At 49.8% G+C, this 59,860-nt stretch overlaps 2 protein-coding genes across 7 annotated transcripts; one reads left to right on the forward strand and one right to left on the reverse strand.

Annotated features, from left to right (window-relative positions):
* Window positions 1–2,453: 2,453 nt before the first annotated feature.
* On the forward strand, window positions 2,454–5,778 carry Nkx1-1 (NK1 homeobox 1). Its single transcript, XM_050140770.1, has 2 exons — window positions 2,454–2,922; window positions 4,922–5,778. The coding sequence occupies exons 1-2, from the start codon at window positions 2,454–2,456 to the stop codon at window positions 5,776–5,778; spliced, it is 1,326 nt and encodes a 441-aa protein (XP_049996727.1).
* A 10,513-nt stretch (window positions 5,779–16,291) lies between these two features.
* On the reverse strand, window positions 16,292–55,240 carry Uvssa (UV stimulated scaffold protein A). Of its 6 annotated transcripts, XM_050141057.1 has the most exons (15): window positions 54,969–55,240; window positions 54,551–54,650; window positions 48,008–48,247; window positions 46,785–46,905; window positions 45,826–45,993; window positions 45,598–45,744; window positions 44,534–44,646; window positions 44,181–44,309; window positions 33,545–33,650; window positions 25,506–25,677; window positions 24,928–25,050; window positions 23,790–23,973; window positions 23,221–23,332; window positions 20,872–21,046; window positions 16,292–20,155 (listed from the first exon to the last, which is right to left on the reverse strand). In XM_050141057.1, the coding sequence occupies exons 1-15, from the start codon at window positions 55,208–55,210 to the stop codon at window positions 20,062–20,064; spliced, it is 2,226 nt and encodes a 741-aa protein (XP_049997014.1). In that variant the 5' UTR covers window positions 55,211–55,240; the 3' UTR covers window positions 16,292–20,061. The 6 variants fall into 6 exon arrangements, with proteins under 6 accessions (XP_049997014.1, XP_049997013.1, XP_049997015.1 ...); XM_050141056.1 differs by having other exon boundaries at window positions 45,598–45,993; XM_050141058.1 differs by having other exon boundaries at window positions 45,598–45,993; window positions 48,008–48,338; window positions 54,969–55,106.
* Window positions 55,241–59,860: the final 4,620 nt, after the last annotated feature.

The raw sequence follows: 59,860 nt of genomic DNA on the forward strand, positions 1-59,860 counted from the left end.
TTTTTCTATAACATGTTATGTTATCTTATTTCATATCCTATGAACACATTGTATTATATTTACTATGTCCTAGCAGTAATCTACACTTACATCCTAGGAAAAAGCCTTGATTTGCTTGTGCTGAAGGAAAGCTGTGCGGAGACAGCGGTGCAGGTCATCGCATTTCCTCACAGCCACACCAGCTCTCACCCACCCAGGAAAGTGTGGGTGCTGTGGCGGCTGCTAAATATTTGTTTAGCACCGCTCACCTCGCTGACGATCTGCGCTGGTGACAAGAATCTGTGGGGGAGTGTGTGCATGCAGGGATGTCACACAGTCTCCGCTACCCAGAGCCAGCTCCAAGGTCTGAATGTGAGAGGCTCCGCTTCCCGGGGAAGCAAAGAGGATGGGGACCTGGCATTATGCCTGTGTGTGGTCTTCACCAAAGGACTTAAAAGAGACAGAAAGGAAAAGAGAGGAACAGGCAAGGGAGAGGTGATGGGTGAACTGCACTACACTGGAGAGCCATCTTCTGTTATGGGTGCTCATGAATGAATCCTGCTTGTGTAGTGATCGCTTGTGAATGAGTGTGAGCGTGTGTGTGTGTGTGTGTGTGTGTGTAAGAGAATGAGGCGTGTACATCTATATTCAAACTCAGCTGAGGAGAGGGCGGGAGCGAAGACCAAGGTGGGGGGGGGGCGGGAAGAAGATAATTACCTCACTGCGATGAGAGATTACCCACCCTCCTTCCCCAGAGGTGATTTATAATTTAAAGATAAAGAGTAATCAAGTCCTGGCAAGGAAGGACACAGTGTTGTGGGTCTGATTAGAATCTCAGGATGGACCAGCACGCGGTGAGGGTGGGAGGGGGCAGGGAAGAAACTGAGGGGGAGGAGAGCCCTGCCCCCTCCTCCTGACTCCCGTCCCAGCCTCCCAGAGGCTCAGCATGTCCGAGCTTGGCCCAAATTACAGGCGATCGGTCCCCCATTATTTCTCCTAACTTTTAATTTCTGCTTCCGAAGGATCATTGCCCGCGGTAATTGCAAAGGACCGTCCTTGTGCAGAGCAGGCTCCCGGGACTACGGTGGGAGGAGGAGAGCAAATCCGCTGAAGCACAAGTCTTCGGCGCACACACTCACACCCTAGGCAGGAGCTCCACCGCTGGGACCCACCTGGGTCCATCAGAGGCGGGTCATTGGCCTGAGCGAGGGAAGGAGGGAAACTCTTGACCTCCGAAAGCAAAGCATCGGCTACCCGGCCCTCACCCTCCGAAGCCAGGCTCGATCTTCCGAGGTCACAGAGATCGCTCTGAGAATATCCAGCCAGACCTGAGACTATCAAGACGTGCACAAATACAGAGGCCTCGAACGGCCCTTCCGATATCTTGAAGGGTGGGAAGGGTGGTGGTTTCCGTATTATTTCTGGAAGAAACACATATTTTCCCATTACATGAAGGGTATCGATCTTTATGTAGGCCGCCTGCTATTTGTGCGATTTTTCAGTCCCCCTTTCCGGGGGCGGGGACCGGGAGGGCCGTCTAGCCCTCCTCATTTCGATTCCACTTCTAATGAACATCACTCGCGGCCGCCAGCCCCGCCCCTTGCGGGGATTTCGTGCGGTCCCTAATTTGATCAGCCAAGGGGGCGGAAGTCAGGGTTGGCGGGGGCGGAGGGACAGAGATCCTGACTGGAGAGCTGCAAACAGGAAAGACAGCAACCGAGGGCCGCGGAAACCCAGACTCTGGAAACGCCCCACAAGGGGCTGAGGACCCTGCAGAGACTCAGAACTTGCAAGAGTTCCCACTATTCCCCGTCCCAACTGCGGAGTGTGCGGGAGTCCAGAACCACGCGTGCCACGGCAGCAGGAGAGACCTGCCCCAGAGCGGTACCCTTAGCTGGGAGGTCCAGGCTAAGTCTGGGCTCGCGGGTTCACGCGTCCGGGGGGTCTCCGCAGCCCTCTTCGGTCGACTGGTCCCGCAATTATTTAAAAGCTGGGCTGTCTCCTCCCCCTTCGCCGAGGAGGCGGGCACGCAGTTTCCAGCCCGGCGGAGGCGCAAAGGCACGGTGCTGACCACGACACCCTCCAGCGGATTGTGCTGGGGCTCCCGGGAGGGCGTCTGTCTGTCCGGCTCTGCGGCTCAGTCCGTGTGTCCCGCACCGGGCCCGCCTACTCCGCCTGGGACCGTTCGCAGCCAATTAGGCGTGCGCGCTAACGAGGGTGGCGGAACCCCGCGGCCGCCTGCGGGCGCACGTGTGTGCAGCGTGTGGGCGCGTGGGCGCCTCCGGCGGGGCCGCCATAAATGCACTGGTCGGGCGCGGCGGGCGCCTGAAGCGGTGGCGGAGGCAACGCCGGGCAGCATTAGCCGAGCGGAGCGCAGCGCCGAGAACAGCTGGGCTGAACTGTTTTTGTAGAGCGCAGGGATGGGAGCCCAGTAGGCAGCGGGGCCCGAGCCGCCTGAGCGGCCCGAGGCCGGCATGAGTACTAGCGGCCCGGCGGCACCTGGGGACGTCCCCGCGCTGCAGCCGCCACCGCCTGGGCCCGGCTCGGGGCCCGCACCGCCCGCTTCTGCGGCTACTGCTCGGGACGCTATGGACGGACGAGCTGAGCTGCCCATCTTCCCCCGGGCTGGAGTCCCACCGCTTGCGGCCAGCGACACTGTGCCCGCGGTGCCAGAGGGGGCTGGAGCGGCTCGGCCCGCCGCACCCCCGCGCCCCACTTCCTTCTCAGTGCTGGACATCCTAGATCCCAACAAGTTCAACAGCAGGAGACGCCGGTGCGTGCTACTGGGCCCTGTGGTGCCCGCTACGTGTGCCCCTTGCGCCCCAGCGGCTGCGTGCGTCCCGGTCCCCGCTGCCTCCGGACGCTCGCCGCGCGCAGAGCTGGAACGCCGAACCCTTTCCGCTGCCACAGGAGTTGCCGCGGCCGCGGGAGCCGAACCTGCAAGTGAGTATAAGGGGTGGACGCCAGGGGCTAGGGCAGTGATTGCTCTGGAATGTTTATGCTCCCAAGACCCTGTGGCGAGCTGGGCCTGGCTCGGCACCAGGATCTGTGGAAAGTTCGCAGAGTGCGGGGTCTGCGCCCGGCGCATCCGTGGCTTCCTCCCGACCCGGACTCTAGGGCCTGCTGAACGTCCCTGAAAAGGTTGTGCTGGGCTAGATCTGGGGTTTTAGCGTTGCGACACGGTCCGGGATTCGCCTAGTCAGTCTGTGGCTTTGGCGGGTAGTTGGTGCTGGAGGGAAGGGACGTACGGAGCCTGGCTTGGTGACTTACCCACCCCCACCGTGGCCTCCCCAGCCCCCCCCCCCTTTGGACAAATCAGACTAATTGTGACAAAACGCTGGTTATCTCTGGAAAAACAATTAAATCCCTTCGATTACAGTTAAAGGGAAATGTGCTTAGCGGCGGAAAGCGGCCGGTAATGGGGCGGCCCGCGCCCCCTTTGCGGTCGATATCCCATTACGGAGCATGCATATCTCTTTCAAGCACCTTGCAAACTCCCCCCGAACATCTAAATTATAGGGTCAAAATTCGGATAATTACTCGATTAAAACCTATTACACTTATTAGGGGCCGCTATTGATCGCGAATTGCATTCGACCAGCTCCTGATTGCTTTTTGCGCCCCTCCCCCGTCCTCCCTCTAACTTCCTGGCCCCTGCACCTCGCCCGGACCAGAAAGCTCAGGCTGGACAGGACTGGGGCCACCAGCTCTGCCTGTGTTTTTGCATTGACCTTCTGTTCCTGGAGGGAGGAAGAGCAGGTCCCGCAGGCTGCAGAGGACCCCTCCTGCTCTCTGCCAGGGGCTGATCTACCAGGAACCCGTGGCTGTCTGCTGGAGCTTTGTAGGGTGCGAGCCAGCGCTGCACAGTTAGGGAGGGCAACCAGGCTGGGGTTGGCTAAGGGTCGCCTGAGGGAAAAGTTGCCCTGCTTAAGGCCTGGGAGTTGAGGCCAGGACATCCGCAGTCTTCACGCGACCTGGGTCTTTCGAGCCGGGGGGTTATTTGCGAGGAGTGAATTTCGTTTATGCTCCAGTATGTCGGCGCTGACCCAACACGAAAGCAGAACCCGGGCACTGGGTGGGAAGGCTTAGAGGGCTCCTCAGGCATTTAAAGACCACCTGTGGGTGAGGGGTATAGACAGTCTTTAGATAGCTGCATAGGAGACAGACAACCTTTCAAATTTCAGAGACAAAATGCAGTCACCGCGGCGGCTTCTGGCTGGATGCTGCGGGGCTGGTGCGCAGTGGTTCACAATGCCCTTTCCCAGCCTCCAAACTCAACCAGCTTGGGGGAGGCTGTCGTAGTGGAGTAGGGGAGCTGAGTAGTGGGCTCCAAGGCTGGCAGAAGAGCCAGCACTTCCCGACACCTAGTTTTCAGGGCCAGAAGCCTGAGGTTAGGGACAGCTCCAAGACGACTGATTTTGATTCTTTGACGAGGCCTCCTCCCAGCCGGCCGACCCCACCCTAGACCTCTGGCCCCTCCAGCTATTAAGAGTGCGGTAATTGGCTGGCCCCGCGCCGCTGTAATTGGAAGGTAATATACGCCGAAATAAATTAAATGGACTTTAACTAGTTTGTACATTACACAAAATGAGTTTAATTAAGTTTGTATCTGTCCCGTGAATCGATCGGAGCTCTCTAACCCCCGTACACGCCGAGGTCCGCCCGCGCGACGCAGCCCTAAAGGCCGAGGGAGGCTCGGACTGCGAAAGGGGCAGCAAAATCAGCTTGACACGGAAAGGATCCTCCCGAAGGAAGGCAGAGAGGAGATGCAAGCCGCGAAGAGAACGGCTGCAGGGAGGGAGGAAAACAAAATCTTTGGGGAGGGAGCAAATGAGGAAGAGGAGAAAACCAACGAGATAAAGAGAATCTCGGCCGGAGGGAGCGGGCAGTGCGGCTGGGTGCCGGGCTGACCCTGTGTTCTCTTCTTTTCCGCCGCCCGCAGGTGCTGGGGACTCTTACAGGGCGGACGAGACCGAGGCCAACGGCTACAGCAGTGGCAGTGGCCGCAGCCCGACCGCGGACAGCGAAGATGAAGCGCCCGAAGACGAGGACGAGGACGAGGCGCCGGAGGTGCAGGATGCTCACGGCACGGAGGAGGCGCAGGGAGGCGGCGGCGGCCTCGGGGTCCGCGGGTCGGGCTGCCCCGGAGCAGCCGAGGTCGAGGCTTCCCCCGTGGACGAGGCTGCAGCCACAGGGCCCCGTGGGAACTCGCCCGGAGCCCCGGGTCCGCCTGCAACAGCTCCGGGAGTAGGGGGCGCGGGAAGCACCCCGCAGGGCGCGGCCGTGGCCACCAAGCCCAAGCGGAAACGCACGGGCTCGGACTCGAAGTCCGGGAAGCCGCGGCGCGCGCGTACCGCCTTCACCTACGAGCAGCTCGTGGCGCTGGAGAACAAGTTTAAGGCCACTCGCTACCTGTCGGTGTGCGAGCGCCTCAACCTGGCGCTGTCGCTGAGCCTCACCGAGACGCAGGTGAAGATCTGGTTCCAAAACCGCCGAACCAAGTGGAAGAAGCAAAACCCAGGCGCCGACACAAGCGCGCCGACCGGCGGCGGCGGGGGCCCCGGCCCAGGAGCGGGGCCCGGCGCGGGGCTGCCCGGTGGCCTCAGCCCGCTCAGCCCCTCGCCGCCCATGGGTGCGCCGCTCGCCTTGCACGGCCCGGCCGGGTACCCGGCGCACAGTCCGGGAGGGCTGGTGTGCGCCGCGCAGCTGCCCTTCCTGTCCAGCCCCGCGGTGCTCTCGCCCTTCGTGCTCGGGTCGCAGACGTATGGCGCGCCCGCCTTCTACGCGCCGCACCTCTGAACCTTGGTGCCAGGACCTCGGTGGGGACTGCACCGTGCAGCCTCGCGGCCAGAGGACCTAAGGCGAGCGCGACAGTCTCTTTTCTAAGGTTTCAGTCGTTGGTTCTGTATATAGCTGGTTCCTACAGAAGAGAAATTTATAAACGAGTGTGCCCTGGGGTCAGAAGGAAGGCTCCCGAGGCCTGCTTCAAGCACTTTGCAGAACTCTTAATAAACCACAGAAAGCGTTTTGGAAGGCTCTGGTGCCGAAGGATGCTGATCCCGCCTTCCTGTCCGCTTGGGTTCTTACCTGTCTGTGTTCCTCCTTGACCAGGGACTTAAGAGCACTGAGCTCTGGTTTTCCTGTTAGTTTCAGTGTCCCATGGCCAGCCCTCACTCTAGTAGCTTATATCCAGGTACTCCTTTATCTTCGGGCTCGCTCTGGGAGCTGGTGCAGCATTGAGCTGACTCCCCTTTCCCGCTCTTGCTCTCTTCCTCTCGTAGGTGATGTTCTTGTCCCTCTCCCTGCAATCTGGCACTGCTGGGCTCCAAAGGGGGTGCCCCATCCTGTTGCTCATCGTCCTCCACACCCGTCCCTTCGTCTCTGCGAGCAGGCTACCTGTGGCCACGTGGGAAAAACATCTCATCGGCTTCCCTGGGCCCCGAGGGTTGGGGTTGAACTACCTGCCAGAGTGTCATAGCTAGACTGGAAGCCCAATGACCTGTTCTGGTGTGTCACTCTTGGGCATATTCAACATTTGTGTAAATGTGTATATGGTTTCTATGCGCAGAATGCAATGAGCCCGGCGCGCGGGGGGGGGGGGGCTAAGCAGTGGCTGCACACATCTCGAAGCATATCCTGAACCACCTATGGCTATGGTGGCAGCTTGTTTCAGCTCCGGAAGATTTTGCAGATTTAGTAGGGGTGGAGACAGGATGGGGAAGGAGTTGGTGTGTGGGTAGAGGGTTGGGCAGGCAACTGTCTTCAGGTCTGCGCCAGGGTCTCTGACTCACCTTGGAAGAAAACAGCTGTGCTCCACTGTGGTGCTTGACTTCTTACCGTTCAGGCATCCTCCAGCCCACAGTCTGTCCCCACCCAAGCACAGTGAGCTCTTGGAGGAGTCTTGGCCCTAGTCAGCTACCTTTGGGGGTCAGGTTGATAACGAACTGCAATGTCTAGCACTGATGGGGAGTCCTTGTAATTGGCTTCTTAGTGGTCAAGAGTCAAAGGGCAGGTCAGAGCTGTGCATCTGGCAGTTGGCAGGGGCAGAAAGTTTGCCTGCCCCTTTAAGACAGCCCAAGACTGGTGCCTCTAGCTTCACCCACTCACCAGCAGAGACCTGGTGTCCAACTCCAGCAAGCTCACTTTCCATTTCCCAGATCTTCCGGGCCTGAAATTTTCTGTCCTGACTTGGTGTTTGCCGGCCCCTAAGTGGGCAGCAGGCTGGACAGTACTTGTATTCCTGGTGGTCAGGAAGTGAGAGCCCTCCATGAAGTGTGATACATTTCACTGTAACAGGTGATAGGTTGGGGACATTCCTGACCTTGTTGCTGAGGAGTGGGCCTCTGAGACACAGCTGGCAAGGAAGCCCTAAAAGCCTTCAGGAGACTCTTGGCATCAAAACAGATAATGGCAGGCCCAGCCAGAAGCCACTCTGCCTGAATAAAGAGATCATGCCAGGGGGCTTGCTCACCCAACCCTCCTCAGCTCAGGGGCATCTCTCACACGCCAACACATGCAGAATCCTAGCCCCTCAGCAGGGTGGGGTGGAACATGAGAAGGGGTGGGGGTGGCCTCTCTGCAAGCTCCCTCTGTGTTGGTGCTCAGGGTCCCTATACAGGAGAGGGGAAGCAGCTCCCAGATGACCCTGGAAAAAGACCCAAGGTCCCCTTCCTTATGCCAGCCTTGCTGAGCTCAGCTGGGAATGCTGAGACAATCCAGAACTCCAGAGCTCTCCTGGGGAGATGACAAGGTAGAGCTGGTAGCTGTGCGTCCCTGGTGCTTAGGTGCGCTTGCATGTGATAACAGATGCAGTTTGGCTGGATTGGACTCTTCTCGTCTGCCGAGGCTCAGTCCCAAATAGGGCTGCTTACACTCATTCGCCCCAGGCTTTAGGACCAAATAGGAACGTGAGTCAGCGGCCATAAATGCTCTCCTGTTCCTCTCTGGGTTCCCTGCTGGCTCCTCACTGGTGTATGGCCACATGTCATGACACGGAGTAGAGGCTGCTTCTTGGCATTTCCTGGGTCCCTGTTGTCCTTCTTGCTGGACTCTTACTGTGCATGCACACTTTGTCTGTGATAGGATATTGTACGACAAACCTTTTCTGGGGAGATGCAACGTATCTTCTCACCCCAAATAGAGATCCCACAACAGATGGAAGTACAAATACCGCCAAAGTCCAACCTGGTGAGCCAATCAGTTTTATTGGGGTTCCTTACAGGAGTGTGGGTTGTTTACAGGAGCAGAAATGACTCAAAGACAGCCACATCATCAAGGCCCACCCAGCATGGATGGCAGCTCACAAAGCTGGGAACCTGGAGCTCACCGCACAGCCTGCCCAGTTCAGCAGGTTGGAGGGTGCCCTTCCCAGGTGCTTCAGTTGGTTTAAACCTCTTCCAGGATTGGTCTCTGCAGCTTTGCTTTTCCTAGTTTCTTGGCAGCTCAGCTCTTCAGAGAGGGACTCTCGCTGGTCCGGAGGGGCTTAGTGAATCTGGTCAATTTCAGGATTTTCCTGAAGTTGAGTTGTTTGCCTTCCTGTGTAGATAGCTTCCTCCAGAATGGAATGTTTCAGTATGGAGAACACTGATACACGTCACAACTGTGGGTTTCTGTCTGGGACAGGAACAGGTCCAGCTGGCCAAAGGCTGCTGCGTGCAGGCAGGGCTTGGAGGAGCCTGCTGGGCCTGCCTAGTTCTGGCCTCTTAGCTGGCTTTCTCAATACACATCTGGCAGCTGGTGAGGTTCGGGGTGCAAAGTCTGCTGAGCCCTCCAGTTGGACCTACAACTCTGCTTGGGCCAGACCTGGGTGGACACACCAGTTTGTTTAGTTCTTAGTCCAGGCCTTGGGTGCTCCATTAGATTGGAGGCCAGCTGGTCTTTGGTCTTGCTGGCCTTTACCACCCCCCGTTGTGTTGGTGGTTGAGAAGCTGACTGGACCCCGGGGCAGGAAGTCTACCTTCTAGGAATTAGAACCAGCTCTGGCCTGGACAGCCCTTCTACATAGAATTTGCCCGTTTTAGTTTCTTTTCTTTAGACTGGGTCTTATTATATAGCCCAGGGTATTCTCAAACTCAAAGTGGACATTCATGCTTCGGTCATCAAAGTGCTAAGAAAACAGGCATGCCTGTCCTGTAGCCCCCAGCGGCCTGTCAGCCACACGTGGGAGTTTCTTGTCAATAGAAGACAGGGCTGAAAGCAAAGACAAACAGCCCAGGACCCTGGAATAGGGAGGGGCCTTCGCCCACACCCAGGCCCCTTCCCCTTTGTCCCCACCTCCTGTGTGAGAACCACTGAACCCAGACACTGAGGAAGATTCCAGTGAGGCCACACAAACCCCTGCCCCTACCCACCCCCTCCTCACCACAATCCTGCCTGTGCTCCATGGCCCCTTGGGTGTGGGTCAAGATTGGGTTTGTTAGCCTCTGAGAGAAAACTCAAATGAAAGAATTTGAAAACAGACTTTATTTTCTCATGAGAGAATTGTGTCTGTAACGGTCCTAGGCAGATAGAGCACCTTCACAGAGCCCTATGAAGCCTACCCAGCTCTGCAGCAACATCTTTGGGCCGGGCCCTCATCCTCACAAACCCAGGTGTGCTCCGGCCACCATGCCCTTATTCTGGGCAGCAAACAGCAAGCAAGGAAGAATACCACATCATTATAAAACACTTTCTCAGAAACCCAAGCTGCTTTTGCCTCACTGGTAGAGCTCAGCCATGTGGCCACTGAGGGAGGCTGGGAAATGGGGTCTTTTCCCGGGGTCAGGCCCGACAAAGACACATGGGGGTTTCCTGCTCCCAGTCTGGTCCCAGGCCAGACCTGCATGACAAGTATGGCCGCCTTGGCCTTCCTCTTCCCGCTTGCATGGCTTCTCCTGTCTTGCTCACCATTTGCTCTTCCTCCTCTCCTTCCCTGCATGGCGTCCTTGTGTTAGCTATTCCTCTTCTGTGGCCTCACTGAGACCCCACTCAAGGTGTCCCTAGTGGCCAGTGGCCTTCACTGCCCAACTCAGGTCCGCCTTGTACCACAACCCTCAGCCCCAGAAATGTCCAGGCCCCACCACCTCCTCCAACTATGTCACCTGGAGCCTAGCTCTGCCTGATGCCCAACAGTGGCGTCAGCGGCCTGGTGCCATCCCCTTCATGTCTTCCTTGGTGTCTGAGTGCCCCTTTATGCCAGAGTCATTTTGCTGGCTGTGACCAGGGCCTATGGTGAGCTCCTCAGGTGTCCATTCTGGATCATCGGGGCAGGTGGATCAGAGGGACCCTCCCTAGCTCCAGGAGGATAACATTTGGAGATAGGGAAGCTGGACCCAGCACACAGTAGGGGAGGTAACACCAGGGAAGCAGGGCACAGAGAGGAAAGCCAGGGGAAGCACTCCTGTGATGGAAAGGCGCAGCCAGTGAGGGGAGGAAGCAGGGTTGAGTCTGCCCTGCCACCACAGGCTGTGCTCTACCCTGTGTCCCACCCTGCCCTACAGAATCCTGTCACCTCCCACAAGCACACATCTGGGATGTTTGTGTTCCAGGGACTCCTGCGTGGCAGCCACCTTGGGTGCAGCATTACCTGTACTGATGAGCTCTTCCAGGGGCACTGACCACATCTGTCCTGGAACAGACAGACTAGTGCCTGGTGCTGACGACCAAGCTCAGCTGGTAGAGTGCTTGCCTAGCAGACATAAGCTTGGTCCCCAGCACTGCATAACCAGGGCATGGTGGTGCATGGCTGTGGTCCTAGGACTCAGGGGATGGAAGCTCAGTCCCCACTGCATAACCAGGGCATGGCGGTGCATGGCTGTGGTCCTAGGACTCAGGGGATGGAGGCAGGCTGATAAAAGTCCCAGACCATCCTTGACTACAGCGTGAGTTTGAGGCCAGCCTGGAACACATGGGTTCTGCCTCAAAAACAAACCGGCACTAAGTTCTGCTTCTTGGCCAGGGGCTGCTTGGCAGGATGACTAAATTCTGGCCAAGCTGACACAAGCGGTGTGTGTGTGTGTGTGTGTGTGTGTGTGTGTGTGTGTGTGAGAGAGAGAGAGAGAGGGGGGGGGTACCAGGTGATCCACGGCAGGTCTCAGCACACTCCTCTTCCCTTTTGTAGACAAGGTAATGGCTGGAGTCCAGTCTCCTCAGGCTGTGATGTAGCCTGGGAAGATGAAGCCTGTATGCTTGCCTGCTGTTCCACAGTCCTAATGGCGGGCGTCATGTGGCCTCCTTACAGCCCAGCACCCATCTCTGACAGAAACATCCCACAACTCTATTTTATGGGTGGCGGCTCTGTGACTGCTAAGGCCTAGAGCTCAGTCTGGCCCTTGAGTGCTGGCAACTGTACTCATAGCTCTAATGGACACTGTCTAGAACTCCTGCAGCTGGCTGACTCTGCCTTCCCAAAAGCCTGCCAGCCAGTCCTGCCTCTTCCCCTCCCTGCAGTCCACCCCAGACCCAGTCTTGAGCAAGTAAAGACTGTTGAATCCTAAGAGCCAGCAACTGCCTTTCTTCCAGCTCTGAGCCTTGAACCCAGGTACTCTGACCTCTTCCTCCTGAGTCAGGGGCCTAAACTACAGCAAATACTGGGTGCAGGGTATTGTGGAAGCCCTGGGAGCAGTGCCCAGCTGAATGGCACTGCCCAGACCTTCACTGTGACCCCTGCCCTGCTCCTATCCTGGCAAATCTTTCTTATATAAAGTCAGGGAGATCCACTGAAAAACAGAATACAGAAATCGCCAGGATAACCGGCCAGTCCCAAGTTACACCTTACAAACTCTCTTCTCCCATCCCTGATGTTGTAGCTTTACCGCAACAGAAATATACAAGAGCTCTTTGACCTAAAATTGCATCACAAATCTGCACAAGTAAAAAGGCTGCCTGCATTTCACCAGGTAAGCAGTTCAAGTGCCAGACCAGGAACACTGCAACTGGGACTTGAACACAGTTTAGATGCTCTCTCAGATCTGAGAAAAGGTGTGTGGGGAAAGTAGTTAGCTATCCGAATTGTAAAAATGGTATTTCCTAGTTCATACATTTTAGGCCAGTGATTTAAAGGGGAATATGGATGCACAAAAGTGACAGGAGAAATAACCGCGCTAGCCCCGGCTCAGCAGTTCCCCTTCCGGATTGCTGTGCACCTGAATGCAGCGATGGGTAAGAGTCGATGCAGACAGCACACCCATCCTCACAACAGTGTGCTGTGCTGCAGGGAGATCCTTTGAGAAGGTAGAACGAGGACGACTGTCCACAGCAGTAACCAACAAAAACAAACTTTTCAAAAACCTGGGAAGTTAACAGAGGTTTCTAACAGCCAACCCCCTGGGATGTCTGCTGAAGAACGGCTGAGGAGTAGGATGCAGTTCACTGGCAGAACACACACATGCCATGTGCAAGGCCTTAGCACTGCACACACAAACACAACTGTTTCTGGTAGTGTAGACCTGGGATCCCAGTGTTCAAGAGGCTGCAACAGGGGCCCTTGAGTCCCAGGTCAGCCTGAGGTATATGTAATAAGACCTGTACAAAAACCAAAACCCTGAAAACAGAAGCAAGTTCTAGCCCAATTCTGCCTGACTTCCATGTGTGTTTGGTCATCTTTGGTTTGGACACTCCTACCATCCTCATCAGGGAAAGTGTCCCAAGCATGGTTAGCAGCGGAAATCTCTACCATCTTACACAGTACACAGCTGCCCAAACAAAACAATTTTTACAAGGAGCCATCAATCCCAGGCCTGTTCTAAATGAAAAACACTAGAAACTGAATGTTGTGTGCCAACAAGGAAACTCTTACAAGACAAGTCACAATTCAGAGAGCAGTAGCTTGTGCTTGGAGCTCTAGGATCCTGTGGAGGCAGGCACTTTGGACTTAGGAGAGAAATAAGTATCTATTTTGTTTACAACCAAAGGAAAGGTTACAAAGAACTAAATACTCATTTCCACAACACAGAAATAGAGGAAATAGAAAGCAGCGGGTAAAAGTTCACCCCATCAACAACACTGGTGACCGAGAGCAGATCGAGAGACTCCTCAGGCTGCAGAAACAAGGGGAGAGATTAAACAGCCTACACAGTGGGCAGGAAACAGCTACACAGACAGGATGAAGGGAAGAAGTGGGAAAGGTGCACCGTAGAAGCAGTCATAGAAGCAGCCATCCGGAGGGGAGAGCTGAGTGGCTACACTGTTGCCAGCGGAGGGACAAGGGCCCATCCATTAGGAAGAGATGGCAAGTATAAAAGAGCTTAACACCTGCCCCCGAATACATGAAGCTAAAACTATCAGAATGAGGGCAACAGAGACAACAGCTGAAGACTTTAACATCCCCCTTCAAAGAACAGATAAGGAGGCTGGCCAGCAACGGGGAGGGGGAAGTCTGCAGGCATCAGCCTCCTGAGCAGACAGGACAGAACTCAATAGTGGCTGGTTCCCTGGCAGACAGGTCAGTGTGCTTTAGGACGCCTTGGCATCATACGAAGTAGTCTTCAGTAAGAACAAAAATCACTAACATAAGGGCTGTCTTATGTTTATGGAAATCAAACAACAAATGTCTAATCAACCGAGAAAAGAATAACGGAGAAATGAGAAAGTTCTTGGAAATTTTAAACAAGTTCTGGGTGTGGCAGCATATGCCTTGAATCCCAGTGCTTGAGAGAGGCAGGAAGATGGGGGTTTAAGCTTAGCCTGGGTAAGACCCTGTCTCAAAAACAAAACAAAAAAATTTTAATTGTTTTTATTAAGCTATATATTTTTCTATGCTCTCTTCTCTTCCTCCCCCCTCCCCTTGATCCCCATGTTCCCAATTTACTCAGATCTCAAAACAAAAATTTAAAAGACAAAAACACAACATGAAAAAATTTAAAAGATCAATATAAAATGCTTAGATCAAAACTAACCTCTATAAATATACCTCTACTAAATAAAAGATTTTTAAATCAATAAGCTAATTGTTTCTAACTTAAGATATATGAAAAGGAACAGAGAATCATGTCCAAAACAATCCAAAAGAAATAATTAAAATCTGAGTGGAAACTTATAAAATAAAAACATGGAAAAAATCATAACATGAAACCAGGCAGTAGTTGTGTATGCCCTTAAACCCAGCACTCAGGAGGAGAGGCATGCAGATCTCTATGAGTTCGAGGCCAGCCTGGTCTACAGAGTGAGTTCCACCACCACCGCTCAGCTAGTTCAATACATGAACAGCATATATGATACATCGCATCTGTCTGGACAATCATATGATCAATTCAGTAAAGACAGGGAAAGCATGTAGCAGTGAGGCAAAAGCATTTTATAAAATTGAACCTTTTAATATAAAACACTCAAGAACACACACAAAAGTTGACTCTACACATAGGGACTAAAACTATATGACTCTCACTGGCCCTGAGTTGTAGTAAATGTCTTTAATCTCAGCACTAGGGACACAAAGGCAGGTAGAGCTCTGTGAGTGTCAGGTCAGCCAGTGCTACATAGTGAGACCCTGTTGCAAAGCAAAGCAAAACAAACAAGCCAAAAAAAAAAAAAAAAAGACAAAAATCAGCTCTCAGAAAAAAGTAGTAAATCTCTGTGGCTTGAAGTTAGGCAGTGGTTTCTTTGAAATGATACCCAAACCATAAGCAACAAAAGGAAATAATAAAACAACTTCATTAAATTATAAAGAAAAAACATGATAAAGAGGATCTACAAAAATCCACAGTGAATATCACACTCAGCGCTTGTGTGGGAGGTCAGGAGCCAGATGGAACTCTCAGTGCTCCTCAGATCCACAGGACACAGGACTGGAGGGGCTGACCGGAGCCATTCGGCACAAGAGGGGGAGGGAGAAGGAACTCTGTATCTGGAAAGAACATCTCTGTTTATGGATACCAGGACTGTACATAGCGAATTCTAAGGAACACACAGAAATACACATCGCTATTAGAACAGAAAAGCTTCACAAAGTGGCAGGATACACTATCAAAATAAAAAATCAACTGTATTTCTATACATTAGCAACAAATAATCTAAACACAGAACTTAGAAAATCATATTTATAAAAGCATTAGAGTACTTAGGGATTTTTTTTTAAAAAATAAGTGACCTATATAAAAACTGTAAAACACTGAAAATAACTCAATTAAATGAAATGCTATCAGAAGTTCATGAATCATAAGTTTTAGTATTAGGAGGTCACAATTTCCCAAAGTGATATCAAATTGAAAAAAAATCTCTGTCAAAATTTTACCTCCTGGGAAATAGGGCTCCCTGAAAAATTGATCCTAAAATTCACTTGGAAATATATGGACTCAGAAAAGTCAAATCTAGGAACACAGAGCAGGAATGCTCACACCTGTCCAACCCGAACTTTACCATCCATGTAGCTACAGTAATTTAGGACCACAGTGCTGCAGCTGTCAGTGGGAGAAGGAACTGGAGCCCACAAATAAACCACACATCCGCGTTCAGGTAAATGACAGTTTGACAGTTTGTCACAAGCTAGAGTCATCAGAGAGGAGGGAGCCTCCATTGAGAAAATGCCTACATAAGACCGTAGGGTAAGCTTCTATTTCTTAACTAATGATTGACTGATGGAGGAGAACCTAGCCCAATTGTGGGTGGTGCTATCCCTGGACTGATGGTCCTAGGTTCTATACGAAAGCAGGCTGAGCAAGCCAATAAGCAGCCCCCCTTCAAGGCCTCTACAACAGCTCCTGTCTCCAGGCTCCTGCCCTATGTGAGTTCCTGTCCTGACTCCCTTTGATGATGAACTCTAATGCTGAACTTGCTTTGGTCCTGGTGTTTCACCACAGCTAGAGGAACCCTAAGGCAGTGGCCAGTGATCACAATGGTAGCAATCAAATGATGAGTTAAAGGGAAAGGCGCAAGTCCTGAACACAAACAGTGGAGTTGGCCCAGCTCACAGGACCCACAAAACTTGATTCAAAATGGGTCAGAACGTTACAAGTGTGAGCTAAAACTAAGCAATCCTCAGGAGAGCCAGGTGTGCTGCCTCACTCCTTAATCACAGGACCCGGGAGGTAGAGGAACGCAGAGCTGTTAGGTGGAGGCCAGCCTGGTCTACATAGTGAGTTCCAGTACAGCCAGGGCTGTGTAGAAAGACCCTGTCTCAAAATGCCAGGTGGTGGCGGGCACGCCTTTAATCCCAGCACTTGGGAGGCGGCAGGTGGATCTCTGTGAGTTTGAGGCCAGCCTGGTCTACAAGAGCTAGTTCCAGGACAGGCTCAAAAGCTACAGAGAAACTTGAAATTGAGATATATGTGTGTGTGTATTATATTTAGATATAAAATATACATATATGTTAGAAATGATACCAATGGTACAAATGACAAAAATTATATAAATAAATTTTATTAAAATGAAAAACTTTAGGGCTAGTGAGATGGTTCAGTGAGTAAAGGCACCTGCTGTTAAGCCTTCTGACCTGATCACTCCCCAGAATCCATATAGTGTAAGAAGAGAATGGACTTTTGAAGGCTGTCTTCTGACCTCCTTACATACGTGTACATACATACACACACACACACACACACACACACACACTGTAACTTAAGGAGATTAAGAACTTTAAAGGGCACTATGAAAGTGAAAAGACAAGGAGAAAATATTCGCAAATTATATAGGGATGCAATGTTTAAAATATCTACAAAAACTCCTACAAGACAACCCAACTGAAAACGAGAAGTTATTTGAGCAGATACAAGTGGCCAATAAACAAAATGAAAAGCAAAACCATAAGGTATACTTTTCACTAATATTGCTAACATTAAAAAAGAAAAATGATGGCCGGGCTGTGGTGGCACACACCTTTAATCCCAGTACTAGGGAGGCCAGGCTGGTCTACAAAGTGATTTCTGGCACAGGCTCCAAAGAAAAAGAAAAGGAAAGAAGGAAGGACGGAGGAAGGGAGGGAGGGAGGGAGGGAGGGAGGGAGGGAAGGAAGGATGTGAGGCTAGATACAAGATGACTCAGCAGTTAAGAACACTGGCTGTTCTTCCAGAGATCTCAGATTCAATTCCCAGCACCCACAAAACAGTTAATAACTGTAACTTCCAGGGGATCTGACCCCTTCTTCTAGCCTCTGTAGAACCAGGATAAACATGGTGCACACATACATGTAGGTAAAACACCCATAACATAAAAGAATTCTTTTAAAAAGAAGTCTGCATGGTGTTTTGCTTGCACACGGGCACCATATGCGCGTCCTGTCCACTTCTAGAGTCTCTACCTTAATGGAGAGCGGGTTGAAGCGCTCGATCCCTTACAGTTCTCTGAACTCCACTGGTATTTGTTGTGAGGTTTCCCTGGTCAACTCTAACTCTATCCATTTGAATCTTATCTTTGCTTCTTTTGGTTAGTTGGGGCAAGGATTTTCTGATAGCTTGTTAAAGAATCAGCTTTAGGATCATTAAATTTTTGTATTGTTTTCTTTTGATTTCATTAATTTATGTTGTTTTTATTATTTATTCCTCTCTATTGGATTTGGGTTCTTGTTTTTCCAAATCGTTGAATTACATCAGGAAGACATTTATGTTTTTTTCTCATTTCTTTGTGGGGAGACATTGAGACAGGGTCTCTCTGTGTAGACCTGGCTCTCCTGGAACTCACTCTGTAGAGCAGGCTGGCCTAGAACTCAGAAATCTGTCTCCCTCTCTCTCCCAAGTCCTTGTATTAAAGGGGTGTGCCACCACCTGCTGGCCTATGCCATCTGTTTTAGAGAAGTGTTCATGGCCTGCTTAGTAGAATGTATATTCTTTAGTGTCTGGGTGAGACCTTCTGTACATATCTGTTAGTTCCATTTGATGTATGATATCACTTAATTCTCATGTTTGTTTTCATCCAGGTGACCTGTCTACTGGACAAAGTGGGGTGATGAAATCACTCACTAATACTGAACTAGAGTAATCTGTGTCTTTAAGTTCAACAGTATATTTCTTACGAAATTGGGTGTGCCAGAGTTTGGTGCATACAGAACTGTAGTGTATTCTTGATCAACTGTCTTCTTGATTAGAATGAAGTGTCCTTCTTAATCTCTTTTGATTAATTTTAGTCTGAAATATATATCTTTTTCAAGACAGGGTTTCTTTGTGTAGCCCTGGCTGTCCTGGAAATCACCAAGTAGACCAGACTGGCCTTGAACTCATGGAGATCCACCTCTGCCTCCCAAGTGCTAGGATTAATAGCATGTGCCATCACCATTGTTATTTTGTCAGATATTAAAACAGCAGTACTGACCTGTCAAGATGGCACATGGCTTTAATTCCACCACTTGGAAGGCAGAAGCAGGCAGATCTCTGAGTTCAAGGTCCACCTGGTTTGTACAGCAGACCAGGACCACACAGCGAGACACCGTCTTAGAACAACAAAAAGGCCACTGCTCCCATTCGTTCAGAGCACTTTTTCCATCCTTTACTTGAAGGTGAGTTCTTTTTCCTTTTTCTTTTTTTCTCTCTTTCTCTCTCTTTTTTTGAGACAGGGCTTTTCTGTAGCTTTGGGGCCTGTCCTGAAACTAGATCTTGTAGACCAGGCTGGCCTCAAACCCACAGAGATCCGCCTGCCTCTGCCTGGGATTAAAGGCGTGCGCCACCACCGCCCACCAGAGGTGAGTTCTTAATCTAGTGAACTACCCAGCTCTTGGCTGGGGAGCTGAGGCGTTAGAGTCATCGTTTAAAGTGCTGGTTACTGTTGTTTTGCTTTTTGTGTTCTTCGCCCTATTTTGTATTTCAGTGATTACAGCTTCACTTATTTTCCTTCTGTAGTCTCTTAACTATGCGTATTCCTCTCTTCAGTCCAAAGTATTACTTCTAGAATTCTCTGTAAGGCTGGCTTGGTGGACATGAAGTATTAGTATGTATTACAACATGGAAGAACCTTAAAATAAAGGGAAAGAAGCTAGAAACAAAAGGTGCTGGACTCAGCCAGGAGTGGTGGCACATGGCCTTACTCCTTTAATCCCAGTACTCAAGTGGTGGAGGTAGGAGGACCCCTGTGAGTCTGAGGCCAGCCTGGTCTACATCTGAGCTCCAGGAATGTCAGAACTACATGAAGAGACCACATCTCAAAAAAAAAAAAAAGCAGAAACAAAAGGTGACAGACCCCATTATTCTAGAAAACACAAATCCTGAAACAGAAAGGGGGTTCAGGGGTGGGGTAGGCAGGCAATTCATCCTAGGGTGATAAGGTTCTGGGAGCAGATAGTGTCACTGATTACACATCTGTGTCTGTACTAGGCAACCTGATATGTGAGTTAGGGTTCAACAGAGCCATTCCACAGAGCTCTGTGCTAAGAGTTGTGCATCTGTATTTTTTTTCTTTTTTTTATTTATTTATTATGTATACAATATATTCTGTCTGTGTGTATGCCTGCAAGAGCACCAGACCTCATTACAGATGGTTGTAAGCCACCATGTGGTTGCTGGGAATCGAACTCTGGTCCTTTGGAAGAGCAGGCAATGCTCTTAACCTCTGAGCCATCTCTCCAGCTCCCTGTGCATCTGTATTAAACAGTGTGTGCATGAAAGGGAAGTTTTCTAAAGCCGTCATAAGTACATAGCCCTAATGGAGACACACTTATGCCCAAGGCCTGACCTGCAACCAGATGGGGTACCTGCCTTGACCCCTGAACTCCAATTCTGTAGGCTCTGCTGAGGGGCTCCCGCCCCCAGAAACACACCCTCCTTATGAAGTCTTCTGGCCTGTAACTGACTACGTATACTCGGCTAGTTTTTAACCTTGTGTTGATTCTCCGCTCTGGCTCCGAAGTGCTAGGATGACAGGTGTACACCACCTCATACAGCTTTTTGCTGCTTTTCAAGCAGCCTTTCCAATCCACACTGGCCTGGAACTCACAGTCCTGCTTATGACCCCAAGTGCTGGGGTTACAGGTGTGGTGCCATATGCATGGTTAAAATTGTTGGACCCATATTCTGGCCTTACCACTAAGCTACATTCCCTGGCCTCCTGTAGAGCACCCTAATGTATCATTTTCCATTGTTACTTACACTCATAAAAGACAAATTCTGATTTACCCAGACCTAACCCTATTCACCTATCCTAGTAAGATGAAGGCCAAAGGGGACCACAGCACATCCCCCACACCCTTCAATTCAGTGCATAATTAAACTGGTTCGCAAACTTCTCATGTTTCTTCTGGTCCATCTGGTTCATGGCAGCAACTACTCTCTGCACGGCTGCCCTGTGGAGAGAGCAGAGTAAGAGACGACTACGGATGTGAGCCCTGGGGTCCTGGGTTGACCTGCTTCAGTGGGCATTAGACGTCTGGAAGGTGGGGCTCACCAGTCTCAGCTACAACCCACCATGGGCTTTGGCTGTGTCTCCCAGCCCTGAAGGCAATTGAAAGAGCACACTTGCTAACCCCAGACTGACCTCAGGAGGAAGGCATGGTGAACATGGGCTGAGTCCAGAGGTAGAGAACTCAGTAGAAGGAGAAAAAGGAGAAAGCAGGAAGCCCATGTGGCCCAGCCTCCACCCCACCCAAGGCAAACCAAGAGCTTACTGACTAGTCCTGTGATAAAGTATCTAAACCCAGCAGTGTGGGACTCTATGTTTGTCTTCCCTGAGGTCAATCCTGTAACATCAGAGTGCAGAGCAGAGTTACCCTCTTGTGAGCATGGTACTAACCCAGGACACAGCAAAGCCAGCATCTGGCCTTTTAGGACCATTTGGCTGCCACCAGCTCTACTTTCAGAGAGGTGGCTATGGACTCCTAGGAAGAATACTCAAGGTACCAGCTGCAGCTCTATAACCAACCAGCTCTTTGCAGGGCTGGAGGTCACTGTGATGGCGAATTCTGGTTATCACCATGACTAATACAATCACTAACTCAGGTGGCTCTCCCCCAACATATCCTAGACCAAAGCCCGAGGCCTTGGGCCAGTGACAAGTTCTTACTTGGCAAAGACCTTCTTCTCCAGGCGGGCCCGGCTGGTGTTGGCACGCTCTCGCAGGTCAGTGAGGTTGGGGTGCTTCTTCTTTTTCCCTTTGCCCTTTTTGCTATACTTGGACGAGCCGAGGTCCACTCCTGTGGCTGCCTCCACATCCTTCATAAACTCAGGATCCTGCCAACCTGCACAAAACTTGAGGGTTTCAAAAGGTGCCTGGCACCAGCCAGGGCTGACCCTTGTGGGTTTCTTCCTGATGGAGGGCTGGAGCCTGCCTGCTGCATGCCCTGGTACATAGTCTAAGAGGGTCTGTGCTGAGTGACATGGCTACCTTGGGAATAAGAGCCACACAGGGAAATCTCTTTCCTTATTCCCACTGCCCTGCTTCTGTTACTTAGTCCCCAAGTATCCCGAGGTTTCCCACAACTTGAACAGGCTGGAAGGATCCAGGCAGGCCCAGCACCAATGGCCACTACTCCTGGCATTCATGACCACTCAGCAGGACAGTACTCAAGGCCACTGGCCATGGAGTCAGAGTGTCTACAGGCTACTTCCCACCTGCAGGCTGGGCCATGGCCAGCCAGGCCAACTGTAATGCTTTCAGCCATATCTGCTGGCTACTGGGCCTGTGAGGCAAGGGTATCCAGAGTTGAGGGGAATGGCAGGCTAGAGACGGGTTCTCTGGACACAGGAAATGTGGTTATGGGCCTCAGAGTGCAGAGCAGAGTTACCCCTCCTGTGAGCTGGGCACTACCCGTTATAATAGCCACAAGGGTCTATGGAAAGCCAAGGGAACTGAACAGTATCCAGCCCACTGAGCAGCCTCATCACTACCAGGCCAGACCCATGGCAAGATGGCTGCTCACATGCAGGGCTGCTGAGAAGGTTGGCCACAGAAATAAGCACCAGCCTTCTGAAAGCCAGAGCCCGGGGCTCTGGAGTTCCCTGCCCAGCCTCTGCTGGCTCACCTCCACAGGCTGCCCTAAGCTCTGTTAGGCATGACATTGCTCCAGCCTGGCTTGGGGAAGTCAGCCTAGTGAAGAGTGAAGACAAATTAAACCTAACTCTTCCAGGCCTGTGGGTGAGCCTAGCAGGCAGAAGGGCGCCTGGCACTCCTTACTATAATGGCATCCAAGTGCCAAAGATCCATGAGCTGGGGCAGCGTGGACAGGGAACAGTGCCTGGACAGGGTGGCAGCAAAGCCAGATTGTGAGAAGGGCACGTCCACTGAGTGAGAAGCAAGCACGCCAGACAGACAGATGGCTTGGCCTCTCCAAGCTGATTTTTTTTTTTTGAAGTGAAGGAACTCAGGACTGCACGATTCAGATACAGGGACGATTAATCCAAGATTAAGGAAAACTGTCTAAACAGTTTATCTCCCAGTAATAAGAAGGCGTCACAGTTTAGGAACCTGGTGAATGGAGCAATTGTTTAAACACAACGAAAAAATGCCGGCATCCAGTGGAGATGGAATGAGCACCTCAGGAAAATGAAGGAGCAATTTAAAAGCCTTTGAAGAAAATCAATAGATGCTGGGCTGTGCGGCCTTCCTGGGCGCTCAAGGGCCCCGGAGCACCGCGTGCATTGTCACTGAGGTTAGCACCAGGGAAAAGAAAATTGCCCCGTGTGCGAGGGAGGCGGGATCAATACTGCAGTTAGTAAAGAGATGCTATTTCACATCTGACTGGCCAGCACCGGGCTTGGCCCGTGGCCTGATACCTGTTTGTTAACAAGCCACCGAGGGCTGGAAAACTAGATACTCTTCAGGGTTGACACAAAAATAGGCACTTAATTTGCTCCTGCGTGTGAGCCACCAGGGAAGGTTTCTCCCGCAGATGAACAGGTCAGGCCCTCCCCACTGCTACACAACCCAGACATGTTTCTAGGCACAGGATGAAACAGGAATTTGTGTCTCAGGACCACAGGGCAAGAAGCCATGAAGGGCCTGTAGACATATCCCCATACAGAAGGGTCTTCCATGGCTGACCACAGCCTCCAAGTACATTTAAACACTGTCTGACTTTGACCACCCATGTAGATAGTGAGGTGAGTTGGAGCTGAGCAGGGCAAGTCAGAGCCAGCAGAGAAACCACATAGACTCTAGGTGACCATCTCAGGGGAGAGAGGCTGCTGCAATTCCTTCATCTGCTCAGGAAGCAGGAACAAGAACCAGAGCCTGGGGGCTGCAGCTTAGCGGTGGAGTGCTTGTCTAGCACATCCAGGACTCTGGGTTCAGTCCTACTGTGCAGATGTTGGTAAGGTGGTGGATGGAGTCAGGACTATCCACATTCCTGTTGTGAGCCTTGAAGACAAATACCTCACGCCATGTGTACCCAGCCCCTCCCGCATGCATTCCTACCTGGATGTGCCTGCTGCTGCTGAAACTGCTGCCTTTGTTCACGGGCTCTGTCCTCTGGGTTGAGGGGCTGCCCCTTGTCATCTCTGGGGATGATCTTCCCATGGAACGGGCACTATATAACAAGCACAAAGCAGTTGATGGCCAGGAGGTAACACAAATAGCTTTAGGGGACAGTGTCGTGAGGGGGAGCTCTGGGGAGCGGCAGCAGCAGGAGTTTGAGAACTCGGGTCTGTCTCCCCATTCTACCTTCTCCAAGCTCAGGACAGCCTGCACAGGGTTCTAGACGCAGAGCAGCAGTCTGACTGTTCTAATTAGTCTCTCAGAAGTCAGTATCAGGGCCCAGGGCAGAGAATCCCAGGCAGGATTCTCTGATGGCCAGTGGCTAAGCAATGATGCCACTGCTTATAAGGCCTCTTACACGGGGCTCCTCAGGGCTCTCAAGGATCCCTGGTATAGAATGGAGGCAGAGAGGACAAGCACTTCCCCAGGCCACTAGTGGTGGCCCGGCCTCTCCATGGGTTCATGCTTCTCCATAGCTTCATGCGGATAGCCTTGCCCACCAGCCTTACCTTTAGCCGATCCTGGCGCTCACAGAGCCTGCCATTAGGCTTCAGGGCCCGGCACTGGTGCTGCACAGGCTCAAACTTCCCTGCAAAGGTAATGTGTCGGCTATGCAGCATCTCAGAAACATGGGCACTGTCCACCTCCTCCTCTACCTCGCTGGGTTTCCAGAAGCGGTGTTGAGAGTCAGATCTGCAAGGTGCACCAAAACCTCTCAAAGTGGCTTCTCTGAACCCAGAAGAGGGTGTCTGGCCCAATCCCAATGCACCCCAACTGTATTGGGGAGAGCACTAGGCCCTGGTGGCCTTGAGGCCTTTGTGGACTAGAGAACACGATCACTCCAACTGGGTTCAAATACTGTTGTTTATGAACCAGCCAAAGATGGTGGGTATAACCACTAGCCTGAGCTTAGATTCTCCTCGCAAAGCAGGGCAGCAGCTCCAGGGCCCTCAGGCCATGGCTTTGAGGGTAACATGAATCCATGACAAAGGTCTCTTTGCCACTGAGTAGGCTCTGACACTGACATGGCACCAGAGGAAGAAGCTTGTATAAATTCATGCCCAGTCTTGATGCAGTGCTAAGGGACCCAAAGATGGAGCTTTTACTCTCTTGCCATCATCAAATCTTCATTTCCCTGCCCATCCCCCCAGCAGTGCTAGGGATTGAACCAAAGGCCTCATGCATGCTAGGCAAGCACTCAACCACTGAACTACAGCCCCAGTCCATCACCAAACCTTGTTAAAGCCACTTTTCTTTGGATGCCAGGGAATGGGGTTGGCTTTGTCACGCGGCCCCCTACCTAACACATGGCAGGATTCTATGGGCTCTGCACATGGATGCCAGCTGCCCCAAGAGCTGGCACCTCTGTTGATTGCTCAGAGATGGTGGGGCAAATGGTGGGCAGAAGAGTAACGTGCTCATTCGCTTTCTGCAACTTGAGGAAGAGCTGCGATGGCCAGAAAGGGTCTCAGGACTGAGCTTGCCCCTCTAGTCCCTCACACTGAGTAATGGATGAACTTCATGGGTACCTTGTGAAGAAGCAATAGCAAGGCTCAAGTACCAGTGTCCTAAGAGCCAGAGAACAGATATACAAGAGCACGCCATGCTCTGAGACCTGGGAACCAGATATAGTTATGTTAGACTCACTTAAGGATCTTTCCAGCCATTAGCTTCTCCTGGCCCCAGTAACACAGGTCCACTCCGAAGGGTACAATGGGTGCTCGGGCCCACTCTGCCTGCTTCTGGGCTTCCTCTGGCCCCAGAGGTACCCTGGAAACAGATCAGCACATGTGGGCTACCCATTCCTTGTGTGGCCACTTGCCTTTCCCTCCCACACCCCAATGTAGCCCAGAGGCCTGGGGTAAGCATGAATAAACTGTGGTGCCTGAGCTTTCAGAGTGGCTGCTGAGGTCCAGCAAACAACCTGGCCCTACTGAGCACTAGCTCTGGTCTGTGATGTGAACCTACCTGGGGGTGGGGGAGGGTCACCTGACATTTCCTTCAAGAATGGGGCCTGGCTGCAGGACTTCTAGAGGGCTGCTGCAGGCCCAGCTGAGCAGCAGGCCCCAGTCAACAGGTGCTACTTGTCTAGGGTTACCAGACTACCTCTCAAAGCAGGCCGGTGGGGGAGTTTCTTGGGCAGCCTGTGCAGGCCAGTCAGTGCTCCAAACGGGTGGCGGCAGTATTAGGCAGTGGGCCCAGCAACACGGGACATCTAGAATTACCCGGGAGAGGAGGATGAGGTGGATGGCAAGCATTCCTGGAGCCGCAACAGCTGGGCAGCTGCAGAGGTGGGGTCTGATGCCTCCTCTTCCTTTCTCATCCTTGTCCTCTCCTGTAAGCTGCACACAGCTGTGCCTTTCTCTAGAGTCTTCAGTGGGGCCCCCGGCTCCAGCCCTGGAATGACACGTGTCCACTTTCGACATCACTCTCCAAACCGGGGCAAACTGGGGAAGCACCATGTGGCCAGGCCTCAGATACACAGACACACGACACATTCACTCCTCAACAGCACAAAACATGCCTGTCACCTCAGCTTCGAAGATAGAGACCACACTCTTGTGCAGGGGACACAGGGCAATGACCCAGGCAGCCCAGCCTACAAGGACTGTCACAAGAAGCCTCCTCAGAGTTGTTCACAGCACGGACTGACAACATTGTCACCTTTGCCCACAGTTTCACACACTATGAGGATGGACTTTGTACTGGCTGGTTTTGTGCGTCAACTTGACACAAGCTAGAGTAATCAGAGAGGAAGGAGCCTCAGTTGGGGAAATGCCTCCATGAGATCCAGCTGTAGGCATTTTCTCAATTAGTGATCAATGTGGGAGGTTGCAGCCTATGGTGGGCAGTGCCATCCCTGGGCCAGTGGTCCTTGGTTCTTTAAGAAAGCAGGCCAGGCAAGCCATGGTGAACAAGTCAATAAGTAGGACTCCTCCATGGCCTCTGCATCAGCTCCTGCCTCCAGGATCCTATCCTGCTTGAGTTCCTGTCCTGACTTCCTTCAGTGATGAGCAGCAATGTGGAAGTGCAAGTCAAATAAACTGGCCCGCAACTTGTGTTTCGTTGCAGCAACAGAAACCCTAAGACAAACAAAACCTGCCATGCTATAAAGAGACTATCTAACTATAGTGTGAACACACAGTTCCCTTCCCCCAATACCGGACCCCCCCTTCACTGAGCAAGGAAGAGAGGAAACTAGCCTCTGTATGAGGGTGACTCTACAATTTATGCTGAGACTTAGTGGTACATCTTCTCCCCTGTACTGTCCTCAGAAGAAACACCCAAGGTTGTTCCCATCTTCTGCCCTAAACGTAAAAAGCCACAGGGATAGCTATAGTCGGGCCTGGGTTCTGTGACTGCAGCACCTTTTCTGTGCTGCGGGGCAGATGTCCCTGACTACAGGATGTCACCCTGGGATACCTGCCTACTACCAAGCTAGAGGAGGTCATGATGCTGACACCCGACATCAGGATTTCCACAGGCTATGGCAGCCGGTACCCACCACAGCTCAGTATCTACTCTCACATCTCCAGTGGCAGGATCCTGCCACTTTACTCCCCTTCCTGCCCACTCTCGGGTCTGGCTCTCAGGAGGTTGCACGTGGGGCGAACTCTGACCCTTGCTGGTCCCAGAGCACAGACTGAAGTGGGACTCCAGAGGCACTACCCACTTGTTACCCCCACTCCTCACATTCACTGTGGGAGCAACCTCAGCTGGATACCAGCCCTGCTACCAGTGAGATCTGCACTGGCAAAAAACAAAACAAAACAAAAACAAAACAAAACTCAGGCTTCTAAGCACTCTGCCCCCAAAGAGAGAGAACAGGTGATGCGCCATGTTTTAGACGAGGCTGAGATGGGGAGGACTGTAGCCAGCAAAGCACCATGCAGCAGTCAGAAAAGAAAGGTGTTGAAGACATCTTTCATCAAAGATGAGGAGCAGGGGGCTGGGGAGCTGGCTCAGCGCTGAGCACTGGCTGTTCTTTCAGAGGACCCAGCTTCAATCTCCAGCACCTCATGACAGCTTACAACTGCCTGATTCCAGTGCCAGGGCCCTGATACCTTCTTATGGCCTCCTCAGGCACTAGGTACACACATGGAACACCAACATACAGGCTGGCAAAAACCCATACACATAAAATACAATTTTTTATAAAGGATGAGGAGCAGGAAATGCGGCAGAACAATAACTACTTGTGTGCCTGAAGGGCAGAAGGACATCGGTGGTGTGCATGAGGAAACTTGCACAGCTCGGAGGTGGGAAGGGCAGGTTTCTGGAATTCCAGAGGAAATAATAATTGGAGCATGGGAAATAGTTGAAGAAATGAGCAAGTTTTTTTGAAATTAAGGAACGTGCTGCCTGCCAGAGGAAGCAAAGGGGCAACTATGGCTGGAAGAGGGAGTTAGAGAACATTAAAGACAACAAAGAAAAAGGTGAGCTGAAAATTACATTGGAAGCAGCACTTTCGGCTGCAGCAGCAGCAGCAGCAGGTTTAAGGCCTTGCAAGGTCACCTTGAAGGGTGCAGGGAAGAGCTGGGGATACAGTGTTGTGGCAGAGCATGTACCTAGTGTGTGCGAGGCTCTGGGTCCCATATTCAGTACCACAAAAACCAAAAAAGTAAAAAAGTACATAGGAGGAAGAGCGAGCTCACAGTTGATTAGCCTGAGCTGTCAAGCCCCCCACAGGTACAGGAAGGGGGTCTTGTGGACCCAAGGCCTTACAAGGACCACCACTTGCAGACTCGATAAGAACACCCTTAGGCCGGATGGTGGTGGCGCACGCCTTTAATCCCAGCACTTGGGAGGCAGAGGCAGGCGGATCTCTGTGAGCTGAGGCCCAGCCTGGTCTACAGGAACCAAAAGCTATGGAGAAACTCTGTCTCGAAAATCAAAAAAAAAAAAAAAAAAAAAAAAAAAAAACCCTAAGAAAAAGGGTCCCCCAAAAAAAAAAAATTAAAAAAAAAAAAAAAAAAAAAAAAAAAAAAAAAAAAACACCCTTAGCATAAGTGGTCCACCAAGAAAAGAAATTTAAATCACAGGTACAAGACAAGATAATGATGAACAAATGCCTTTTGACATCAGAACACTAACTCAGTGGGTACCAGGGTACCAGGAGGTAGGATAAGACAGTCCTTGATCACCTGACTTATGCAGAGGAGAGGAGAGAAACCATAAAAAAATTAGTGAGTGAGGGGCTAAGGGCTGGCTGGTGGTAGAAAGCATGCCTAACATGTGTACAGCCCTGGGTTCTGTCCCCAGATCCATAAATGGAAGCAATGAGTGATAAAAATACGTGAATCATAAAATTAGAGATAGCTATCAGAAGGGCACAGAGATACATTTTTTAAGAAGAGAAAAGGCAAACAGTAACTGCAGCAGCAAAGCCAGAAAGGTGCTCAGTTCTGAGCACACTGAGGAGCGCCCATCATGTGAACTAATACAGCTATGAGCACACAGACTGGCACATCAAACGTGTGCAGCTAATACATAGCTACCGCAAGGTCAAAAGGAAAAGCTAATAAACAATCAAAAGACAGCCGAGAAAACGGGTTAATATCAGGAAAGTAGATTTGAAGTTTAAAAAATAGAATAAAAGAAAAAAATACTCAAAGGTCTGATAAATGGAGCTGTACCTAATAGCCAAAGTACAAGCTGGGCCTCACTTGTCATCCAGAACTTGGGGCACTGAGGTAGGAGAATCTCAAAGCCAAGGCCAATCTGGATCTAAATCAGGAAAAAATTTCATTAAGAAATGCTAAGTCTGTTCATTAATTTCTAGATTCAAGGTGAACGAGTGTTTTGGGGTATATGATACAGGTATGTGATTGCAGGACCTGGGGAGGATTTCAGCTGAAGGCAGCTTGAACTCAAAGCAAGACACTGTTTCTAAAACCAGACCAAATGAAGTCTAAGCACACAAAGAGACATCCATTAAGGCAGACCAACACACTGTACCTGAGGTCCTTGGGAAGTCAAAGTCTACAGCTCTGAGGGGGTCACAGCACTAAGTCACCAGAGTTCTGGACTCATCATGGGCTCGCCGTAGCAGAGGTCAGCCTGACATGGCACAGAAACAACCAGCTGCTCCTCAGGGGCCCTGGAGGCAACAGCCAAATCAGCCTCACTGCCTGTTTTAATGACAGAGTTTACTGGTCCTAGCTATGGCCATCTGGAATGGAACTAAACAGGGACCTGACGCAGTCCAGAAAGCCAAAATATTTCCTCAGTGGCCCTTCATAGAAACATCTGTTGTCTCTGCTCTGGTATAGCTATGCACAGTTAAGGGCTCCTATCTCTTGGAGACTCATGAGTAGGGAACAGAAAACTTGGGCAGGGTCACTCTGAGCAGATAGCGGAGTCATAGTCAGCTACCTCCAGGCTCTGGAGCTCTGCAGTCCTAAGATTTGGGCACACTGTGTGTCAGAAGACACCAGGCAGCCCCTTCTCTGCTCTGTCCTTAAAAACAGCGTCCAAGGTTTGGGTAGCAATCACTTCCATGCGACCTTCAGCATTTCCCATCACAATGTTCCCGGCCATGTGGAAGGCAGCAGTTAGCCCAGCCCCGCATACATACATACATACATACATACATACATACATACATACATACATACGCAGCAGGGAGGCAAGGCTGGTAAGTGAACAATGTGGCACTTAGATAGATACAATCGCAGCCGAAAGATCAATATGAGAATTCCTAAGAGTTACAAGAATGAAATATATTTTTCATTGATTTGTTGTTTTAAACCATTAAGAAGATGGGTAAGCGTGTTAGAGCAGGGTAAACACTCAGGCACCGAACACACCACTGTTTTCACGCCATTGAGGAAAATCAATCTCACTGACATATTTCCAAAGTTAAAACCCCAAAAGCAGAGCCCACTCCTCAGGCCAGAGGGCGTGCAACCCTAAAGGAATGAGACATCATCCTGCTGACCACCGTGGCCCTGCGGCCTTGCAGGGCCTGACTCCAGTCCCTTGGCCAAAATTTACTCCCACAGTTGTTTTAGAAAGAATCATAAAAATGTCCAAAGCTCCCTTTTTTGTTTAAATTGGCCGAGTGGCACCTATTTGCCTGGAGCACTAAAGCAGACAGTGCGGGAGAGATGGATCGATAGGAGGAAATGGAGAGGCTGGGGCTCCGCACAAAGTTAGGCTGCTGCGCTGACATTATTGATTTTACCTAGTTCAGCTGGCCTTGTAATTAAAATGTAAATTTGAGAAAGAGATTATGTCCTGACAGAAATGGTAGGATTAAGGGGAAGATAAAAGCCCCTCAGTGAAAATTCTGAGGAAGAAATGAGAAAGAAAAAAGAGCCTGATTTCCTCAGCCGTGTGGATTTAGACTGAATCTAACACTTCAGATTCGCCCGTGTTTAATTGGAAAAACAGTGATGGACTATAAACTAGTATTATGAACTGAGCTCATTGCGCACTGTCTGTCTGTCTGGACACTCCAGCCTAGGCTGCTGGCTTAGTTCCCAGGACTCCCGGGGGAGGCTCCATTTGGTGCAGTGATGGGGGCTTCCCATTTTCCATCCCTGCCACAAGTCCTGCCCACGAGGCTAGTGTCCTTCTTACCCCAGCACCTCCTGTGAATGCTCCAGAATCATCAAACGTTCTAGGTGTGTCATGTTCCCTGGCCTCAAGTGCCCACCGACCCTTCCTTGGTTCCTGTGGCCCTCAGCCCCATGGTGGCACTGATGGCCAGATTGTGGCTGCTGTAGGTCTACCTGTACACCTTGCCAGCCCACCCAGCCTCTACCATGTTTTCCACTTGATGTCATTTTGAAAACACAAAACAACAACTGGTTCAGACCACATGGGTCACTACTGCCTTCCAGGTTTAAACCAGATGCCTAGAGCCTGTCCAAGAAGGGACGAACTACAGACAATGATGCAGCCACGAGGTCTCTGCCTTCCTGTTAGGCTGGGATAAAGTCCCTCACCAGCTTTGTAGGCCCTTCCATGGCCAGGAGTGCATGGAGGGCTCTGAAGAAAAGACACGGGCTGATGGGCACTGGGTGCAGGGGCTATGGGCAGTGTAGTTATTGCTGCTGTGTAACAAATAACTAAACACCCAGTAGTGGAGCCAACAGTATTCTACTGAAAATCATGAGTATTCCACACTAGAACACAACTCTGTTGTGGGGCCTGGGCCAGGCTGGGGCGACCATGAGTAGATGTGGGTTGTAACTGATGTGGGTTGTAAACCAGAGCCACTTACAATTCCCTGTGCAGTCAGTACTCACATAGCCTCACAGCAGGTAGCCTGTGGCTGTGTCCAAGCAAGTAATGTTGGGAGATGCTTCAAAGTATTTCTCAATTCAGCCTCCTTTGCTGGGCTCAAATGGCCAGCAGTCACAAGCCATCCAGGTACAGGTAGACACAGGACAGTCTCCAATAGGAGGACTACAGGCTTTGCTCTAGCCCTGTCAGTGTCCACTGGTGGCTGAAAAGGGCTTCATTGTGTGTATCTAGCTCCTAGAGGGGACACGGAGTCAGCATCTGTGACAGAGGCTGCTGTCCTCACTGGCACCATCACTGGCCATTCCCAATCCACAGCCCAAAGACATCCTCTCCGAGGATGGTAAGAATCTGTTTTGTTCTCAGTGTTGGTGTGTCACTGCTGGCCCTACTACATGTGTCCGGGAGCCACTCAAAGTCCGTGTAAAGTCAGACTTACCACATCTACGGGAAGGATACAAATGTCAGAATAAAATGCAGAGAACAAAAGTAAAAAAAAAAATGCTGTTGTGACCAAGAGCCCTGGATCAGTGCTGGCTCCCAGGCTCCCCTGAAGAACCCAAGAGTCTCCCAGCTTAAGAAGAAAAGTGTGGCTTCCAAAGAGGGCAGAAGGACCATGGTCCATAGTTAGGTGCTACTCATACTGCCTGGACTGTGAGTAGTGTCCCTGCCTCACCTGATCTCACAGCCCACTGTTCTAGACTCTGGTGGCCTCAGATGTAGCCACAGCCATACCAGCACCTTGCTAGACCAGGGCCTCATCCAGCTGAGGATAAAAGAAATAGGGGGCAAAGACCACCCTGGGCACAGGAGGGTGGCCTTGTCATCCCATGGTATGCCTGAAGCACTTTTGGGTACCCCAGGTGTCAGGTGTGGCACTTAGCTGTGACCACATGGTATCTCTACTAGGTGAAAACGTAAGTTAGGAGAGGGTGAAAGCCATTTCAGGTAGAGATGGGTACTTGGAGAAGCGTGTGGGTGGAGGAGGCTCATGGGTCATGGATTGCAGGCTGAAGAATCCCATGAGAGCATTGCAAGGCTGAGGCCTGGAGAAAGGGTATACACAGCTCAGCAAGGCGCAGGAGAGGCAAGCAGGTATAAGAGGGGCAGTTCAACTAAGCAGGGAACTTTTCATGGGGCGTTACAACACTGGGACTCCTTCCTGCAGAGTGGGCCAGGCCAGAAGATGCTTAGCTAAGGGGTCACCAGTACCCCCTTAGTGTGGGAGGTTCCTCCTGACAGCCACACACTCATTGACCCCGAAGCGCCAGCCTGCCCAGCATATGGCTCTGGGAAGAGGGCTGGGAAAGTGGAGAGGGGTGAGTCTGCCCGGGTTAATTTGGCATGACGCCCCAACGGGTCATGTCTAAATTCTCTTGCTAAATTCAAATTCTACCCCCACAGAAGCCAGGATACTTGTTTGTCTTTGCTTCCTTTTGACATAAGCGATGCCATAACCAAGGGTGTGACCTGGGTCCTGGATCCCCTTTAAGTTTCTCTCTGGAGGGCACAAGCCTAGGACACAGAGTGTGGCTTTTAGAGTTCTTGGAAAAGAGAAAAATCTTAGATGGGACATTCCTGTCTGTCACAGTGGTGCTGTGTGCGACAAGCTGATTCGTGCTATGGGGTTCAGACAATGCGGGGTCAGAGGCCACGTCTGTGACTTCAAAGACACAAAGGGATGTTTTGCATGGTATCTGCCTCCCCTCCACCCTGGTACAGGTCCTATATAAGCAAAGGCATCCCCATAGACTGCACCCTGTCCCACAGTCAGAGCATCAGATGGCCCGGAAGACCTTGTGTGATGGAAGCCTGCCATGTGCTGGCCCCTGGGGGGCTCGGGGCACAAAAGAAAAACTCCCCAAGTTAAATAAAGCAACAATTACTGATACAACAGCTGTACAAGGGAAGCTGAAGGCTAAGCTCCCTGTGTTGATGTTACAACCCAGATGGGGGACTTGTCTCCCCCGTACCCCTGATGCCCAGTCTTGCCCCTCATTTGCCCACAGCTCACCATATTCAGCCCGGAGGTGGTCAGGGATTCGAGGTTCATAACCTTCTTTCTCTGGGACTTCCACAAAGTCCTGGTCCTCATCCTCGCTGTCCTCCAGGGCTTCTGTCTGCAGACACATCCCAAGCACAAATGAGGTCATCAGCTCTAGACAACAGCAGTTGGCCGTGGACTGTGTGCAGGCGCTGCTTCCCATAGGGTTGTCTCTCTAGTTTAGGACTTCACCATCAGATGATGGTGGTCTTTAATTACAATATCTCTAAGGCTGTTCTTATTCTTAAATCACAGTGCCTTTTCTTAGCTCCTACCTGGAGCCATTCCCTAATCACCACCAACTCTCTTGTGCCTGTTGCAGTGTGCACCGCCGAGCACTTGCACAGCTGCCCCATCCCCAGTAAGCAGGCAGCGGAGCCTCAGTTAATGCTGTGCCAGCCCACCTACAGCTCTGCCATGCCCAAGTAAGCCACCAGGGACACAGGTCATAGCACTAGCTATGGCCCAGACTCCCTGCTCCTCCAATCTCACCGCAGAAACATCCTCTGATGATGTTCTTCCTGCCCTACCTCCCAGTGACCTCATATTCTTCCAGAGCCTTCCACACCCAGGATAGAAACCCAACCTTCCTCCATTGCCCACCTGTCACACTAGGGGACCAGGCTCAGCTAACCAGGACAAGGAGGTCCATGCCCCTAGGGATATAATACCCCTCAGAATGTGGTGGCCCCTTGAGCTGTGATGCCCCTGGAATGTGCCCCAAGTTTCAAAGCCCTTGCAGCTTCCAAATCTCCAGAGCAATTTACTGGACATGGTGGTGCCCACCTTTAATCTCAGCGCTTATCTGTGTATGAAATGAAGGGGAATGTACAAGGGCTGAAATAAAGAGAAGACTCAATTGCCCTAAGAATCCATAGAGCCCTAACTGACCATCAGGAGCTCTGCATTGAGTATCCATCAATGTCTGAGAGTGGACTGGGCTGTTGGGAGGCAGGGGGATCTCTGTGAGTTAGAGGCCAACCTGGTGTATGTAGAAAATTCCTGGACAATAGAGAGACCCTGTGTCAAAATACAAAACAAAACAAAAACCAAACCAATCAACCAACCAAACAAAAGCTCCAGGGCAGAGTTGAGGCAAGTGAATGCCAACTAGTGGGACCCTTATAGGGTTTTAAGAAAAACTTTGAAAAACTTTTTAGAAACCATTTCCAACAGAAACTTTGAATTCAGAGATGTTTCCCATGGTCCTGTCTATCTCCTGAAGGGAGGAAGGACATCTAAAGAGTAGCTTCTACTCTTAGGTCAGGAGCCACATGCACTGGAAGCCAAGCTGTGCAAATGACAGCCACCACGGAGGCATCTACAGCAGCACCTGCCTAAGGCATAGCTCAGCACGTTGCCCGCCCAGGTAGAGCCAAGCTCCACCTTGGGGCTGCTGGAGCCATCAGCAGCCACATCTGGCCGTGCCTGTTGGCCCCATGCCCCAGTCTGGGCGACTGCTGCCCGAGAGAGCATAATCAGATGCAAATGCACTTTGTTTTGGTGCAGCCCACAGTCGTGCATCTGGGAAGCACGGGAGACATTAATCATCGGAAACTGTAATTTTTGTTATCAGTCTAACACTGATCAAAAGGGAAGCCTGTCTCCACCGCTGACCTGTGAAACGTCCCAATTATACTCTTTGGAAATGACAGGGGCACTTAACTCCCGCGCTGAGCAAATGACGACGATCAATCACGTTTGAATAACAATGAGCCACGGACCTGAAAATTATTTTTGTATAGAATCTACCCAGGAATTTATGAAAGGTGGAAAGCAGCCCAAGGTTTTAGGGCATTACGGGCTCAGCTAGTGCAGTGCGTATCAAACACTAAACAGAATTTATGTGTTTTAATTTTCTAAAAGGTAGATGTGGGCTGGGTGCTACAATGCATAACATATAGTGCCAGGTTTTAAATATGGGGGTCATTTTCATAAAATATTATGCTTATTGCTCACACCCTTGAATTTTGCTGGGGACTTTTTATCAAAATTGCATTCCCTAAAAATATTCAACTGCTTAGGTAACTATTAGAATTTTATCTTCTTCCTCCCCAACTAAATCGTTTATTTTTAAGATTAAATTTGAAGCACTGGCTTCTTTCTTGTTCTTAAATTAGTACTGATAAGGCCTCTGGCTGTCTGCTCTTCCACTGTATGCATTTGCCTTGAAAAGACCCAGGCTTTCTCTGGGGTCACAGAGAGATGCCAGTCATTTCTATACTTGACTCTGCAACTATTCGAAGATGGGGTCCTCACGCTGCAACAACTGGAATCTAGAGATGCCACCACTAATACGTAAGTGAGACTAACATGAAGTCTGAATCTACATTTGGTAAATACCAATAATGCAAATCCTTGGTGCCAAAGTTACCAAGGACAGCAGACAGATGGGCCACACCTGAGGGACGGGAAATTACTCTGATGTGGAAAACCTCAGAGCCCTAGCCGTTGGGACACTCCTGTGACCTGCTCAGGAGTCTGGCCACAAGGGACAGTACCCTGGAAAGGTAACACAGCCCAGAGGGGAGAAGGCCTTCATGGGATAGTCTGGAACCTCAGGTGACCAGCCTCCACTCACTATTTTAGAATCTCAAGAGGTCATGACCACTGTGGTAGTAACCTGCCTCTAAGGTCACATGGGAGGTCAGACAGAAGGCAGTATCCAGAGAGGTCTGGAGAAAACAGCTGACCGCCAAGGGTCCTGGGAAAGAGCTCACATCTGGTTAAAAAAAAAAAAAAAAAAAAAGGCGTCAGGACTGGTAATATCTTCAAAATGAGGCCAGACTTTTGAAATGCTCTCAAGAACAATTTACTCTTATCCCAAGTGAGGGCCAAGTTTTCTAGTTTGGGAAAACAATATAACACAAACTGCATGAAGCCAGGGGAAAGACCAATCCTTAATGAGATCTGCACATGGGAGCCACACATCAGCACAGGGGATTTTCTGACAGGTGAAACCCTTGGGTGCCTTTGAGGATAGGGTGGTGGTCAGAAACCCTTCCAGCCAATCAGATCCTTCTCCCAAGCTGCACCCCCTGGTGGGAGCTACAGATCCCTACAGAGGGCCAATTCAGCCACCCACAGGATAGACACAAGCTTTTACCCACTACTGTTGCCATGGTGGGGGCACTGCTGGTTTTATACAAATTGATTCTCACCCACGGTTAAAAGGATTTAGAAAAATGAGTCGTCATGATCATAATTAAACAAGCAATAAAATGGCTAAAATATACAACGCAATCAGTTTACAGAAGTAGGGTGGTGAGTGCTAATTATTTGCGAAGGGATGGGAAGAGCATCTCAACATCCAGAAAGCCATGGCCGCCAAGCCCACAGCCTAGAGATACAGCTGAGACCATTAAATAAATTTTGTACGATCTAATTAACTTGGTGCGCAATCTCAATTACTTTTCACCCAAGAAATCACTTTTGTTCAGTTTTATGTGTGTCTATTTCCCTTTTAAAAAAAAATGATGTAAGGCCTCGTCAGACAAGTGAGTTCCAAACTGCATTTGTCTTTCAGCGGCTTGATGGCTATGCATTTAAAAACCCATTCTATCTTATAAACTAAAAATTAAACGTGCTCAGCTGTGATGGCCGTCATTGCATCTGCTATTTATATGCTAATGCCCTCCCTGGAAGGCCGTGCAAATTGCCCGGCCAGGCCAATATCTCATGTGCATCTCGGCTGCCAGGGACGCACCTTCAGAGGACAGAGGGTGTAGTGGTGCTCACCACGTGATAACACAGAACAGGCACCTGGTGGTCACTGAGTCAAACCTGCCCAGATGCAGGCAGGGCACTCGAACACATGCTCAAGTCCAAACATTACGCTGGAGCAAAACTTCATTTTCTGGAATGACCGTTTCTATAGAGGCCACATCCACAAGGGATCTCACAATAGCACTGCAGGACACACAGGGATGGGCATTTCTCCTCCTCCTCTCCCCTGATCTGAAACAGTGTGGAACAGTCCACAGAAACCTGCCCTTGAGAATCCAGTATACGCAACAGCTCCAGTACCAGGGAGCTTCCTGGAACGGGGGCTCAAGAGCTGAGTCTAGCCTGCTACAAAGCACGAGGCAAAGAGCCTTGGTGTGCCTAGAATGTGCCTGGAAGTCCATTTCTAGAGCAAGGCTAAGACTAATAATCTCTGCTGGATCCAAACAAGCAGCTAGTCAATCAAACTGAGGCCTGGGAGCCTAGGTGGACACAGGCCAGGTGCTCTGGGTTTACAGTGCTCCTAATGGGTATTCTCAAACCAGCTTCTCTGGGCACCCACATACACATGCTCCCAATGACAAGGTTGTGTGAGTGGTGCAGAGGCAGGGAGAGTTATCATGAATGAGGTTATGCGAACTCCACACATTAACATCCAATGAAGTGTGAAATCACTAATCATTCTTCCCAGGAGTGTGCAGAGAAAGCCAACCACACAGGGGAGGAGTGCGTCCTCACAGCTAACACTTGCCAGGATTGGAAGAGGGCCCTCCTCGTGCCTTGGCTGCCATCTCAGGTGAAAGCAGGTGGCCAGCCTCTGGGAACATGAGGCCAAGCTATGCTGTGTGGCCTGTCCCAAAGGTGCGGATGCCATAGTCATCAGACAGCCTTTCCACTCTGCATCTGGGTCTTTAGGAGGGGCCAAGATCAAACAAGTTCCTCCAGACTGCTTTCTCATCTGTGAAATGGAGGAAATACTCCTGGAGCTAAAGAAACAACATATGAGAAGGTACTGAGAGCTAGTTCATTCTGGAAAGACAAATGATTGGGCTGGACACTAGAGCCAAGACCAGATCCATGAAGTAGGGCGTGGGAGAGTATAGGCTGGTGAACAGGCTGCGGAGCCGTTTTCTCCCACCCCTGTGAGCATAAGAACTTATGCTCACAGCCCTCCCCACTCCCTGCTGCTGGGCGCGTGCCTGGCCTTCAGGGTGACGGAGGGAACACAGCATCGAGAAGGCTGTTTACGGGCCCTGCTGCTGCACAAGGTCCCGCAAAGGCTGATTTAGTTTCCCTGCTTTCCCCGGGTGTGCCTGACGGTTCAACATTTCATTCCCCGGGTTTTCTGCCTCTGTCCTTTTCACCTACAAGAAGCAAATCCTGCACAGCCTAGGGGGCTTTCTTAACACTCGGCGGGAGAGGAGCTGGGCTTGGGTGTGCTCCCGACATAGCACCCATGGGCCTGGTAAGGAGGCTGGCTGATCTGAAAGGCAAGCTGCCCAGCACCCAACACAGAAAACAAGCAAGGCTGCACAGCATGAACCAAACAGATTTGATTTCCATTGCTGTGAGAGGGCGAAGATGAGTCCGTGGTTCCATGAGGGTGGCTGCTGCCACACGGCCCAGAAGACACATTTATAACCACAGGAACAGGTAGACCAACAGTCCAGGAAGGAAAGAGCAGCTGCTGATAAGTCAGACGTACTGATGTCTGCAATCACCGCTCTGACCACCAGCTGGTGGGAATTCGTATTTTGTTAATTACATAACACAAACTAACCATGATCAGAGCTCCATAATGAAAAGGCAGGCAATTTAAAAGTTTTCAAAGGATTTTTATCAGTTTAAATAATGAGGCCGCCATGGGTTATTACAGCTCTTCTGTAACAGAGCAGGTGGAAACTGACTCCACCAAATGGCCCTCCACATTGATCGGGTCAAGATTTATCCCCAGTCTGCCACCAAACTGAGCTCAAGAGCACATACTCTGTAAAGCAAATGCTTAGACATGTTTAAACTGGTTTAAGTATTTTTGAAGATAGACCATCTATGTCAAAAGGAAAGCAATACTGTGCAGAAACCAATGGCAACATTCAAATGGGAACTGGGGCTGGGCTCCACAGATGCCTGGGAGGAAAGGGGACTACCCCGCACAGCCTGCATCAACCCAGCCTTCCAAAGACAGCCTGGACCTGTCCAAATCTGGGCTGCTGTTTATGACCAGTAGCACTGTATTTGTTTCAATCTCACACATTTGTTAGAAGTTCTTAAATGTTTAAATCATGCATTATTGAATTAGTGTTCCCTGCTCAGCCTGTTCTACATGAGGAGTTAACGATGCCAATCCCGTGCTAAATGGGGAAACACTAGGAAATGATTTAAACCCTCCGTAAATTTTATTTGGAAATTAGTGAACACCTCATCATGATTTCTAATTAAAACAGCTCTAATTAACATAGACATTCATTAGCCCTCTCTCCCTGCCCCTCCCCCACAAGACACTGTGGTGCAGCAGCCTTGCAAGGAGCTGCCCACCAGCTGCAGGAAGGGCGGGCGATGTGTAGATAGGCAGTTGCTGTATCTATTCTGGGAAGCAGTGCTCACCTGAGCCTGGGCGCTGCCACTCACAGTCCGGGAGCCGCCAATCACTTCATCTACAAGCAGCGCCTCACTCGCTCTCCAGCTGCGGCAAGCGAAATCTCCAAGGATTTCAGAGCAGTGCCTTTCGTTAAAATCAGTTTGCAGAGACAGGTCTAGGAAGTGTCCATTAACTGAGAGCAGAACACAGCACTACCTTCCCTCTGAAGATAGGGCACCCTCAGTCCACGGGCTGCCACCTCACTGGGCCCAGGCAGCCCGACGAACCCACAGACGGTCTAGGTTAGTGTGCTGACCTGTGTGACCAGAGGAGTCAGAGGACCCTCACAAAACATCATGAAGGGCCTGTCTTCACAACAGAGCCTATAGGTGAAAGTATAGGCTTCAGCTGTGACGGTCACCGTCTGCCTGCTGAGATGCACAAGGATACATGTACTAATCTGGGTAAGATCAGGTTAGGAGTCACTGGGTACAAGGGATAGTGGAAACAGTACAGGCCCTGGGCGTCACATCAACCCAAGACTGGCCATCATGTACCACAGGAAGACCGTCCTTGCAATGTTAAAGTGCTGGATCTCAGACTCCTGGGGCCCACGTCCCCTTACACCAAAGGCAGATCTACAACAGGAAGCTAGGACAGCAGATGGTTTAGGACAGCTAGCGGGAGTCAGGGCAAGGCACTCAGTCTTTCTTGGTGTAGTACCAGGGATTGAGCCTAGAGCCCCAAACATGCTAGGCAGCATGCTACCACTGAGTTAAATCCCCAGGTCTTTTTCTATTTTGAAACAAGGGCTCACTAAGTTGCCTAGGCAGCCCTATAAATCACTCTGTAGCCCAAGCTGGTCTTAAAGTTATGATCCTCCTGCCTCAGCCTTTCAAGTAATTTGGACCACACAGTTTCACCACCAGGCCCAGCTTCCACTGAGTTGTGTTGAGGGCATGGCCATTACTCTTCAGGTAACAGAGACATGGGTACAAGCCACATAGGAAGAATGGTGCTTCCTGCCTGGGCTCTGCGGATGGAAGTTGCAGCACCCACTGCTGGCTGAACTAAATATAGCGCTCTGACCCAGGAGGCTGCATGTCTTCACTACCCACAAAGGTATCAAGAGTGTCCTGTGGATGAAGAAAGTATGGAATATATACATATTAGAGTACTACTCAGCAGTAAAAAACAATGACTTCTTGAATTTTGCATGCAAATGGACAGAAATAGAAAACACTATCCTGAGTGAGGTAAGCCAGACCCAAAAAGAGGAACATAGGATGTACTCACTCATATTTGGTTTCTAGCCATAAATAAAGGACATTGAGCCTATAATTCGTGATCCTAGAGAAGCTAAATAAGAAGATGAACCCAAAGAAAAACATATAGGCATCCTCCTGAATATTAACCTTCATCAGGCGATGAAAGGAGATAGAGACAGAGTCCCACACTGGAGCACCGGACTACAACCCCAAGGTTCAAATCAGGAGCAGAAGGAGAGAGAGCATGAGCAAGGAACTCAGGACCGCGAGGGGTGCACCCACACACTGAGACAATGGGGATGTTCTATCGGGAACTCACCAAGGCCAGCTGGCCTGGGTCTGAGAAAGCCTGGGATAAAACCGGACTCGCTGAACATAGCAGACAATGAGGACTACTGAGACCTCAAGAACAATGGCAATGGGTTTTGATCCTACTGCACGTACTGGCTTTGTGGGAGCCTAGGCTGTTTGGATGTTCACCTTACTAGACCTGGAAGGAGGTGGGAGGTCCTTGGACTCCCCACAGGGCAGGGAACTGGGGTCTGCTCTTCGGGCTGACGAGAGAGGGGGAGTTGATTGGGGGAGAGGAGGGATATGGGAGGCGGTGGCGGGGAAGAGACAGAAATCTTAAATAAATAATAAAAAGAGTGTCCTGTAGGCCAGAGGAAGACTGCCCAGGTCTCCTCCAGCAGTCGGTCACTCAGCACTCTGGAAATATGGAGCCAAGAGACATGGCTAAGACAACAGTGCCCAACAACACCTAGTTCTGTCAACCCGACAAAGCTTCAGGCCAAGGAGAACAGCCACACTGCTAAGACCCTCAGGGCTTAGAGTCCTGCCAGCCCCAGCACTGCTGCTGGTCCCAGTAAGGTAGTGCAAGCTAGTAATACTTAGGCCCTTGAAAACCCCTTCTGTGCCACCCAAGAGCATTCAAAGTTCTATGGCCAGTCCCTGGAACACCAGCTACCCAAGGATGTCCCTGCACTGCCAAGGCCCATCAGCAAGGTGACTGTCCACATAGTGTAGTAATTGGCTTGACTGAGATCTTCAAGGAGGGACTGGGGTACACAGCAGAACAGTGAGGTGGCCTTCCACTTTGCAGTCTTGGCCAAGCCTGGAGCCTGAGACTTTGGACACTGAGTGTAGAGATGAACGCCTCCTGACTGCTACAGTGAGGGCTGGAGAAACGCTCTCTGCTGTAGACATACATTGCTCAAGATTCATAAATCTGACTTGTTAAGTGACACAACCAAATGCAACTCTCACGAGATGGTAACCCACAAACCAAAGCTGCATGATCGCAACGGCTGGCCGGCTGAAGGAGAAGCAAGGTCGCCCTCTGCTGGCCCACATCACACATACCTTCTGCAAAGCTGGGACCAGCCGGCAGCTTCCAAAACAGAATTTACAAGTCAGACTGACCAGGTTAGCTAACCTCTAAGGCAGTGGTTCTCAACCTTCCTAATGCTGCGACCCTTCAATACACTTCCTCATATTGTGCTGACCCCCAACCATAAAATTATTTTGTTACTACTTCATAGCTATAATTTTGCTGCTGTTATGAATCGTAATGTAAACATCTGATATGCAGGATATCTGACCCTGTGAAAGGGTTGTGACCCACAGGTTGAGAACCACTGCTCTAAGGCTATGTTCAGAGACCAGATTAAGGGTCAAGGTTTCAAACAATTCCATGGGGATGGGGCAGCTCTAACGTCTATTTTCTCTGTTTGGAAACCAGTTGGGAAGAGTCAGTGAGATGTTCCAGCCAGGGAAAGGCACTTGCCAAGGACCTGGCTCTTGTCTGTGGACCTACATGCTACAAGGAGAGACCTGACTGCCACAGATAAACGTAAACCGTTTTCATTGGTGATGACCGTCCTCTGGGAGCTGGGAGAACAAGTGACAGAGAGAGTTTGGACTGTGACAGTTTTCTGTCTTCCAACCAAAATCTCAGGACCCATCTACCCAAGTGCAGCAGCTGTCTCCCCACTCTGTGGTGACTTGTGAAGAACCCCAGGTCCATGCAGCCCTCAGGCCCAGGATCTCCATTCCCACTCCAAGGGCAGCACCTCTTCCAGGCACAGCAACACTGCCAGTGTGCCTGGCATGGATGGCCTCTGTGGCTCCTAAGCCACTACAGGACTGAATCCTTACCCACTACCAGGCACCCTGAACACACGACCCACACCTCTCTCTGGCCCTGTCTGGGACTCCCATCTCTCTGGTCCCATCCAGAGAAACCATGTACCCCTGTTCTATTTCTTTTTTTTTTTTTTTTTTTTTTGATTTTTCGAGACAGGGTTTCTCCATAGATTTTGGGTTCCTGTCCTGGAACTAGCTCTTGTAGACCAGGCTGGCCTCGAACTCACAGAGATCCTCCTGCCTCTGCCTCCCGAGTGCTGGGATTAAAGGCGTGCACCACCACCGCCCAGCTCCCCTGCTCTATTTCAACACCAGATCCTCACTCAGGGAGATACAGCACCTTGTCAGCCCCCCGAATCTCAAAAATACCCTGTTTTTGCCCACAAACAACCTAGCCTATCCAAGTTTGAGGCCACATGCAATCCAACAAACAGGTGGCCTTCAGGTCCCCATCCCAAAGGGCACAGTAGCCATGGTCACCTGACTACACCAGAGCATTCTGAGGGTTTCATTCTGTCTGCCTGCCCAGAGACAGGATTCGCTATTAGATAGCAACTCCACAGAAGGCCCCACTTAACAAACACTGAGCCAGGGCATGGCCTAGTTCTTCGGGCTCTCAGGAGGAGCCCTTGAAGCATGGATTTTCAGTACTTTGTAAGTATCGTTGGCTATAACACAGGGTGAACAGACCCTAACAACAGGAATGCAGCCACCATGAACTTACTCCACAGAGACTTATCTGGGACTCCCACCATAAGAACTCAGTAAGGAAAAGCCCAGAATCTTCTGAAGCTGGTGATGCCTGCCCGCTCAAATGGCTGAGTGCAGACTCCTGGGACCTCTCAGCCTCAGCTGCGTGAACTCACCCTACTCCTCGGCTCCGTGAACTCACCCCACTCCTCGGCTCTCTCTCAGGCTTGATGCTCAGTTCCTCACACTTCTTCAGAGCAAGCTCCAATTTCATTTTCAGGTCTATGGCCTGCTTTAAGTGTTCGCTGTAGATCCCTGCACGGGTAAACCGCTGTAAAACAAAGCATGACTCGCAAAGTTCCCAGCCCATCCCCAGAGAGCCTAGTCTGGCCAGGAGACCCATGGCCTAGCCCCTTCTTCTAGAAAAGGACAAAGTTCTAGGGAGAGGGGAAATGCTCATTCCCCACCCAGGTGAGTGTTCCCGCCTTCCACATCCTTGCTTTGCCTGGTCTTGGAACCCAAGTTCACTGCAGAAGACCAGGTACTGAGCCTCACCTGGACCCAGGAGCACACAGTTGGCAGAAACTTGTTCTGGATGAGTTTGAGCGAATCTCTAGCAGCATGGAGAACAGCAAGGTTGTCTTCATTCTCTTGCACCTTCAGACCATCTAAAACAAGGCAAAGCAAGTCACAGAGGGATGCTAAGGCCAGTCATGTAGCAGAAGCTATGAAACCCACTGGAAATGTGACTCCAAGCATGTCCCAGACACTGGTCAACTCTGAGAGAGAAACATACCGTGTGGAAAAACTCTGGGACAGTATCAACCATTCTGGCTCTGCACTGAGGCTGCCCTTCACACAGCTCCACTGCTCCAGCCCTGGCTTCCCATCCAGAGGGCTAGACTGCTCAGTCACCTTCTCTTTCCTCTTCTCTCAGGACTGCCTCCACCTCTTGGTCCCAGGGTCTCAGTGACCCCTGCCATTCTGCCTTTTCTTGACAGGGTCTTCATTTCCTTCACAACGCCCGCTAGGCAGGCCTTCAGAAAGGACCTCACTAGCACTTGTATGCTTCCAAGGCAAGGTGCAGCACATCAGCGATATCAACTTGGAGCTGTGGATCCTGAAGAGCACCAGTCCCTCCCAACAATATCCCACAAGGTGAACAGGTGGCACCTGTGGTCCAACCAAGATCAAGAGATGGACAAGTAAGCCCTCTGTGCCCCCATGGCTGGAATGCTAGGGCCAGGTACAACTCTGCCACATCCCTTACCATTGTAAACACAGCAAGAAATCATACTTTAATCACATTTTCCTCCTAGGAAGGTGCCCCTGGTGGACCTTCAGGTAGATGCCCATACATCTGCCATGGAGTCTGTATCCCTGCTCATAACCTTATTAGTATAGGGCTATAATGACTGAGAATTCCATGGTGGCAGAAACTCAGAGAAGAGTTACACAGGAAAGACTAACCAAATGGAGGTCCCTCTATCCCTCATAGCCCAACCCAAGGAACTGCAGTTCTACCTTGAGACAACCCAGTGCCAGTGAGGGAGCTGCAAACCTTGCTAGGCCAGGGCAGCAGTGCATGGAGGCACTGCACAGCCCCAGCAGTCAGTTACCTGAGGGGAGTTCCACATCCAGAGTGTACTTGTGCGATCCTAGCCCATGGCTCCTCAGGAACTCCTCCGGGTCACAGTGCTCATCCTCATCCCTGGAGGGGTCTTGTGTGGCTGTTAGGGTCAGTGCCTTCAGACCAACAGCAGATCCTACATGGTATGCAGAGTCAACCAGGTCCTTGCTACAGCATGGCTGCTCTTCATTCTGAGATAAAGGGAGACCAGACTCACGAGAAGTTGCCAGGTCTGGGCTCAAGACACAAGGAACATGGCCCTCTGTTATGCCAGATGCCTCAGCAAAGAATTTATCCTCTGGGTATGGGCCAAAGTCCAAGGGCACGAGCAGTTTAAAGCAGTTCTCCACTTCTGTCAGGCTGTATCCAATTTCATCAGACATTTCTGCAGACATGGAAACACTTGCTTACTCTGTCATCTCGAGCCAGAGAGCAACAGATGCCTATAACTGCTCCCCAGGGCACCAAAGTGAAGATCACAGTGCCACCAAGGAAAGCCAATGCGCTGGTACAGAAATCAGAACACTTCCAACCATTTATTAAACTATTAGTGCAAACAGCTCAGTCTCTGGAGCACACCTCTGATCACGGTTGTGTGGCAGTTCACAGGAGCCTATGTGACCACTCCCACGGGCCAGCCTTCCACTCAGAATGGTGGTCCCAGAGAGGTCATCACCACTACACACTTTACCGGGTGCCCCCTCTTGGAGACCTCTAGGCCATTCACGGCACAGCTGTCTCCCCATAGCCTTCCCCAAGCCCTGGGTTTTCACAGGACAGGTGTATGTGAGAGGTCTTAGAAAGAACCTAAGACCTGCTCTCGAGAACAGGCTGACTCCCAGGAAGGATGAGGATCTGGGGAACGGAACTTGCAAGAACAGATGCTGGACATGAGAAGAAATAGCAAGAAGGCCTCTACAGAGTGTGGACTCCTTCCTGAAGTCACAGCTACGTCCAGCTCCTCTGTTCAGAGAGTCTTACGCTAAATAGTTACAGGAAGACCAAATCACCAGGAGACACATGCACTACAGGCAGCCTGTGACGGTTCAACACCATCCTAAACCATTTTGTCTTGCAAACCTGCCTGCATGGTCTCAGGCTAGATTAAAGAACAACTAGGGAACAAGCACAAGGGACCACAGGGGGCAGTTTCAAGGGCTTAGCCTAGGAACTTACCTTCCATTTCTCTCTTAGCCCGTTCAGCACTTTCTTTGTGGATTTTATCCAAGTGCTTCTGTTTCTCCTCTTCTCGCTTCCTTTCTGCCAAAGACCTAGCATTGACATCCCGAAAATCCACCTGAGAAATCGAAAAGGAAGTTTAGGATTACCTACAACAAACACAAACACAAAGTACAAAAAGACATAGTGCCATCAACACAAGGCCACAACTTGATGGTTCCTAATCTACAACATTTCAAACAAGGCTGCCTCATCCTGCTACATCTTCCACATCCAATGCCAAGTTCAACACTGTTGGGAAGCAGAATGCTCCTCTAACGGCAGGCCAGGGGTTATCAGCTAGGCCCAGGACATACACACCACCCAGTAGTGAACTCCAATGATGTGGGATGTCCTTCTGTATATGTGTTGCTTTTATTGGTTGAAGAATAAAGCTGTTTTGGCCAATGGCTTAGCAAAGCAAAGTCAGGCAGGCAGGAAGTCCGAAGAGAGATTTATGGAGAGAGTAGGTGGAGTCAATGGACGCCTTACAGCTGCCAAAGGAGACAGATGCTGGAACCTTACCCAGTAAGCCGCAGCCTCGTGGCAATACACAGAATAATAGAAATGGGTTAATTTAGCTAGCTAGGAATACATCTAAGCTATTGTCCAAGCAGTGTTGTAATTAACATAGTTTCTGTGTGATTATTCGGGTCTGAGCAGTCGGGAAACATAAGAGCAGTCTATGCTTACACTCCAGAGAGTAGGTGACACCCATACAAGAACCATAACCATGCAGGAAGGTCCAGTCATTCGCTTGTGCTGCTGACGGGGCATGACAGAATCTGGGCAGTGACAGGAGGGTGGAAGGCAGAACAGAACCTGGTGTCTTACTAAGCCCAGCACCAGTCAGAGCTCATGGCAAGAACTAAGCATGGCTTACTGGCAAGAATAGGGTATGTCCCAGAAAGGGGAGCCCATCCTAAAGCAGAGGCATCTAGGAGTATGATTCTACAGGCTTAGCTCTACTCTCAGGCAGGTGCTAGGTGCAGTTTTCTTCCCCAAGGCTGTTCTGACCTTTAGGGAGCATCCTCCATTCTATTGCATGCTGATCCAGCTGTCTTGTCTACCCTGGGCTGGGCACTCTGCAAAACCCTCAATGCAAAGAGCTCTTTCCCTCATTGGTTGGCCAGTCTTGTCTATCACAGGAAAGCAGACTGTCCTGCCCAAGACTCACTTACCTTTTTGATGTGTTTTAGGAAGTGGTAGCCCAAGGCTAGCTTCTTATAGGCCTCCCCAAACTTCTCATTCCAACCTTCCACAGCCTGCATGGCTGCCTGCTTTAGCCTCTGAGCTGCCTCCCGTGGGGGTGGCAGGGGATGCTCATTATCTGTGCCCAGTGTGAGCTCCAGGAATTCCTGGAAGTCAGAAACAAGCAGCACCCGGAACTGATGAGACCTGGTGAAGAGCTCATCCACGATCTGGAAGGCAGAGAGGCGGATCTCAGCATGGTCCTGGGTCAGCTGTGTCTTCAGCAGGTGGTAGGCGTGGCTCAACTGCTCCTCGGAAGACCTAAGGGCACAAGTCAGCCTAACCAAAAGCTCACTCACGAAAGACAAATAAGCATCACTCTTTGTGTTACACTACAGTTACAAGTGGCAGGGACTGTGCTTAGCACTCAATCTTTATTCTTCCCTTCTAAAGCTGAAAAGACATACCAGGGTCTAAACACCAACTGTGGCCCACTCCTGTCCTGTTTCTGTACTGCCCATGAACCAAGAACTCTGTACATTTTCAAACAGCTAAAGCCATTGTTGATGTGGCCCAGTGGCAAAGCATATGGCTAGCACGTGTGAGGTCCTCAGCTGGACCTCCGGCATTGCAAAGATACACTGTGGTTGAAACACATAAAAGAATACTTTAAAAAAAAATATTTTATTTATTTATTTATTGTGTATACAATATTCTGTCTGTGTGTATGCCTGCAGGCCAGAAGAGGGCACCAGACCCCATTACAGATGGCTGTGAGCCACCATGTGGTTGCTGGGAATTGAACTCAGGACCTTTGGAAGAGCAGGCAATGCTCTTAACCTCTGAGCCATCTCTCCAGCCCCAAAAGAATACTTTTTGACATATGAACATTACATTAAGAATCAAACGTCAGAGGCTGCAGCGACGGCACAGTGGTTAAAAGCCCTACATGTTCTTCCAGAGGACCTGGATTTGATTTCTAGCAGTCACATGGAGGCTTACGACAATCTCTAACTCTAGTTCTAGGAGATCCTATACACTCTTCAGGCCTCCCTGAGTAGTAGGCATGAACATGGTGCACAAATCTACATGCAGGCAAAACACCCATACATATAAAATAAAATAATTAAAAAAAAATAAATGTCAACGAGTTTTGTTGAAACACGGCTACCTTGATGGTCCCCAGTTACAGACAGTTGTGAGCTGCTACGTGGGTGCTAGGAATCGAACCCGGGCCCTCTGAAAGAACAGTCAAGTGCTTTGGAACTTTTTAGAGACTCTCAGAAGAAGCCTTTTTCCATCAAAGTAGGAAGAATTGTGCTTGTAGCAGGGACTTGCATTCCGGTAATGCAGGACATGGTTGATGTGGGATGTGGGATATCCTTCTGTACACTGTGAATATGTATTCCTCCTATTGGCTAATGATGAAGAACCTGCTCTGGCCTATGGCAGGATGGAATATAGCTAAGCAGAAAATCCAAGCAGAGAGGGAGAGAGAAAGAAGTGGGGTCAAGAGGAATGCCAGGGAGTCGCTGATAGAGCAGGACACCAGCACACCTAAGATAATGACAAGGTCACATGGTGATATACAGACTATTAGAAACGGGTTAATTAACAAGTGAGAGGTAGCCAGTTATAGCCTAAACCACCAGTCAAACAATTATAACCAGTTGCCGGGACCAGTGAGCTGAAGAGAAACCAGTCCGGTGGGTGCAGGCGAGACAGAGAGAAGTCTCCAGTTACACACGATCCCTGAAGAGACAACACTGGCTGGTTCTAACTCTAGTTAAGAAACAGCCGGGCGGTGGTGGCGCAGCCTTTAATCCCAGCACTCGGGAGGCAGAGGCAGGCGGATCTCTGTGAGTTCGAGACCAGCCTGGTCTACAAGAGCTAGTTCCAGGACAGGCTCCAAAACTACAGAGAAAACTTGTCTTGAAAAACAAAAACAAAAAAAAATAAAATAAAAAAGAATGAGAAACAGAAAAGCTGGAGCCTCACCTGCACCTGGAATCCCAGCGAGTATGCTGTGTGATGGATGGACTGGGGAACATCTGAATCCTTTGAGTCTCTTGAGGAGTCTACATACAAGTCAAAGGCAGGTATTTTTCTACCCCCAGAGGCTGCTTCTTGTCTCTCCTAAGATACATCCTCTATTACCTTGGTTGCCCAGCTACAAAGTATCCTCAAGAACTGAAACTATGTTTGATTTTGTCAAAATTACTTAACAAGTGGATGTGCTTGCTGGGTATGTCTGGAGATCTAGAGTTAGGTCTCTAGAACCCACGTAAAAGTGGACAGAGAGAACCAACTCCACCAAGTCATCCTCTGACCTCTTCATGAGTGCAGTCATACCTGCATGCACCTGTTTGAATGCACATGTGCACTAATGTGTGCACACATGCACACATAGAAAAGTAATACATTTCAAACATGCAGACAAAGAAATATATTAATCATGAGAACCTAAAGAAAAAGAGACCAATATTTTACTGTAACATCTTCTGGTTTTAATATAGGCTGGCTGGGTGAGAGGTTTGGTCAGAAGATGGAAGGGTCTATACTTGGTCCTCACTATTTGTACTCCTGACAAAAAGTAGAGGATCTAGGAAGAAAAAGAGGAAGTATACCAGTAGATTATTTACTCAAACTCTCGCCGCTGTGCATTCTGAGTGAACACCTCCCACATCAGGAACCCACTAACTGGGATCATACAACCCTAGCAGGGACCCACAGGTGTAGGCTGGTGACTGAAAGCCTCCTTGTAGGGAAGAAAAGTTAAGAAACCTGTTAACTACGATAAAACCAGAGAAGTTTCTGTGTCTAAGCGACTTCTCTATTGCTGTGATAAGACACCATGACAAAGGTCACTTAAAAAAGAAAGGGTTTAATTTGGACTTAGAGTTTCAGAGGGCTAGGGTCCACAATGATGGAGCAATAGCTGAAGGCTCACACCTTAAACCACAGGCAGGAGGCATAGAGAGCTTGGAGATAGCAGGAGACTTTTGGAGCCTCAAAGCCTGTCCCAGTGACATACCTCCTCTAACAGTAGAAACTACTAAGATGCCTCAGGAAATTATTAATGTGGCGGGAAATGTTAAATATGGGGTTTGTTCTCTGAATATCCTGATTATTGGGTTTGTTTGTTTGTTTTTTGGTCAACTTAACACAAGCTAGAGTTATCTGGAAAAAAAAACCACAACGTCTCCATTAGACTTCCTGAAGGCAAGTATGTGGGGGCATTTTCTTGATTAATATTGATATAGGAGGGCCTAGCCCACTGGGGGTGACCCACTCCTGGGCAGGTAGTCCTAAACTGTAAAGAAAGCAGGCTGAGCAAGCCAGTAAGCAGCACCCCTAAACGAATTCTGCTTCAGTTCCTTCCTCCTTTCTACTTCAAGTTCCTGCCCTGATTTCCCTCAGTGTGGAATGTGACCTGAGAGTTTTAAGACAAAATGAACCCTTTCCCCCTGCAAGTTGCTTCTTCTGATCATAATGTTTTTATGACAGCAATAGAAAAGTAACTAAACACAGCCTTAAGCAATAATCCAGGATTCCTTCCTAAATAAACCCATGCATAACCAGGGTTGATGGGAATGCTCAAAAGTCAAAGGAACTATTGTTTTCAGTCCCAACCTTTGCAATTGCCCAAAACATGGTCAAATAACAAGCATACCACTGAGGTCTTCACCAAAAAGTCATGAACCTTTCTACATCCATAGGTTACTTCTTCAGCTAAACTATAACTGTGGATATCCAGATTACCTGTATGCTACACCAGCCACAGAATGCTCAGACACGAGCTCATTAAAGATATAAATGCCAAACATGGAACATTTACACAATGGAATACTACACAGCAGAAAAAATAATGACAGCTTGAATTTTGCAGGAAAATGGATGGAGCTAGAAAACATTATTTTGAGTGAGGTAACTCAGACACAGAAAGACAATTATCACATGTACTCAAGTCATAAGTGGTTTGTAAACATAAAGCAAAGAAAACCAGCCATCAAACCACAATCCCAGAGAACTTAGACAACAATACGGGATGCTAAGAGAGACTGGAATCTGGTTTCTGGAATAAAGTTTGCTTCTGGTTTATTAGATTTTGGTGGTCTGTCTCCATCTTTGTGCGACCCCCCCCCCAACCAACAGACTATAACATGTAAGATGAAATAGACAGTTCCTCTCCAAGTTACTTTTGGTCATGGTGTTTATCCCAGCAACAGAAAGCAAATGAGTTCAAGGCCATTGGCTGTAGGAATCTTGTTACTCTTGTTTGGGCATTGATTTTTAAGTCTTTTGTTTTCTAATTCTTGTCATCTAAGATACAGCAATTTCAGACTAAGCTGGAGAATCTGAATTCTCCTCCCCAGTCACTAGATAACAGCTTTGTGGTTCCTCTTACATGCCCTGAGATATGGAAGTAGTTATGGAAGCTTAGATGTCATTTTTTTAACTTAAAAGATTATTGTTGTGTGTTTGACTCTTGAAGCATGCAGTGGGTGCGCATTCCACAACACATGTGTAGAGACGGCAGGACAACAACTCTGTGGAGCGGGTTCTCTCCTTCCACCTCCTCTTGGGAGGAAGGATTAAGTTCAGGCTGCCAGGCTTGCAGAGGACTCACCATTACCATCTTAACAGCCATCAGATTGCCATTCTTTAGCTTTCTTGCTTTCCCAAAGAATTCCTAAAACCATAGATATCAGGTGGAAAGTGAGACCCCAAAGATCTTCTACAAAGCTTACTAAACTAAAAACACACCCCCGGGGGATTTAAGATGCTAATGAGGCATTGTCTTAGTTACTCTTCTAATGTTATGATAAGACATCACAATCAGGGCAACTTACAGAAGAAAGAGCTTACTGGGGCTTACAGTTACAGAGGGTGAGTCCATGATCATCATGGTGGGAAGTATGGCGGCAGGCAGGCATAGTGCTGGGACAATAGCTGAGAGCTCCCATCTTGAGACAACATGAAACAACAGCAGAAACAAAGCTAAAACTGGGAATGGTGTGGGCTTTTAAAATCTCAAAGCCCACCCCAGGGACACGCCTCCTCCAACAAGGCCACACCTCCTAATCCTTCCAGAACCATTTCATGAACTGGAGACCAAGCATTCAAATATATGAGCCATTCTCATTCAAACCACCACAGACAAGGAATGCATGTAGAAATACAACAGACAGAGCAGGGAACGCTCACAATAAGATAACACAAGAGCTCTTTGTATTCCAGGGATATTTGAGATGCTCAACTCTCTCCCGTCTCTAGCCAGCTTCCTCCTTGGAAGAGTATTCATTCTTAACCAATTTTCCTGCTTTACTTGCTACTATCCACATGTCTCTGTTCAAGTCTTTGTTCTGAGACAGACAAACCTGGAACCCCTCCAGAGGTGTCCTCTAAAGCTCATTGTTAGCAGGACAGTCCCAGGTGCATGGCCCCCGCCTCTTCTACAGGAAACAGAAAGATGCTCACAGTCCTCTTTCCCTCTCCGACACCCTGTGTAAATCAGACACAACAGCTTTTCTGGGGTGTGCAGCAAAACCAGGCCTGGACTAGAAGCTTTATCGAAATGTAAATATTCTAGCACTTTCTAAATAATCACTTAAGTTTTCTCCTTTTGTGACCAAGGCAATGAAGGAAGTGTGCTTCCTCGCTAAATATGACTGCCTTCGGAAGCAGGGCAAGGTGTTTTCATCTAATACAGTTGGGAACAACAACCTTAAGAACAGGGAGTATGCCAGGCGGTGGTGGCACACGCCTTTAATCCCAGCACTTGGGAGGCCGAGGCAGGCAGATCTCTGTGAGTTCGAGGCCAGCCTGGTCTACAAGAGCTAGTGCCAGGACAGGCTCCAAAGCTACAGAGAAACCCTGTCTCGAAAAACTGAAAAAAAAAAAAAAAAAAAAGAATGTGAGGCCCTAACAAGTGCTCTAATTTGCNGGGGGAACAGGGAGAACTCTGACTGCACATGCCTAAGATCCCAACTGGAACACCTGGTAAGTGGAGGCAGAAGATCAGAAGTTCACAGCCAGCCTTAGCTACATTGTAAGAGGTCAACCTAGGCTACATAAGACTCTGTCTCAAATGAAAGGAAAAAGAAAGGGAGAGTAGAGGCAGGGGTAGCTCAGTGACACAGTTTGCCTAGCATGCTTGAGGCTCCTGAGTCCATCCCTCGAGCTATATTTTACTGCTATGATTGCTTTGTAACATACAGAAATGATCAGAGGCGTCAAGCTTAGACCCGTGCTACATTCTGGACTAACGCGCACTGGAGATTACAGCCCCCCAACTCTTTTTGTGGTTCTTCACAGTTTCTGACACAAGGTCTATGTAGCCAATCCTGGCCGAGAACTCATGACCCTCCTGCCTCCACCTCCCAACAGGCAAGTGCTTCCATGCCCCAGTGGTTAGAAAACCACTTTCTATGGTGAAGGCAGGAGGCGGCAGAGACATACAAGAAGACAGAAGGGTTCAGTGTGGGTGCTCACTGGACCAGTTATTATACACGTTTAACCTAAATACATACTTGCAAATTTTCTTCAGTTCCTTCATTTTCTGAGCATTCAGTTGGGTTTCTCCTGACGTTGTGAGCTCCTCTATCAACTGTGAAAGTTTGTGATCCATATCTAGAAACGAGGGACGCGGAGATGCACGGTTAACATCCAGTACTTCACAGTTTGGGTTTTAGCAACAAAGTTTACTGGGTCCCAACAAGTAGTGGGGACTATGGCAAGGGCCCTAGGGTGTCTCTGTAGGACGTCCCCCAGGCGAAGGAGGCTAGTCAGCTCATTGCCACCGAAAGCCATCAAGCCCTTTGACGGTAATAGTTAAGGTTCTGAAGATGACACTAACTCCGGCGGTCTACAGTCAGCTGTGTGGGAGTCGAAACCAAGCCGGTACTGGCTCTTGAAGGGAAAATGTCACTAAATTATACTCAAACTGGCCTTCGCACGCTGGCCGCACAGGGCACTCTGCTAGTGATAGCCTCTGGACCACTGCAGGGGCGACCGATCCGTCCCCGCGGGCCTCGGTGCGCCGCAGTCGCTGCCTGACCCTCCGCCTCAGAAAATCTAATCCCACTGTTCCGGGGCCGCTGTGACACAGATCGCCGGATGCAGCAGCTCCCTTCGCCCACCCTTTCCGGTGGAGGGAGATGCCAGTCACAGGCCCCAGAGCGCAGCAGCATAGATTCACGAAGGCCCGCGGCTCAGGAGCGGAAGTCAACGTGACGTGCGACGCGACCGCCCTTGTCCCGCCCCTCCCAGACAAGGCCCCCGCCAGTCTCCGTCATTTGCCCGGGTGGTCCCACAGCGCAGGCGCGAGGACCCAGCAACGCGATGACGCAGACGCGCCTCCAGGGGGCGGGATAGTTCTAGAAGAACTACGCGCGAGAAAAAGGAGGCGCGAGGGCGCAGCAAGTTCTTAAAGGGGAGGTGGCACCCGGGTAGGAGTCTGAAACACAGGCGTAGAAAGAGGTTTTGATCGGGGCATCAGTTCCTTGGCCACCAGGAGGCTCGCATCTGCTAAGAAAGCTCAAAAGAGAGTCTGGGCGCAAGTCCGGTGGGGAGGGGTCGGCCCGCCTCCCTGACCGGGTCAGCTAGCTGTCCACCCCCAGGCCGGAAGAGGCACAGTGCAAGGCTGCCTCGGGGTAGTGGTTGCAGTGATCGGATATTTTTAAGTGTCAGTTCTGTCTCAGCGTAGAATGATTTTAAAGGCTATGGCTCACGGCTAGAGCTGCTTGCTCCCTTCCCTACAGTTTCACCATGTCCAGGTCACTGGCTCTTGCCAACCTCTCCCTGCTTCAGTCTTGCTGGCCAGCTAGCTCTCCTTTGAACAGATCCTGGCCACTGTCACTTCATCCTTTCGCAACTCGCTGCTCTGCCTTTTGCAGTCAGCCCTTTCTCTGTTAGCTCCTGCTTCATCCAGCAAAGAAGTGGCGTTCAACGGCCTTCCCTGTCTGCCCTACTTTGAGGCCCGGGTTCTCCACCCACAGAGCAATCAGCAAGTTTGTGTGTACTGAAGTGCGATCTTTTATTATTTATTTAGTCTTTGACAATACTTATGGACTGTGTGCCTATTGCCCCACCCTGAATTTGGGCCAGTGACCCGAGTCAACTGGACTTTTCTTCTCACTTGTGTTCAGTATATGAGGACCTGGCAGCCCAACTTTAGAATGTGTTCAGCATCTGAGCTCTTCCTACCGCCTCGTGGCCGCTGCTAGGTCCAGTCCCTATACACTTGTGGGGTGATGATTGAGGCCTGCGGCTTCCCTACTTCACATGCTCACCTTACACAAAGGTATGTCACAGGTTTGCCGCCCCCCCCCCCATGAAAAAGGATGAACTATCTTTAAGATATTTTTATTACATTTATTTATTATTTATTTATTGGGGAGGTTAGAAGGTAGGTCCTCTTGTGGAATCAGGACAACCTGTGGGAGCTCTTTCTCTCACCACTCAAACTGAAGTTGCCCAGCCTGGTGAAGTGCCTTCACCAGCTGAGCCATCTAGGCGGCCAGAATGTCTTTTAGGGCAGTAAAAGAAAAGTCGAGCCAGACGTGTACACATGTGCAGCAAAGCATCCTTCCAAAGCTGAGCTTCCTCCAAACAGGAGCAAGCTGTTGCATGCCAGCATGCCAGCGGGAGTCCCTTCAGAGAAGGAAATGATTCTAGATGCAGATGTCGAGTAACTGAAGAACTAACTGTAAATGATAAAGCTGATGAAATCGTTTCAAATTCCTTTTATAAGCCACAGTTCAATAGACTATGAAGTTTAATATTCAGGAAAAAATATGACCACAGTTACTCAAGTGACGAGGAGAAAATGGTGGTATATAGTCCAAGAGTTGTGTTCTTACATAAATTGGTATACTACTTGGAGGTACATTCTGATAAACAAATGCCAGTCCGATACAACACCTAATGACATAGACTTTTGTTTAAGTATGCTATTATCACAAAACAATGTAACTGCCTAATATCCATTTCTCAGAATATGCCACTGCCATCAAATGAACCTTGAAGTAACAGTGAATTAGTGCACAAGGCTGGGAGTGTGGCTTACTGACAGAGCACTGACCCAGCATATCTGGGGCCCTAGATTTGATCCCACACACAAAACGGCACATCACTGCAGAGATAAAATGGGATCAATTTAAAGTAAAATGGATACGGGTGAAAATGAGACAGAACAATGAACAGAGGAGACAAATAGGAAACAGGTAGCAAACAGCAGCCTTAAATCTAGCAGGAGAGTGACGTGTCAGACAGGCCTGCTGGCACATGCCTTTAATCCCAGGACTCGACTTTAATTCTTACATTCAGCAGGCAAATGCAGGTGGATCTTTTTAAATTCAAGGCCAGATTGGTCTGTATAGTAAGCTCCACGACAGCCAGAGCTATTTAGGGAGACTGTCCAACAGCAACAACAACGGCAAGAGCCTGGATGAGGGGCTTTTTTGGTCCTCAGGCCAACAACACACAGAGGTTGCTTACCCCAGCACTGAGATTTTCATTCAACACTCAGAGGCTAGCATTAAATAATGGGACCTTTATACAAAGGTTTGGCAGGAGCTCTGAAGCTTCACTGCCTTCCACTCAAAATAAGGGAGAATTGCTCTTGGGACTCAGCAACTATGAGGAAAGTAAACAAGTCAGCAAGGTCTAAAACAAAAAAACACACACCTTTAATCCCAGCACTTAGGAGGCTGAGGCAGAGGCAGATGGATCTCTGTAAATTGGAGGCCAACCTGGTCTACAGAGCGAGTTCCAGGACAGGTTCCAAAACTACATCAAGAAACCCCATCTCGGGGAAAAAATAAAAATAAAACCAACCCAAAACAAACAAGCAAACAAAACCACCACTTGGCATCAGTTTTTCTGTCAAATTATTGGGTACAGCAGCCTGGACTGGAGGCACCGTTCTGAAATCTATCCCTCCATTATTCTCCTAGCCTCCTCAACCACACTTCCATGTTCAAAGGGCACGGGGGAGGGAGGAGGCTGGAGAGGTGGCTCAGCAATTAAGGGCACTTGCTTCTCTTGCAGAAAACCTGGGTTCAGTTTCAACCTAACACCTACATGGGAATCGTGGCTCACAGGTGTAACTCCAGCTTCAAGGTATCTGATCCCCTTTCCTGGCCCCTGTGGTACACATACACCTGCATAGCCAAACAAGCAAACGCTATACACATAATTTGTCTGGAGATGGCACAGTAACCTATCATCTATTTATAGGCTCCAATTTACTCAAATACTTAATTCTCCAATGGTTGTGTGCAAGGTGCACTCCAGCTGTTTTACCCTTCCTCTTTTGTTTTTAATTTTTTAATATTTTGTTACATGCATGTATGTGCGCCATGTGTGACCTGATGCCCTACATTAGAAGGCATTGGATTCCCTGGAACTGGAGGCACAGACGTTTGTAAGATACCATGTGGGTGATGGGAACCAAACCTGGATGCTCTGCAAGAGCAACAAGTGCTTTGTTTGCTTTTTTGTTTTTCAAAATAGGGTTTCTCTGTATAACAGCCCTAGCTTTCCTGGAACTAGCCCTTGTAGACCAGGCTGGCCTTGAACTCACAGAGATCCGCCTGCCTCTGCCCCCAAGTGCTGGTGTAACAAGTGCTCTTAAGCACTGAGTCATCTCTTCAGCCCCCAATGCCAGATTTTCTTTTTATTTAATTTTATGTACATTGGCCTGAGGGTTTCAGATGCCCTGGAGCTGGAGTTACAGACAGTTGTGAGCTGGCATGTGGTTGCTGGGAATTGAACCCAGATCCTCTGGAAAAGCAGTCAGTGCTCTTAACTGCTGAGCCATCTCTCCAGTCCCATGTTGTTTTCTTAGAGGGGAGGAATATACAAGAGTGGGTAAGCTTAGTCTTTTTGGAGTGCTGCTTTACCTCTGTGCCCATCTGCTGCTGATGTTTGTTCCTGCTGCTTTTAGGTATTGCCATAAACTAACTGGGACTGCACTTGGTCCCAGTATCCACTAAGGCCCCAGTTTTGCTTATTAGTAGGGTCCAAGCAACATGGGGCCTCGGGTCACCATGTAAGGAGGTCACCTGCAGGCAACATTGACCATCACGTTAAGGGTGCAGCGGAGATTTCCATTTTGTGAGAGCTCCTACTTCCACAGCAGTGGGAATGCACTGGAGGAGCGATACCCAAAGTTATTCTCTAGCTTCCAGGCCTGTGCACACACACCCATACACTTATAAAACTGCGGCGGTTTAAATGAGAATGGCCCTCATTTGAATGCTTGGTCTCCACTTGGAACTGTTCAGGATGGATCAGGAGTGGCCTTTTTGGAAGAGGTGTCACTGGGGGTGGGTTTAGTTAGTTATCTCTCTGCCTCGTGGCTGTCCTGCACAGCTGCCTGCTGCCATGCTTTCCACCATGATGGTCATGGACTCTAATGCTCTGGAGCCGAGTCCTCAAATTAAACACTTTTTTTCTATAGGCTGCCTCCATGTCTTATAGCAGTAAAAGCAACCAAGACACAAACCTTGGAAGTCACCATCTTTATTTAGTCCTACTATCTATTCCCGCCCTAATCAGAGGCTAGCATGCATGTCCTTCCCATGTGTCATCCCTCCCTCAAGGCAGATAGCTCAGCTTGAGCTATCTTATCACCCAAGGCAGGAATCCTACAGCTGCCATACAGCAGGACTTATACCACACCAAGAAAGCCAAGGCACCAGCAAGCAGACCAGAGACTGAATGCCATTAAGTCCAGCTTGGTGAACCAATGTGTTTATTTGGATTACTTCCAGAACATGGACCAAGAAATTCCCCATGTAACTTAAAAGCAGCAATAACACCCTTACTCCCATATC

Source organism: Alexandromys fortis, unplaced genomic scaffold (genome assembly GCF_014885135.2).
Source record: "Alexandromys fortis isolate MF-2015 unplaced genomic scaffold, M_Fortis_MF-2015_v1.1 scaffold_7, whole genome shotgun sequence".
NCBI classification, from domain to species: Eukaryota; Metazoa; Chordata; class Mammalia; order Rodentia; family Cricetidae; genus Alexandromys; species Alexandromys fortis.

Bases quoted from the DNA above. Each gene is read 5' to 3' on its own strand.
- Nkx1-1 (XM_050140770.1), top strand. From the start codon at position 2,454: ATGAGTACTAGCGGCCCGGCGGCACCTGGGGACGTCCCCGCGCTGCAG. The intron at 2,923-4,921 runs GTGAGTATAAGG...CGCCGCCCGCAG, and splicing joins CGCGGGAGCCGAACCTGCAA to GTGCTGGGGACTCTTACAGG.
- Uvssa (XM_050141056.1), bottom strand. From the start codon at position 55,210: ATGCTGCTGCGCTCTGGGGCCTGTGACTGGCATCTCCCTCCACCGGAA. The intron at 44,647-45,597 runs GTAACTGACTGC...GCCTTGTTTTAG, and splicing joins GGATGTGGAACTCCCCTCAG to ATGGTCTGAAGGTGCAAGAG. The intron at 25,051-25,505 runs GTAATTCTAGAT...ATCTGTTTCCAG, and splicing joins ACCTCATCCTCCTCTCCCGG to GGTACCTCTGGGGCCAGAGG.